The 51,937-nt window shown below is 35.0% G+C and overlaps 2 protein-coding genes across 5 annotated transcripts; one reads left to right on the top strand and one right to left on the bottom strand.

The window, feature by feature from the left end:
- Positions 1 to 16,054: 16,054 nt before the first annotated feature.
- Positions 16,055 to 22,471, bottom strand: LOC147384195 (UPF0481 protein At3g47200-like). The gene is made up of 2 exons (XM_086426209.1): positions 21,040 to 22,471; positions 16,055 to 16,470 (listed from the first exon to the last, which is right to left on the bottom strand). The coding sequence occupies exon 1, from the start codon at positions 22,454 to 22,456 to the stop codon at positions 21,047 to 21,049; it is 1,410 nt and encodes a 469-aa protein (XP_086282335.1). The 5' UTR covers positions 22,457 to 22,471; the 3' UTR covers positions 16,055 to 16,470; positions 21,040 to 21,046.
- A 12,733-nt stretch (positions 22,472 to 35,204) lies between these two features.
- Positions 35,205 to 43,368, top strand: LOC147384194 (uncharacterized). Of its 4 annotated transcripts, none has more exons than XM_086426728.1 (7): positions 35,205 to 35,570; positions 35,908 to 35,950; positions 36,046 to 36,085; positions 36,205 to 36,303; positions 36,625 to 36,684; positions 36,770 to 38,237; positions 41,453 to 43,368. In XM_086426728.1, exon 7 carries the CDS (start codon positions 41,850 to 41,852, stop codon positions 43,158 to 43,160), a length of 1,311 nt encoding a protein of 436 aa, XP_086282854.1. In that variant the 5' UTR covers positions 35,205 to 35,570; positions 35,908 to 35,950; positions 36,046 to 36,085; positions 36,205 to 36,303; positions 36,625 to 36,684; positions 36,770 to 38,237; positions 41,453 to 41,849; the 3' UTR covers positions 43,161 to 43,368. The 4 variants fall into 4 exon arrangements, with proteins under 4 accessions (XP_086282854.1, XP_086282852.1, XP_086282853.1 ...); XM_086426726.1 differs by having other exon boundaries at positions 35,908 to 36,085; positions 36,770 to 36,814; positions 36,888 to 38,237; XM_086426727.1 differs by lacking the exon at positions 35,205 to 35,570 and having other exon boundaries at positions 35,839 to 35,950.
- The last annotated feature ends 8,569 nt before the right edge of the window (positions 43,369 to 51,937 follow it).

The raw sequence follows: 51,937 nt of genomic DNA, 5'->3' as shown, positions 1-51,937 counted from the left end.
TTTTAAAAAAAAAAAAAAAAAAATATATATATATATATATATATATATATATAGGGTCCCGTTCGGCACCCTAAGTTTTACCACACACTTTAACAAACGCGTTTTGTCCTACATGGGTTAGAAGTTCCGGAATGAGCTGCTTTTTGGTGAGAATGATCTCTATGGTGAGGAGATCATCCTCACCAAAAATCAGCTCATTCCAAAACTTCTAACCCCATCAAAAATGATTTACAAAAAATGGACGGTCCACGATTTTTCAACTTGTAAACATGGGGCTAAACATTTCGGAATGGGCTGATTTTTGGGAAGGATGATCTTCTAATCATAGAGATCATCCTCACCAAAAATCAGCCCATTCCAAAACTTCTAACTCATGTAGGACAAAAAACGTTTGTTAAAGTGTGTGGTAAAACTTAGGGTGCTGAACATTTCCCATATATATATATATATATATATATATATATATATATATATATATATATATGTGTGTGTGTATATCCTCATCTCCACAAATGTCATTCTATCATCAATTCAATGTTCTATCATCAATTCAAATATTTGTTGGAATCTCAATTTGTTTAGGGTCGCTCAAAGTGATCTTCGATTGGATCATAAAAAAAAAGGAATTTGTTCTTGTGATTAGTTGATGATTAATTATCGTTGTGCTATCTTTGTTGATTGTCTATCTAATATGCAATGATCTTAAGTGATATATACATGAGATGTGCATGCTTTGATCTTGAACTAAATGACGTGGATATTTATTTTTGTATTTCATGATCAATATTTATCCTTGCCTGTATGGTTTGATCTGGCCCATAAACCTATTCATCGAAAAATGCCCTGAGCACACCCCATCCTATTTTGCACACACCACTGGCACATTTATTTTGCTGCATTGCACGCTTGCATGTCCCTTATAGCCAACGTGGCACTAATGCGTGGCCCGGTCTCCTCGGAGATGCGACGTCATTCATGAAAACCACAACTCCAGTTACGTACCTTAGGGTATATAAAACTGGGGCATTAGTGCCGTTTGATCAGGTGACACTAAAAGGTATATCGATGCACTCATGTTAGAGCGACCTGAACCTTTTGGTCTATTGTAAGCCGCAAAGTCACATGTCCCGATCGTTGTAGACACCCCATTTTTGCACTCGCATGATTAATCAACTCGTCAACCTGATCGCAACTATTTCCAATGATAGATGATTATTCCAATGCTTTATTTGTTACTAGATATGTTTCAGAAATCCGGATGAGGTATTTCGAACTGACAAAACTATAGAAACCACGCCACGCTAGGAAAATATGACCCCAGAAACATAGAAATCATCATCTTTCAAATAAAAAGAAATTTCACGGTAAAAATCATTAAAAAATGATCAAATTACCAAAATACCCCTAACATCAAAACATCCCTAGAGCCTACGTTACGCTTAGGAAAACCCTTTCAAACACATAAAACAACAAATCAAAATCAATTAAATCATTTCGTCAATTGTCACAGAATTTCAACAAAATTACGAAAATACCCCTCATAAAGTTCACGACCATTTCGCATAAAAAACTTCATAAATGATAAAAACCAACATTCCCATCGAATTCCTTACAAAAAACCGATTCCAAAACATCCTAAAACATTGAAAAATGACTTAAAATGCAAAAAGTCCTCTCCGAGTGCAAAACAGTAATTTTACAATTTTAATAATTAAAAATTGTGAAATTAATAAATAAAATATTAAATAATGTAAAGTGAAACATTAATAAAATTAATTTAAAAATTTGAACCAAAAAAATTGATCAATCAGGCTCATAGGCAAAATTGTTGATAATTGCCAATATATTTATTCAAGGACCCCTCCATCTGGGGGCCGAAAGAATTAAAAATATAATAAAGGGGATTCTCCAAAAAATAAAAGTCAATCAAGTAAGACTAAAGTCAATCTTAAAGTCAATCAAGTAAAACTAAAGTCAAGCTCTTAAAGTCACTCAAGTAAGACTAAAGTCAAGTCAACCAAGTAAGACTAAAGTCAAAATCTTAAAGTCAATTAAATGAGATGAAAAGTCAAAATCCTGATAGAGTTCTAATTAAATAATAATTCTATTTAAAGCAATCCTAATTAAATAATAAATCTATTTAATAGAATTCTAACTAAATAATAACTCTTTCTAAAAGAATTATAATTAAATAATAATTCTCTCTAAAAGAATTATAATTAAACACTAACTCTACCCAAAAAAAATTTATAAATAGGAGCCTTCACACCCTATTTTCGTATCTAAAAATAAATCCTAAGAAAAGTAAGTCAAAAAGCTTATCTAGCCTCCCCAAAATCCTAATTTTGAAGCCTTAACTCCTTACCTAACATCCATGCCCCAACTTTAGCTCAAAAAAATCCAAAAATCCTTCTAAAATACCTTAGAATCCATAAAATAAAATCAGAAAGCTCACAGATCCAAGAAGAAGATACCTCAACTTGGAGATCAGAAATCAAATTCAGCAATAGAAAGAAGTGAGGAAATCAAATCCGACAACAGAACGAAGTGAGAAATACTGTACATGGAGTTGTTCTATCAGATCTGAGGGAACAAAATCATTGTGTTCGGAAAAGGTAACTATTTTTTATTATTATTTAGGTCTTGTTAGCAATGTAGTTTTATTTGGGAATTAGTAGAGATCGGCGTTTGTTGGGCGGGGTTGGTGCCTAACACATTCCAACCCCGTAACGTGATCCCCGGACCCGTATTTTCTTTCGTAGATTAGTTGTCTTTATTTTTAGAATCAATGTTCGGTTCCTAGACCGTAATAACTAGGTGGCGACTCCCAAACCTCAAAGGTCAAAAGCGGATCCGCTCACCCCACGAATCGAGGGCGCTTTCGATCGCCAACCCTAGACTCTACCTATACAGTATATCAAAATTAATCTAAGTTCATCAACTGCACTTCTTGGTTAAAATCAGTGCCTAAACGAGATCCTGCTGAAAGCGCCCTCGATCCACGGGGTGCGCGGATCCGCTTTTGACCCTTGAGGTTTGGGAGTCGCCACCTAGTTATTGTGGTCTAGGAACCATACTGACTCTAACATGGATAAAGAGAACTAATCTACTATAAAAAATCTGAATTCGGGGATCAAGTTACGGGGTTGGAAGGTGTTAGGCACCAACCCCGCCCGGCCAAAGCCGGTCTCTACTAACTTCCCAAGTAAATTACATTGCTAAAACCTAGATAAAAAAATAAATAAAAATAAAAATTTACCTTTCCGATGACAAGGACTTGGTTCCCTCAGATCTGACAAAAAGAGCTCCTTGTACCGTGCTCCCTTGCTTCGTTCTGTTTCCGGATTTGACTTCGGATCTCTGAGGCAAGGTATCTCCTTGTTTTTGAATCTGAACTCTTCAAGTTCGTTACGGATTTGGGGGTGTTTTTAGAAGGCTTTTGGGTATTTTCTAGACTAAAATTGAAGGAGGGATGTTAGTTAAGGAGTTGGGGCTCCAAAACTAGGGTTTATGGGGGGCTAGGGGAGCTTCTAGACCTACTTCTCTTAGGGTTTATAATATGATATTAAAATAGGGTGTGAGCACCTCTATTTATAGATGTTTTTAGGGGTTGATTTGGATAGAGTTAGTGTTTAATTAGAAATCTTTTAATTAGAGTTGTGTTTTAGTTTGACTTGTTTTAGGTAGAATTGTGTTTTAATTAGAATTGTTTTAGGTAGAATTGTGTTTTAATTCAAATTGTTTTAGGTAGAATTATTTTTAAGTTAGAACTCTATTAGATAGAGTTATTATTTAATTAGAATTCTATTATGACTTTTGGTCTTATTTGATTGACTTTTAATGTTTTGACTTCAGTCTTAATTGATTGACTTTAATTTTCTTGACTTTAGTCTTGCTTAATTGACTTTAATTTTGACTTCAGTCTCACTTGATTGACTTTAATACTTGACTTCAGTCTTGCTTGATTTACTTTTAACTTTTGGAGAAGGCCCCCTTCATTATTTCTTTAATTCTTTGGACCCCCAAATTGAGGGGTTCTTAAAGAAATATCTCACGAACCCTCAACAATTTTGCCTGAGAGCCCGATTGAACGATTTTTTAGGTTCAAAATTTTAAATTAATTTCATTAATGTTTAAATTTAATTATTTAATGTTTTATTTATTAATTTCGAATTTTTTAATTATGAAAATTGTGAAATTATCGTTTTGCCCCCGGAGAGGACTTTTCACGTTTTAAGTCGGTTTTTAATGTTCTAGGATGTTTTAGAATCGATTTTTCGTAAGGAATTCAATGGAAATATTAGTTTTTGTTATTTATAAAAATTTTTATGTGAAATGATTGTGAACTTTATGAGGGGCATTTTTGTAATTTTGTCAAATTCTGTTAAAATTGGTGAAATGATTTATTTGGTTTCGATTTGTTGTTTTATGTGTTCGAGAGAGTTTTCCTAAGCGTAACGTAGGCTCTAGGGTTGTTTTGAGGTTAGGGGTATTTTGGTAATTTGGTAATTTCTAGTGATTTTTATCGTGAAGCTTCTTTTTGGTCTGCAATATGATGATTTCTATGTTTCTGGGGTCGTATTTTCCTAGCGTAGCATGATTTCTAAGGTTTTGTCAATTCGAGATACCTCATCTGGATTTCTGAAACAAATCTGGTAACAAAGTAAAGCAATGGAATACACATCCATCATTGGGAATCCTTGCGATCGGGTTGACGAGTTGATTAATCAGGCGGATGTAAAAATGGGGTCTCTACAGATGCCCCTCTTTGGCAGAGGGTTGAAGCAAACTAGGTAGCAAATCTATTTTGGTAGATAGTGCGATATCTGAATGCCAAAGCTAGTGACATTTCATTTTGCAGCCTGATTTAGCAATTCGTCGGAGTGTTCGGATCCTTGAGGGTAAAGCTCTCCCCGAATTAAAAGGTTGTCAGGTCCTTGAGCGCAAACTCTCACTGACAGTGTCAGATCCTTGAATTTTAGAGAATTCTCCCTGACTAAAAGAACAAATGTGCAAGTGTGTGCATTGTGAAAATTGAGTAAAACCTGAGCATAAATTGAGCATAGACTGAGCATAAACTGAGCATAATTTGAATATAAACTGAGCATAATTTGAATATAATCTGGACATAGTTCCTGAGCATAGTTCCGAGAAAACCCTCGGCGGTATCTGAGCATAGTTCCGAGAAAACCCTCGGCGGCATCTGAGCATAGTTCCGAGAAAACCCTCGGCGGTATCTGAGCATAATTCCGAGAAAACCCTCGGCGGTATCTGAGCATAGTTTCGAGAAAACCCTCGGCGGTATCTGAGCATAATTCCGAGAAAACCCTCGGCGGTATCTGAGCATAGTTCCGAGAAAACCCTCGGCGGTAACTGAGCATAGTTCCGAGAAAATCCTCGGCGGCATCTGAGCATAGTTTCGAGAAAACCCTTGGCGGTATCTGAGCATAATTCCGAGAAAACCCTCGGCGGCATCTGAGCATAGTTCCGAGAAAACCCTCGGCGGCATCTGAGCATAGTTCCGAGAAAACCCTCGGCGGTATCTGAGCATAGTTCCGAGAAAACCCTCGGCGGTATCTGAGCAAAATCCAAGATAACCCTTGGCGGCAACTGAGCAAAATCCAAGATAACCCTTGGCGGAGACTGAGCAAAATCCAAGATAACCCTTGGCGGAGACTGAGCAAAATCCAAGATAACCCTTGGCGGCAACTGAGCAAAATCCAAGATAACCCTTGGCGGAGACTGAGCAAAATCCAAGATAACCCTTGGCGGAAACTGAGCAAAATCCAAGATAACCCTTGGCGGCAACTGAGCAAAATCCAAGATAACCCTTGGCGGAGACTGAGCAAAATCCAAGATAACCCTTGGCGGCAACTGAGCAAAATCCAAGCTAACCCTTGGCGGAGACTGAGCAAAATCCAAGATAACCCTTGGCGGCAACTGAGCAAAATCCAAGATAACCCTTGGCGGAGACTGAGCAAAATCCAAGATAACCCTTGGCGGCAACTGAGCAAAATCCAAGATAACCCTTGGCGGAGACTGAGCAAAATCCAAGATAACCCTTGGCGGCAACTGAGCAAAATCCAAGATAACCCTTGGCGGAGACTGAACAAAATCCAAGATAACCCTTGGCGGAGACTGAGCAAAATCCAAGATAACCCTTGGCGGAGACTGAACAAAATCCAAGATAACCCTTGGCGGAGACTGAGCAAAATCCAAGATAACCCTTGGCGGCAACTGAGCAATATCCAAGATAACCCTTGGCGGAGACTGAGCAAAATCCAAGATAACCCTTGGCGGCAACTGAGCAAAATCCAAGATAACCCTTGGCGGAGACTGAGCAAAATCCAAGATAACCCTTGGCGGCAACTGAGCAAAATCCAAGATAACCCTTGGCGAAAACTGAGCAAAATCCAAGATAACCCTTGGTGGCAACTGAGCAAAACTGGTAGAGGAATGAATAAATTTTGGAGAAAACTGATTAAAACGAACCGGAGAACGAATAAATCTGGAAGATAATGAATCTGGAAGAGAAATGATCGATTCCAAGAATGATTGGATCTGAAAAGAATCTGGAGAATGAAAGAATGCCATATCTCCTATGTGAGATCCAAAATGCTTTTGTTTGAACCTCAAGGATGTATCAAAAAGTTTTATGAATTTAAAACATGAGTTTTTATTTCTTTTGAACCTCAAAAAGTTTTTCGAAAAAGAACTGTTATCAAGAGGGTAACCTTAAATTTGGGGTTCCTATTATTTTTTTAGGATTAACTTTGCTCGAAGACAAAATGCCCCTAGTTTGACAATGACCATGGCCTTGAAAATAATTGAACACATCATAAAAAAAATGCCCCTAGTATAAGGGGGAAAAGTTATATTAACAAAAGAAAGAAAATGCCCCTTGTATGAAGGTTTGAAATAATTGATTACCACAAGCGCAATAAAGACTCAACTTTTAATTTTGATTAATTTTATTGAAGGTTTTGAGTCAGGCTCAAGAGTACAAAATTATTTCCTTTCGAGACTCATCATAGAATTCACCCTTATCTCCCTTGGTTCACTTGGGGAAGTAAACATTTTCAGATCGATCATAGACAAGATACTTGTGGCTTCTGAGTCTATGCCTGGTTTAAGCTAAGTATTGAACTTGGTTATTCGGACTTCTGATGTTTCAGCTCGGACCGCTCTCAGCTTGGGATTTTCTTCTGTTTTTCTTTGTTGCTCTAACTTTTGCCTAGATCGCCTTTTCAGGTTTTCAATCTAGCGAGCTTGCTCTAACTTTTGCCTAGATCGCCTTTTCAGGTTTTCGATCTAGCGAGCTTTTTTTTTTTTCTTAGTTCTGATTGTTGCCAAAGTTGTCCTTTCAGATTTTCAACCTTGCGAGCTTGCCTTAATTTTTGCCTAAGTCACCCTTTTCGGGTTTTCAACTTAGCAGACTTTATCATTTTTATCTTTTTCTTCTCCTCTGAACTTTTGAAGTTACTGTCTGATCATGCTTTGATATCTTCCTTGACTTCTCGCACGGTACTTAGGAGGACTTTTATAGGTAGGCTTAGGACTGGGTATAAAAAAGAAAGGGATTTTGAGGCTCAAAAACCCAAATGCCCCTTGTGTGGCATTTCCTTTTAAATTATTTCTTTTTCTTTAAATTTTCTTTCCCACTTTGAATGATATTTCTTTTCTTTTGAATTTTTTCTTGATTTTTTTTTATATTGTGTGGGAAATACATTTTTTTTATTTTGATGTGGTCGGGCCTGAAGTAATTTCTCAGGTTGCCTACGTACCCCAGAATTTTGGGATCAGACCAAAACGTAGTTCGAACTTCCCTCCCCTAGGTTAGGTGATCGAGCTGAGAAAGAAAAAGGCATAATTTTTTTCTTTTTTGAAAAGACTGCAAAAGGATTGAGAAAGAATATAATGAACTGGGTAGCAAGGAAATTGATTCGGCCAAAGATGGCCTCCTTAAATGTAGTACCGTTTGATTTGGTCAAGATTGGTTGGTTCTAGTAATTCGATTCCATCATGATCTTGAAGTCTGACAGCTTTTCCTGGTAATATTTCTTTGACGATGAACGGACCTCCCCAATTTGGTTTGAACTTCCCCCTGGGATCAAAAATAGGTGCCATGTTCTCTTTGAGTACTAAATCCCCGACTTGTAAGTGACGGGCCTTGATTTTCTTGTCAAACGCACGAGCGACTCTTCTTTGATAAGCTTGCACGTGATACAACGCTCTCAGTCGTTTTTCCTCTATCAAATTCAACTCTTCATACCGTTGGCGAACCCAATCTGCTTCTGACAACTGACTTTCTAACAAAATCCTAAGAGACGGAATCTCCATTTCAATTGGCAAGACCGCTTCCATGCCATACACTAAAGAATAGGGAGTTGCTCCGGTGGAGGATCGAACTGAGGTTCGATATGGTAGTTTTTCTGACCAATCTCGATGTGATTGACACATTTTTCTAAGGATAGTCTTGAAACTCTTATTAACTTCTTCAACCGTTCCATTGATTTGAGGACGGTAGGGGGGATGATTTGTGGTTCCGGATCTTTAGCTTTAAACACAAAGTAGTGATTTATGTTTTGAAGTACGACTCATTATCAGATATCAATTCAAAAGGTATCCCCATATCGACTGATAATATATGATTTGCAACTTAAGATGTAGTGAGGATAACACTGATACATTTTATAACATCTTCTTTAATTCCATTGATATAGACGAGTATCTAGTCCATGTTGAACAACATTCAAGCTTGTACCTAACATACCTTCATATGATCACACGAACAAGTCTTTTGAAATTTTTGAGAAAATTCATTATCCCCTTGTGTTCCTCTAGAGATAAGATGGTTTCTTTTTGAATCTCTTTAGGAACTTATTTCTGTTCCGAGGTCAATGACCTTTGCTTTCTTGAGCCCGACTCTTATCTTCTTGTCTTTGAAGCTAGATTATTAGTTAATTCGCTAATGCGCTCGAGATATTCAAAAATTTTCTTTATCCGATCAATTTTAGATGGGGCAACAGACACCTCTATAGACTCGATGAACTAACTTGACTCAATAGGAAAAAAGTAAGCTCAATCTAAGGAAAATATGACATTGAAAATTTGGACTCGAGCTAACTCAAATAACTCATGAAAACTCAATACAACTACCCACAATGGGCTTGATTAGGACTGAGGACTGAGACATTGCTTACAAACAACAGGATTGAGGCACGATGATCTTCATGGAACAACTGTGCGATATTGAGAAATTTTGAGGTCATTTCTAACTATTGACTTGATATTGACGTTTACTCTAACTGACCGGATTTACAACCCTAGCTAGAAGATGGACGATTGAGCTTAGATACAATGATAACCCTTAAACCTCTTTGAAGGTGAATTTAACCAATTTCAGTGTCACCCCCTTGATAACATTTTAAATTAACCCTGAGATTTTATTGAATTTTGTGCACCAATCCATTAAAAAACTCATCCATTCAATGATTATTCAGAAGAAAAATAATTATGTTGCACTCTTGAAAAATATTGGAAAATAATATTTTTATTTAACAAATCTGATTATTTTTTTGCAACATTTTTTGGTAGTTTTCCACGGTCCATAAAAACTTTTCATGCAAAAATAGATCTTTTGCTAATTTTTCCTTTTTTTTTCTTTTCTTTTGGAAAACATTTTCTTCTGGAAAACATTTTTTTTTAGAAAACATTTTTTTCTTAGAAAACATTTTTTCTAGAGAATAACACTTTTTCTGGAAAACACTTCTTTTGGAAAATATTTTATTCTGAAAAATATATTTTCTGAAAAATGTTTCTTCTAAAGAAGCTTTCTTTTGGAAAATAATCTCTTTTTTTTTTTTTTTTTGAAAAATATTTTCTTTTTCTTCTTTGAAAATTCGATTTCCATTTTGATTTAACTGGCCCGGTCCATCATGATTGTTGGATCGGGATGGACTGGGTCATTATTGTAAAAGAATGGACTCTTTACTGGGTCGGTGCACTCATTTTAATTTTCAAAAATAAAATTTCTTTGATCCTTGAGGACAATCATGCACTTTGATTTCAACATTCATATCACTCACAAACATTCATCCAACAACAGGCATTCATTCAATAAACAACCCGGGAACACCCACGATAAGTTCGAGTCGTGACCTATGGGGAAGGTTTCTAGACTCTAGGCTTACTACGTGCAATGCATTTTTATCTGGCCACCCTTGCCCAAACACACCTATATACCTTTCGATACGTGGTGACTTGGTTTGATATACCGTATAGGTGATAATCTAAAACCTCAATTCACTTCTCTGAAGCCAAAAACAGCCAGTTTGATCTCCAGTTGAGAGGTGGCGCACAATGCTGAGCAAGGGCCCACTTAAATACCTCTCGTCTAGAATAGACGTAGTCTATCCCCCTCGTACAGTAGGGTACAGCGGGGCAAGATCTTGCTTAGGCACCGTTTTTGACCAAGAAGTGCAATTGATATACTTAGATTACCTTTTATACCTACGGGTACGAGTCAAGAGTTGTAGCTTTCATAAATGGTTTGGCATCCCACGAGGGGACCGACCACGTACTAGTACTACGTTGGCAATCGAGACATGTGACTGTGTGGCTTACAATAGGATAAAGGCTCAGGTCACCCCAGCATGGGTGCATCAATATGTCTCTCAGAATCACCTGATCAGACGGTGTTGATGCCCTAGTTCAATATACCCTAAGGTACGTGACTGGAGTTGTGGGTTTCATGAATGACGTCGCATCTCCGAAGAGACCGGGCCACGCACTAGTGCCACGTTGGCTAAATGGGACGTGTAAGTGAGTAAAGCGGTAAACGTGCATGTGGTGTGTGCAAAGTAAGGTGGGGTGTGCCCGGGGCCTTTTCCAAACAAATGGGCCCATGGCCCAATCAAACCAATCATTATAACATGAATTATATGGATCTAAGCACCATTCCAATCACATAAACATTTAATCATGATCAACATTGTGACCAACATCAAACATGCATTCCCAATGATATTATGGCATATTAAATAGGCAATTATCATGAATTAATAATATGGTCCGCTTCACGATTTAAACATGCACATATACGGTATGTGGCAATCAATTTGACCCGATCATCGCAATAATTTGATAAATTTTATAGTCCAATCAAGATTATTTTGGGGCGACCAAAAATAATTCAAAATTTCTAAGAATTTCGAGTTAAGGGTACAAAAATGATCAATGAAATAAAGAGGATGGTTTTGTTCATCATTTTTATTTTTTTAAAAAAAATAAATTGAGCCCAATCAAGGAAATTCAAAAAACAAAACAACTTGAGCATATGTCACCATTAGCAACATTTAAAAAATTTGATTTCATTATTTTTTAAACTTCCCCTTTTTTTAAAAAAAACTTTTACTCTTTATTTTTTATTTTGATTTTCCCCTTTTTTAGAAAACAAATTGATCTTAAAAAAAAATCAAGATAATTTCGTGAGACAGATTATATGCCGCTGCCAATAATCGAACTCATCCGGCACATGTCGAGATCGGTCTTGCTGTTTTAAAACAGCAGGATAACGTCGAGATCAACAGCAGCTCAACGTCGAGATCAACCCTTAACAGCAGCATAATCGTCGAGATCAGCAGTATAATCGTCGAGATCAACAGCTTAATCGTCGAGATCAGCAGGTTATCGTCGAGATCAAGCGTCGAGATCAGCATATAACAGCAGCTAGTCGTCGAGATCAGCCTAGAACAGCAGGCTAATCGTCGAGATCAGCCTATAACAGCGTCGAGATCAGCCTGTAACATGGGATTTTTCGACGAATTGTTCGCCATTTCAGCGCTGTGATGAGAGAGATCTCTTCATGAAATTCTCTAATGGCGATTATGTGGAAATCGGAGTCGAAAACTCGCGTTCGAAATCGGAATCAAAACCGCTTGGTAATGAAAAGAATGATCGGAGAAAACTCCTCAACCACTTGGAAAACGATGTTCGACTGAAACAAAACGCATGGGGAAGATCAACATTGAGTGATCTCTGATTTCCATCGAGCATCTCATCTCACACAGTAGATCGTATTCCCTGCCTGATCTTCAATCCATCGTTCTCATTCGATCAAGTGGTGAAGGGTGACAGCAAACTCGATCGTCCGTTCGAGATTCACGGAAACAACGATCGGTTTTGGAATTCTCGAAGAGCAGAGTTCTTCGGTCTGTTGAGAACGACAGAACTAAATGGGGACGAAGAGATATATTCGGTTATCTTAAAATATTGAAAAAAAAAAAACAAAAACCAAAGAACTTCACTATCGGCACCCCATTGAAAATCATTGGATTTTAAATAGTTCAAAACGACTTATACTAAAGCCACACCATCACAAGTTGCTGTTGACAGAAATTGAAATTTTTTTTTTTTTTTTTTTTTTTTTTTTTTTTGAAACTCTATATGCTGTCAATGGACAGCATGTCTTGCCTAATAAACTAAAATAAAACCGAATACCTACCTAATAAGCGAAAAAACAAATAACTAATAATAAAAAAAAAATCCTTTTTTTTTTTTTAAGGAAAACGGTCAAATGTTAAATCAAGCACACACCCAAATTTTCAATCGAAATATACTTATATATGTAAAAAAAATCATGGTCAAAAAATCTCATCCTCAATAAAAGTATTCCTTCGAAATCTCGCATTATTTCGGATCATTCCGAATGGCCCTTGATTAAACCATAGAGATGATATGTTAAATCAAAGTGCTCCAAGTAGAATCAAACAATCAATGACGTACCAACAAGAATAAAAATAATAAAGAAACAATAACATGAAACTAACTAAAAATTAAATAAAATAAGCAAAACAAATAAAACTAGGTCATTGGCAATGTCCCCATACTTGGGATTTTTCAAGTTTGATCCTCAATGTCCCCAGCGGAGTCGCCACTGAAAGCGCCCTCAATCCGCGGGGTGCGCGGATCCGCTTTTGACCCTTGAGGTTTGGGAGTCGCCACCTAGTTATTGTGGTCTAGGAACCATACTGACTCTAACATGGATAAAGAGAACTAATCTACTATAAAAAATCTGAATTCGGGGATCAAGTTACGGGGTTGGAAGGTGTTAGGCACCAACCCCGCCCGGCCAAAGCCGGTCTCTACTAACTTCCCAAGTAAATTACATTGCTAAAACCTAGATAAAAAAATAAATAAAAATAAAAATTTACCTTTCCGATGACAAGGACTTGGTTCCCTCAGATCTGACAAAAAGAGCTCCTTGTACCGTGCTCCCTTGCTTCGTTCTGTTTCCGGATTTGACTTCGGATCTCTGAGGCAAGGTATCTCCTTGTTTTTGAATCTGAACTCTTCAAGTTCGTTGCGGATTTGGGGGTGTTTTTAGAAGGCTTTTGGGTATTTTCTAGACTAAAATTGAAGGAGGGATGTTAGTTAAGGAGTTGGGGCTCCAAAACTAGGGTTTATGAGGGGCTAGGGGAGCTTCTAGACCTACTTCTCTTAGGGTTTATAATATGATACGAAAATAGGGTGTGAGCACCTCTATTTATAGATGTTTTTAGGGGTTGATTTGGATAGAGTTAGTGTTTAATTAGAAATCTTTTAATTAGAGTTGTGTTTTAGTTTGACTTGTTTTAGGTAGAATTGTGTTTTAATTCAAATTGTTTTAGGTAGAATTGTTTTTAAGTTAGAACTCTATTAGATAGAGTTATTATTTAATTAGAATTCTATTATGACTTTTGGTCTTATTTGATTGACTTTTAATGTTTTGACTTCAGTCTTAATTGATTGACTTTAATTTTCTTGACTTTAGTCTTGCTTAATTGACTTTAATTTTGACTTCAGTCTCACTTGATTGACTTTAATACTTTGACTTCAGTCTTGCTTGATTTACTTTTAACTTTTGGAGAAGGCCCCCTTCATTATTTCTTTAATTCTTTGGACCCCCAAATTGAGGGGTTCTTAAAGAAATATCTCACGAACCCTCAACAATTTTGCCTGAGAGCCCGATTGATCGATTTTTTAGGTTCAAAATTTTAAATTAATTTCATTAATGTTTAAATTTAATTATTTAATGTTTTATTTATTAATTTCGAATTTTTTAATTATGAAAATTGTGAAATTACCGTTTTGCCCCCGGAGAGAACTTTTCACGTTTTAAGTCGGTTTTTAATGTTCTAGGATGTTTTAGAATCAATTTTTTGTAAGGAATTCAATGGAAATATTAGTTTTTGTTATTTATAAAAATTTTTATGTGAAATGATTGTGAACTTTATGAGGGGCATTTTCGTAATTTTGTCAAATTCTGTTAAAATTGGTGAAATGATTTATTTGGTTTCGATTTGTTGTTTTATGTGTTCGAGAGAGTTTTCCTAAGCGTAACGTAGGCTCTAGGGTTGTTTTGAGGTTAGGGGTATTTTGGTAATTTGGTAATTTTTAGTGATTTTTATCGTGAAGCTTCTTTTTGGTCTGCAATATGATGATTTCTATGTTTCTGGGGTCGTATTTTCCTAGCGTAGCATGATTTCTAAGGTTTTGTCAATTCGAGATACCTCATCTGGATTTCTGAAACAAATCTGGTAACAAAGTAAAGCAATGGAATACACATCCATCATTGGGAATCCTTGCGATCGGGTTGACGAGTTGATTAATCAGGCGGATGTAAAAATGGGGTGTCTACACCTGCCTCGATGTACTACAATACAAGGGGGATAGACTACGTTTATTCTAAACGAGATGTGACTTAAGAGTGCTCTTGCTCAGCATCGTGCGCCATCTCTCAACTGGGGATTAAAGTGGCTATTTTTGACTTCAGAGATTTGGGTTGGAGTCTTAAATTATCACTTTGAATACCTACGGTATATCAAACCAATTCACCACGTACCGTCTGATTAAGTACGCTCGAGAGGTATATAGGTGTACTTGGGCAAGGGTGGTTAGATAAATTGCATTGCACGTAGTAAACCTAAAGTCTAGGAACCTTCCCATAGGTCACGACCCGAACCTACTATGAGTGTTCCCAAGTTGCTTTATTCAATCCAACCAGCAGGTAAGTGGGCAGACCGATCCAGACCATTCAAACTAAACCCGCAATATCGGTCCAACACAATGTGTAAAATGTAAATCAATTGGCCCAATCGACAAATGGATCAAACTGATCAACACCAAACCGGTTTGACCAATTGGTTTTACTTTCAAAGATTCAGACTATTTTATACCAAAAAGATTCGATCTTATGGTCAAATTTATTTGTCTGATCAAAGGTTTTATTTCAATCAGGGGTCGACTTGTAATTAATCTTTTTCACCTTCTTGGTCACTATAGACTTATAGTGCATTTGGATATGATATTTTCTACCGGACTTGAGCTAATCAATATCAAAATTTTAATCATGTGGTTAAGAGTAGAACTTTTAAAGTTAATGGTTAACCTTGGTTTACTTCCAATCAGGTAATAATTGCTCCTAGACGTTTTAAACCACAATCTATGTTACTTTGGATCCATCAAAAGAGCATCTTTCTAGAGTCCCATCATCAAGTCCAAGTAGTCCATCCACCCAGAAGGACCTCCTTACTTTGTAAATAAGCGTCCCTGAGTTTTTTTTTTAGTTTCAATTCAGTTTTCATCAGTCTCGAAATTCAATTTGTCATTTCAGTTACGTTAGTTTTTCTTTAGTCGAGTGTGTTAGTCTATGTTTTTTTATTCCAGTAAATAAATAAGCTTTTGATTATCATGCATGCAATAATGATATGAACATAAAATTTGACATGAGGAATGACTCAAGGTTCACTAATCAAGCTTGATAAATATTGAAATTAAATAGTACAATCAAAAAGTGCAAATTGGTACTACCTTATCATTAGAGGAACATGTGAAAACGATAGACCTACTCAAGAAATTTAGTAGTGTTCTCGCAGGGATCTATGAGAATATGTTAGTTATAAGCACCATGTTGCCTTTCATCATAACAGATTGTACCAAAATAGGACAAATCATAAAGTCAAAGGTGATTTTTAAAGTTCATCTGTCAAGAATGATGTAATTGAAACCATCGACAAAGGTGCGAAGATCAGTAAGAAAAGATTCATCATGTTTTTCACTCAAGAGAGAGAGTTCTCATTTACAAAAGAATAAGAAATTTTTTGAAGTTCTGAAAGTGTTGAACGAGTCAATGTCAAATACAAAGAACTCAATCACATTTAATTTCGTAGAAGAAGACTAAAGATTACTCATTCTCAAAAGAAGAGTATACTTGATAGAGCAATCAAGACATCGAGTTTCTAGAATCTTGACCAAATCAATTAGCATTTCACCGAAGGAGGCCTCCTTTGGTCAAACTATTTTCCTATCTTACCAAGAAAAAGTTAATCTTTCTAGCCCTTTGCATCCTTTAAAGAATCAATAGCCTCTTCTTTTTAAACCACACCAACCAACCCTGGGAGGGAAACTTTGCATGAACTACGTTTTGACCTGATTCCAAAAGAGAAAAGAAATATTTGGGTACGTAAGCAACCTGAGAAGTTACTTCAAGCCCGGTTAGAAAAAAAAATGTATTCTCTTAAGAAAAGTGTCATACAAAATAAAAATCCCCTATTGAAAGGTTCAAAATAAAAAAATGCAAAACTAGGGACATTAAAAAAAAAGATAATCAAAAGAATTTACAAAAAGTAAAGAATGCCAAACTAGGAGCATTATAATAAAAAAAAAAGAATATCAGACTAGGGGCATTTTGGAAAGTCGAGCTTTTTACATTTTCTTTCTAAACCATGCCCTAAGCCAACCTATTAAGTCCTCCTAAATACTAATTGACTCGGTTAAGGTGTAGGGAACTAAGAAGCTGTCGAGATCATCAAGAAAAAAAAAAAGAAACCCGCTAAGTTGAAAATCTAAAATGGCGACTTAGACAAAAGTTAGGGCATAACCATAAAATAAAAAGACTTGCTAGGTTAAAAACCTGAAAATGCGACTTAGGCAAAAATCAAGGCATCATCAGAAAAAGAAAAACAAAGCCTGTTAGATTGAAAACCTAAAGAGGCGATTTAGGCAAAAATTAGGGTATTATCAAATAAGGGGAAATGTCTCATCAAGAAGAAAAATTCGGAAGGAATCTTATGTAGAAACTAGAAAATGCAGAATCATTCAAACCACAACATTCGACGAAAATAATATTGAAGTCGAAGAAACTCAGAAGCCATCTTGAACATTTTAAGATCTTTAAGAGTATGTTAACTTGTCCAAGTGAACATTTCAAAATTACAAAAGTATATTTTTTACCATGTGATATCAAAAGCCCTTTAATCAATATTTCAAATTACAACTAAGTCCTTTTAATAAATAATTGTGCTTCTTCATGTCTGAAATAAGATTACTTGGATGAGTCAACTCGGTAGTTCTAGAAGACATTCTAACTTGACTTCTATTTAAGATTTTATTTTTTTTATAATGTATTTTTTTAAAACATTTTTTTAATATTCTAACCAAACGAGCTTTTACAAAAATTTACTTTTCCAATTTAAAAGTTGTAGAATTACTTTCTAGAAGATTTACCAAACATAGCTTTTGGACAAGACCACTCCACGTTCTGGTAAATATTTGACATACCCTAGTTGTCAAACTGGTGACATAACTTCTATAATAACCTGTAATTGGCCAAAATGCCCACATCTATAACTCCTAAAATAACCTGTAATTTCCCCCCCCCCCCCAAAACCCTTCAAAGTATAACTTCTACAGCTCTACTCTCACTTATTTACCCTTTTAAAAACTCAATCGTTTTTATATTTTAATGTCTTGTCAAAATTGTTGACTTTTGTAATGAGAGCTTCTATTTCCACACCAAGTTTTTCTAACACCACCCAACAGTGAAAATTCTTTTATGATCTGCATATGAATTGGGGCGGCGTTGGCAAAAGCTAGTGTGGCAACAGAATCTCTCTTTGTTATAGAAAGAAAAACACTTTCCTTACTACAGAGTAAGATTTTAAGTCTTATTAGAGGTCGTTTTGTTCAAAATGATTACACCATTAGCAAATCCAACATCACAGCCATCTAGAATGTGGATCATCAATTTTTTACCAAAAATATATAAATCACTTTTGATGGATTTAGAAGTTTTATATTGGGCTGATTTTTATGAGGATGATCTTCTCATCATAGAGATCATCCACACAAAAGATCAGCTCAATCTCAAACTTTTAACCCATATTTTGAAAAATGGTTGAGATTTATGAGTATCTTGGTAACACAAATATTGAAGATACTTATCCTGATGATAAATCTCAAGCATTGGATTTTGTGTTTAAAGGGTTGGGATGGGGTTTAGGTAGTTTTATATTAATATCTCAATGTAAAAAAAGAAAAAAAGAAAAAAGAAAAACAAATATATTTAAATAGAAGAGAGGACGACAACAATTTTTTGGGGAGAAACATAACGAGATTTTTTGGCTAGAGAATTTAGCCACTTAGGTTAATTTATATTAACCTCTAAAAAGTAAAATTAAAAATTAAAAAAAAAAAAAAAGGGGCATATATATCACAAGATTTAGGCAATAAATTCATGAAGAGGGATTTAAGTAGTTTTATATTAATCGACGCACAAAATAAATTTAAAATAGAAGAAGATGACGACAATTTATGGGGAAGAACATTAGGAGATTTTGGCTAGAGAACAATGAAGAGGGATTTAGCAATTTAGGTAATTTTATATTAACATCTCAAAAATAAAATTAAAAATAAAAAAAGATATGTATCAGGAAATTTAGGCTAAAAATTAATGAAGAGGGATTTAGGGTAGTTTATATTAATCTCTGAACGCACAAAAATAAATTTAAAAAAGACGAAGATGGCAACGATTTTAGGGGAGAAACATCTGGAGATTTTGATTAGAGATCGATAAATGGGGATTTAGCCATTTTGGTCATTTTATATTAACCTCTCAAAAAGAATATATATATATATATATATATATATATATATATATATATATATATATATATATATATATATACGCTTTACCAAACATGTTTTGTCCTACATGGGTTAAAAGTTTTTGAATATGCTGCTTTTTTGTGAGGATGATCTCTATGGTGAGGAGATCGTCCTCACCAAAAACCAGTCCATTCCAAAACTTCTAACCCCATAAAAAATGGTTTACAAACAACGGACGGTCCATGATTTTTCAACTTGTAAACATAGGGCTAGAAATTTCGAAATGGGCTGATTTTTGGTGAGGATAATCTCTACGATTAGAAGATCATCCTCACCAAAAATCAGCCCATTCCAAAACTTCTAACTCAAGTAGGGCAAAACACGTTTGGTAAAACGTAGGGTAAAGTGTAGGGTGTTGAACATTTCCCTATATATATATGGGTCCCGTTCAGCACCCTAAGCTTTACCACACACTTTAACAACGTGTTTTGTCTTACATAGGTTAGAAGTTTGGGAATGGGCTGATTTTTGGTGAGGATGATCTCTATGGTGAGGAGATCATCCTCACCAAAAATCAGCTCATTTCAAAACTTCTAACCCCATCAAAAATGGTTTACAAAAAATGGACGGTCCACAATTTTTCAACGTGTAAACATGGGGCTAAACATTTCGGAATGGCTGATTTTTGGGGAGGATGATCTTCTAATCATAGAGATCATCCTCACCAAAAATCAGCCCATTCCAAAACTTCTAACCCATGTAGGACAAAAACGTTTGTTAAAGTCTGTGGTAAAACTTAGGGTGCTGAACATTTCCCATATATATATAGGGAAATGTTCAACACCCTAAGCTTTACCCTACACTTTAACAAACGTGTTTTCTCTTACATGGGTTAGAAGTTTTAGAATGGGTTGATTTTTGGTGAGGATGATCTTTATGATTAGAAGATCATCCTCACCAAAAATCAGCCCATTCCAAAATTTTTAGCCCCATGTTTACAAGTTGAAAAATTGTGGACCGTCCATTTTTTGTAAATCATTTTTTATGGGGTTAGAAGTTTTGGAATGGGCTGATTTTTTTGTGAGGATGATCTCCTCACCATAGAGATCATCCTCACCAAAAATCAGCCCATTCCAAAACTTCTAACCCATTTAGGACAAAACACGTTTGTTAAAGTGTAGGGTAAAGCTTAGGGTGCCGAACGGGACCCATATATATAGGATTAGGATCCGTATACACATAAAGCTACTCATAAAACTACAACTATTTTGTCTTATATGGGCAAAAATTTTTGGAATGGGCTGATTTTTTGTGAGGATGATCTCTAAGGTGAGGAGATCATTCTTGCCAAAAATCAGCCTATTATGAAATATCTAGCCCCATGTTTACAAGTTGAAAAATTTTAGACCGTCCAATTTTTGTAAATCCGTTTTGATGGGGTTAGAAGTTTTGGAATGAGATGATTTTTTGCAAGGATGCTCCCCTCACCATAGAGATCATCCTCACAAAAAAACCAGCCTATTCCGAATCTTTTTAACCATATGAGACGAAAACATTGTAGCTTTATGAGTAGCTTTATGTGTCTACGAAACCCAACCCTATATATATATAGGCTAGAAATCGGAATAGAGCTACAATGTTTTTGTCTTATATGATTAAAAAGATTTGGAATAGACTGATTTTTTGTGAGGATGATCTCTATGGTGAGGGGAGCATCCTTGCAAAAAATCATCCCATTCCAAAACTTCTAACCCCATCAAAACCTAACTTTAAAAAACGAAAAAAAAAAAAAATTTACTTAGTGAACCCCAAAAACAAATTTGGGGGGGCCCTTTTCCAATTGTGGAGCTTAGGTGATTGCCTAAATGGCCTTATGCTTGAACCGGCCCTGGGAACTATGAATCTGATTGTCTTTAACAATCATATTCAGCTTATCATTACATTGTAAGAAAAAAAGATATCTCCAGTAGAAAAGAAGTAACAAAGACAATCTCCTCTAAAGGAATGGCATATACAGAGTTCGATAAGATTATTTATACTCCTAAATGATACAAATAGGACAATATAATAACTTCATAAATAAAGTTAAAAAAAAAAAAAAAAATTACTTACCTGGAGATCAATGGATTGTGAAGTAGGTTTGAGTAGCAGCTAAGCTGATAATACAAATTCCAGCAAAGAAACCAATAGCAGTCCAGGGGCGATTGAAATGAGTGTGTAAAAATTCACCGATTAATACCCTCATTTTGTTTTTGTAATATAAATGAATGCCTTTTATAACTTCTTCGTAGGTTTGAGGCTCATAAAGCAATCCCATTCCCAATTCATTGAAGAGATTGGCCACTTCTTCATTACTACCAAGGCAATTGATGATTATTTCCTTAGACCGCAACTCCTTCACATCGTCAGCATGATCAATCAAAGAATCCAATAAACATATGTAGCCAGTGATTTTATGACCAATGTTGGCATCTGGACACATCTCATAGGCAATCAAGTTAAGAAACTTGCATTTGGTTAGATCATCTATGATCATTTGAGGAAGTGTCAACTTTTTATAAATGACCGCGTAAGTTCTAAATTCAATGTCACGTAAACTAGTTGTATGACTTTTATCAAACTTAATTCCCACAGCTTTAAGCTCCCTTACTGGAGGGTATGAAGGTAAATTGTCAAAGCTAGGCTGGGCCGCTACTGTACGCTGTGAAGCCGAATTGTCAGAGCTGGGCTGGGCCGCTTCTGTAAGGTTTGAAGCCGAATTTTCAGAACTGGTGGGATCGGCCTGATTGGGACGAATGACAGTCCTAGCGCAGTGCACCAATTGGCCATAACAATTACTTATGAGGCTATGAGGAACTTGTGAAGGGGAACTCGTGAGTAATTTGGTCCGAAGAAGGTCAAGGAGATGATGGGGAGGATCTTTTCTAATAATGGAAACCTCGCTATGATAATCGACATAGGGATTAATGTACCGATGGACAAATTCATCGATCTTGTTTACACCTTCATCACTACGAGGGTATCTCAACTTCATCAATGCCTCGAGAACCACATATGGGAGTTGGTTCTCAAGCAAGAACAAATCTCTCAGTATGGAAATTGTATTATAGCCACGTGTTATCGACTCATATAGTTCACCACTTATGAAGTTGTGGATGAATTGCATAACAAAGCAACCATCTAAGATCATCATCTGAGTGAATTCTTCATCTGAATGAATGTTAGTAATAATGGTGTCTTTGGCATAGCACTTTTTGGCTTCTGCAGTCACACGTGCAACCTCTTTATAAAAGTCTTCTATTTTTGTATTATTCTTGACACAATCTCCGACAAATATTCGAGTGTACTGAGTCTTAATTTTTTTATTGTACTTGGGTTCATTATGGTAATAAGGACCAATCGACACCATCTCAGGAGTAAAGCATTTCTTGTATGATTCGATCTCTTGCAGCCTTTCTTGTACCCTTTGAATTTTTGGCTTTTTTTCATCTGTTGTGTGTTCCCCTTGTGCTTGTGTTGTTTCATTCATTATGTTAACCAACCATTCAGCGTTACCTCCTGGGAGGCTAGGTACATCTGTGATGTCTCTGCCAACAAAACACAAAAAATGACACTAATTTTGTAATTTGGCATAATTTCATTTTGACCCCTAACTTTTTTATAATTGCACTTACCTCCCTTATCTATGATAAAATTACTTATACCACTAATAATTATCTAAATCGAGTAAATCATTTATATAATAACTATAAAATAGTCAGAGCATATGACTCCTCTCATTCATGATTTTAAGAAAATGTACGAAACTGAGATGACTCACTGAGTCATCTTAGTATTGTTGGTGAACAAACATGATATTCAATGTGTAAACGTCTTATATATGATACGAGTTGTCCGACATTTTGAAAATATATTTCGATTCAATAAAATTTGGACTAATCAACCAAAATTTTATATTTGTTATTAAAATAATTTTTTCTTTTTCTATAATTTAAACATTTATTATTATCTAAATAAAAATAAAAAAATTTATCTTTACCATTATAATGAGAGAAGGTGGAGTATGAATGGTATGACAACAAAATTAGAATGATCATAAATGTCCCCACTTTTATATTTAAATTTAATATAATCAAAGTTATTTTTGGTAAAAACTAAGAAAAAAGTTGTAACTCAAACGTCATTCTATTTTTAAAATTACAAAAGTATCTTTTTTACTATGTGATGTCAAAAATCCTTTAATTAATATTTTAAATTACAACTAAGTCCTTTTAATAAATAATTGTGGATTGAGTTGTGCTTCTTCCTGTCTGAAATAAGATTACTTAGATGAGTCAACTCGATAATTCCGGAAGACATTTTAACTTGACTTCTATTTAAGCTTTTATTTTATTTTTTTATAATGTACTTTTTTTAAAAACATTTTTTTAATATTCTAACCAAACGTGCTTTTACAAAAATTCACTTTTCCAATTTAAAAGTTGTAGAAGTACTTTCTAGAAGATTTACCAAACACAGCTTTTGGACAAGACCCCTCCACGTTCTGGTAAATATTTGACAGACCCTAGTTGTCTAACCGGTGACATAACTTCTATAATAACCTGTAATTGACCAAAATGCCCACATCTATAACTCCTATGATAACCTGTAATTTTCCCCCAAATATCCAGGGGCGGATTTACAGTGGGGGCAGTGGGGGCAATTGCCCCCACAAGAATTTCTAAAATCTATAGGGAGGCATTAATAATTTTAAATTTTTTTTTAACATTCTACTGTTTTGCCCCCCACAGAAGTTTTGAAATTTTTTTTATTCGTAATTTGCCCCCACAATTTTTTTTAACATTCTACTACTTTGCCTCATAGAAAATCAGAAAATTTTTCTATTTGTAATTTGCCCCCACGAAAACAAAATCCTGGCTCCGCCCCTGCAAATATCCGTCAAATTATAACTTCTACAGTTCTACTCTCAATTATTTACCCTTTTAAAACCTCAATCGTTTTTATCTTTTGATGTCTTGTCAAAATTGTTGACTTTTGTTATGAGAACTTCTATTTCCACACCAAGTCTTTCTAACACCACCCAATAGTGTGAAAATTCTTTTATGATCTACGTATGAATTGAGGCGGTGTTGGCAAAAGCTAGTGTCTTAACACTTTCCTTACTACATAGTTAGATTTTAAGTCTTATTAGGGGTCGTTTTGTTCAAAATGATTATACCATTAGCAAATCCAACATCACAAGCATCTAGATATTTCATGGAAAAACTTAAAAATGATTTAGAATGTGGATCATCAATTTTTTACCAATAATATGTAAACCACTTTTGATGAATTGAGAAGTTTTAGATTGGGCTGATTTTTATGAGGATGATCTTCTCATCATAGAGATCATCCACTCAAAAGATCAGCTCAATCTCAAACTTTTAACCCATATTTTGAAAAATGGTTGAGATTTATTTGTATCTTAGTAACACAAATATTGAAGATACTTATCCTGATGATAAATCTCAACCATTAGATTTTGTGTTTAAAGGGTTGGGATGGGGTTTAGGTAGTTTTATATTAATATCTCAATGTAAAAAAAGAAAAAAGAAAAAAATATATATTTAAATAGAAGAGAGGACGACAACAATTTTTTGGGGAGAAACATCACAAGATTTTTTGGCTAGAGAATTTAGCCACTTAGGTCAATTTATATTAACCTTTCAAAAGTAAAATTTAAAAAAAAAAAAAAAAAACATACATATCACAAGATTTCGACAATAATTTATGAAGAGGGATTTAAGTAGTTTTATATTAATCGACGCACAAAATAAATTTAAAATAGAAGAAGATGACGACAATTTATGGGGAAGAACATTAGGAGATTTTGGCTAGAGAACGATGAAGAGGGATTTAGCAAATTAGGTAATTTATATTAACATCTCAAAAATAAAATTAAAAATTAAAAAAGATATATATCAGGAGATTTAGGCCAAAAATTAATGAAGAGGGATTTAGGGTAGTTTATATTAATCTCTGAACGCACAAAAATAAATTTAAAAAAGACGAAGATGGCAATGATTTTAGGGGAGAAGCATCCGGAGATTTTGATTAGAGATCGATAAAGGGGGATTTAGCCATTTTGGTCATTTTATATTAACCTCTCAAAAAGAATATATATATATAGGGTCCCGTTCAGCACCAAACATTTTGGCCATCCTCACCAAAAATCAGCCCATTCCAAAACTTCTAACACCATCAAAAATGGTTTACAAAAAAATAGACGGTCCACGATTTTTCAACTTGTAAACATGGGGCTAGAAGTTTTGGTGATGATGTTCAGCATCATAGGGAAATGTTCAACACCAAACATTTTTCAAAACATGGGTTAGAAGTTTTGGAATGGGCTGATTTTTGGAGAGGATGATCTCTACGGTGAGGAGATCATCATCATCACCAAAAATCAGCCCATTCATCAAAAATGGTTTACAAAAACTGGACGGTCCACGATTTTTCAACTTGTAAACATGGGGCTAGAAGTTTTGGAATGGGCTGATTTTTGGTGAGGATGATCTCCTCACCGTAGAGATCATCCTCACCGAAAATCAGCCCATTCCAAAACTTCTAACCCATGTTTCGAAAAATGTTTTGCCAAAATGTTTGATGCTGAAACATTTTCCATATATACATATAGGATTAGGATCCGTATACACATAAAGCTACACATAAAGCTACTCATAAAGCTACAACATGTTTTGTCTTATATGGGTAAAAATGTTTGAAATGGGCTGATTTTTTGTGAGGATGATCTCTATGGTGAGGAGATTATCCTTGCCAAAAATCAGCCTATTATGAAACTTCTAGCCCCATGTTTACAAGTTGAAAAATTTTAGACCGTCCTATTTTTGTAAATCACTTTTGATGGGGTTAGAAGTTTTGGAATGGGATGATTTGTTGCAAGGAAGATCTCCTCACCATAGAGATCATCTTCACAAAAAATCAGCCTATTCCGAATCTTTTTAACCATATAAGACAAAAACGTTATAGCTTTATGAGTAGTTTTATGTGTCTACGGAACCCAACCCATATATATATAGGCTAGAAATCTATGAAGAGGGAAATAGGTATAATTTTATATTAATCTCTTAACACAAAAAAAAAAAAAAACAAAAATTAATAGAATAAGATGGCGACGATGTTTTTGGAGAAACATCATGAGATTTCGACTAGAGATCGATGAAGAGGCATTTAGCCATTTAGGTCATTTTAAATTATCCTCTCAAAAAAAAAAATAAAAAAATAAAAAATAAAATTATAGCAAGAGATTTAGGATAAAAATCCATGAATAGGGATTTAGGTAGTTTTGTATTCACCTCCCAACGAAGAAAAACAAATTAAAATAGAAGATGACCATGACTTTTTGGGAGAAACATCAAGAGATTTTGGCTAGATATCGATGAAGAGAGATTTAGCCCTTTAGGTCATTTTATATTTACCTCTAAAAAGTAAAATTAAAATATATAAATATATATATAGGGGGCGGCTCAGCAGCCCTAAAGTTTGTCAAACATTGTGCCAAACATTTTTCAAAACATGGATTAGAAGCTTTAAAATGAGCTGATTTTTTGTGAGGATGATCTCTATGATGAGGAGATCATCCTCACCAAAAATCAGCCTATTCCAAAACTTCTAATCTCATCAAAAGTGATTTACAAAAAATGTTTGGCACAATGATTGGCAAACTTTAGGGCTGCCGAACCGCTCCCATATATATATCAGTCGATTTAGGCTAGTGATTTAGGTAGTTTTATATTAATCTTTCAACACACAAAAGTAAATTCAAAATAGAAGAAGATGACCACGATTTTTTGGGAGAAACATCAGGATATTTTGTCTATAGATTGATGAAGAGGGATTTAGCCATTTAGGTCATTTTATATTAACCTCTCAAAATAAAAAAGAAGAAAGAAAACATATCAGGAGATTTAGGCTAGAAATCTAGAAAGAGGGATTTAGGTAGTTTTATATTAATTTCTCAATGCACAAAGATAAATTTAAAATCGAAAAAGATGAGGACGATTTTTGGGAGAAACATCAACAGATTTTGGCTAGAGATCGAAGAAGAGGGAGTTAGCCATTTAGGTCATTTTATATTTACCTCTCAAAAATAAAATTAAAAATTATATAGATACATATATATAGATTTAGCCTAAAGTCCATGAAGAGAGATTTAGGTAGTTTAATATTAATCTCTCAACGCACAAAAAATAAATTCAAAAGAGAAAAAGATGGCAATGAGCTTTGGGATAAACATCAGGAGATTTTGGCTAGATATTGATGAAGAGGGATTTAGCCATTTAGATCATTTTATAGTAACCTCTCAAAAATAAGATTAGAAAAAACATATCATGAGATTTAGATTAGAAATCCATGGAGAGGGATTTTGGTAGTTTTATATTATTAGTCTCTCAACACACAAAAAGAAATTAAAAATAGAATAAGATAACGACATTTTTTGGGGAGAAACATCAGGAGATTCTTACTAGAGATCAATGTAGAGGGATTCAGCCATTTAGGTGATTTTATATTAATCTCTCAAAAATAAAATTAGAATTTAAAAAAAAATATATATCAAAAGATTTAGGCTAGAAATCCATGAATAGGGATTTCAATCGGTAGTTTTATATTAATCTCTCAACGCAAGAAAATAATAAAAAATTAAAAATTAAAAATCAAGGGTTAATTGATTTGGAGATGGTGGACGTTTGGTAGGAAAATCAAAGGTTTTTTATAGATTTGTGGGATAATAATCAAGAGTCTTACAAATAGATTTTGAGATGCGGACTTAACCAATTTTAAAACTATGGTCTAAATAACCCCACATCGTTTAGTTCAAAACATGGTTTCAAAACTCGTCCAAGACCGAGACGTATTGCCTGAGTCGTCTCAGTATCGCCCAACAACGAGATGGATGGACAAGTTAATGTATCAGACGAGATTTAAAATCCATATTCATTTTTCTCATTGTAGAACAAGACATCTCAAACGTATCGGAAAGCTCATCCAAGATGACTCAAACTACCTCATGGACGAGACGAGACGTCAAAATTAGTTTTAAAACCATGGTTCAAAATGGAAAAACTTGGAAAGAGTATATATATATATATAGGGAGCGGTTCAGTAGCCCTAAAGTTTGCCAAGCATTTTTCAAAACATGGATTAGAAGCTTTGGAATGAGCTGATTTTTTGTGAGGATGATCTCTATGATGAGGAGATCATCCTCACCAAAAATCAGCCTATTCCAAAACTTCTAACTCCATCAAAAGTGATTTACAAAAATTGGACGGTCCACGATTCTTCAATTTGTAAACTAGGGTATATATATATTAAGTGAAATGGCTTACCTATTGACATAAGATGGGCTCGCCATTTCCATTTCGCGCTTCATGAATCTAACTCGAGTCTTGAGAAACACTAATCGACCACGAAACCCTTATAGTGAACAAATTATTCAGTTGTTGTGTGTTATACAGTTGAACCTGATGTAGAAATTAAATATTAATCATTCCTAATTTGGTTTCTGTCATTATGTCGTTTCCAGTGCTTATCATGAAAGAATCTTATCTTACTGATGCATTTGTGGAGCCAAATTATACCGAAAATTTGGGTGACATTCATGCTGATTTCCCAAAGAAATATAGACCGCCTACTTTTGTTTTTTTTTTGAAAGGTTCAGTGCACCTACTTTCTTCCATTCATCCCACACCACAAAACCAAAATATCCTCTAGGTAGATGGAGACTTACAATGAGAAATTTTCCAATTTGTCTAAGAGTTGTGATGAATGCACGCGGTCATGGTATGCAGATGGGTACATGGCTGACGTGGTTCCTGATGAAAACCATCTGTGGTTCTGTGCCCTTGCCACATCAGCCGCGTACCAAGACCGTGTGTATTCATCTCGACTCATTTATATAAGATGCGAGTCAAAACATTTCAATGAATATTTGAGTACCTTGCCACAATTGGGTGAAGTGCTATTCTATATTAACTTCCAACAACACTCCCTTAATGCGAAGATGTGCACGGAATCATATAGGTGCTTTTCTATTGTTTTGTGAACACTTCCATGTCAGTGCAATGTTGTAGGGAATTAGTTTAGCATTTTTCTTTGGTGAATCCCTATGTTTTAAATCCACCTGTTCCAAACAGACTTCTTTTGACATTGCGCACAACAATGGTTAATAGTTTCTAATCAGGGGCGGAGCTACATAGGGCCCAGTGAGAGCTATAGCTCCCACGGAATTTTGAAAATTTAAAGGCCCCCTAGCTTTACTAAGTAAGGGTTTCACCCCTAGCCTACTAAGGGTCCTTGGGCTCACCTCTTGGCATCCAAAAACATGATCCGATGCTTTGGGGTTGTGGAGGGTGAAATTCTATGAATTTTGAAAAAAAAAATATATATATTTCACTGTTCAATTTCATTTTTAAGTTTGGGAGTTATGTGGGAAGTTCCGTAGTCATCCATTTTAGAAACCTTGGATCTATTTCAAAAGAAATTGTTTTTTGAATTATTTTTTGCATGCGAGTTTTTCGATGAAACATAGAGGATTGTGGTGTTGGATTTCTAATGTGATAATCCATTTGAGCAAAACAATCCTTAGTAAAGCTAAAGAACTTAATATGTTAGTAAGGAAAGAGTTTCACTAAATTTAACAGAGATGTACTTGCAGGGAGCAGCCTTGTTGCATTTTTATTACCAAACTCCCTTCAAGCGCTTTTACATAGCAAATCTTGGAATGGACCCACACCATTTTAACATTTAAATAAATACCTGTAAGACCCTGATTTCTATAGAAAGCTGCTTATTGGCACTCCAACTTTTACTTATTCCACCTATATTAAAGTTAAAATAAAAACTCAATTAATAATTGAAAAGCAGTGGGGTGCCAATAGACTCTCTCTCTCTCTCTCTCTCTCTCTCTCTCTCTCTCTCTCTCTCTCTCTCTCTCTATGTTTAGATTTCAATTTGTTAGATTTAGAATTTTATATGAGCCTAATCCTAATTCTGAGCATTTGCTGAAGTTATTTGAATGTGTCATTGTTCTTTATAATGCTGAGGTAATAACTTTAATCAAACTTATGTAATGTTTGAATGGTGTACTTTAATCTTGAATTAGGGTGTGATAAATAATTTAAAAAGTTAGGGTGTAATAAGTAAAAGTTAGGATGCCAATGGTAAACTCTCTTTATTAAATCAAATACCTATCATCTATTCTGCCCTAAAACAATGAGTCAAACCTAAAAAATGTTTATTATATATGGGTAGTGTTCAATGGCTAACTTTTTGGCAAAACATTTTTCAAAACATGAGTTAGAAGTTTTGGAATGGGCTGATTTTTGGTGAGGATGATCTCTACGGTGAGGAGATCATCCTCACCTAAAATCAGCCCATTCCAAAACTTCTAACCCATGTTTACAAGTTGAAAAATCGTGGACCATCCATTTTTTATAAACTGTTTTTGATGGGGTTAGAAGTTTTGGAATGGGCTGATTTTTGGTGATGACGATCTCCTCACCGTAGCGATCATCCTCACCAAAAATCAGCTAATTCCAAAAGTTCTAACTCAAGTTTTGAAAAATGTTTTGCCAAAAAGTTTGCTAAAAAGTTTGCCATTGAACGTGACCCATTATATATATATATATATAGGGGGCGGTTCAAGGGCCATATGAGAAAACATATGAAAAAACTTTCGTTTTTCAAAATAAAAGTTAGAGGTTTTGGATTGAGCTGATTTTTTGCAAGGATGGTCACTATGATAAAAAGATCATCCTCACAAAAAATCAGCTCAATCAGAACTTCTAAATCCATCAAAAGTGATTTACAAATTAATGATAAAAATTGATAAAAAATCGACGGTCCACATTCTAAATTACTTTTAATGGGGTTAGAAGTTTCAGATTGGGCTGATTTTTTTTTTTTTTTTGGATGATCTTCCCATCATAGAGATCATCCTCACAAAAAACCAGCTCAATCCAAAATTTCTAACCCATATTTTAAAATTTTATTAAAAACGAAAGTTTTTACATATGTTTTCTCATATATATGGTCCTTGAACCTGACCTATATATATATATATATATATTTTTTTTTTTAAACTGTGTTTTATCGGGAAATCTAGAAGGTTATGTTATAGGATTCCCCGTGTGGGCACAATAATGATGTTAGAAGAGTTAATTGATGTTGAGAGAGAATATATAATATGTATTTGATTTGAAAAATATGAGTATTTATAGGTATTTAATCTTTTAATAGAATGTGTGTCCCACTTCAATGTTTTTTGGGCAACAAACTTGATATGTATAGTAAGGTTCCTTATCTATCAAAATTAAAAAATCAATTGAAGTTCCACTCTATACAAGAAATAAGATTTATAGAGGCAGATCTTCCCACTTCATTATAGATCAAAATTGCTGCTATCTATGACATTTATTCGAAGTTAATTTTTTTTTTTTTTAGAAGGCAAAATAGGTCTATAGAGGTGTATATAACCAAAGATACACTCACTTATATAGAGAGATTTACATGTTTATTTTTGTTGTGGATAATGGATAACCTCAAAGGATTTGCACGGTTATCTTGTTATAGATTCACACAACAATCTAGTCATCTAGGATAACATTCAATATTCCCCCTCAAGTACAGTTGTCCTTTAGTGAAATTGAGCTTATCATGTAATATGCAAAAGCGAGAAGTGTATACACCCCATTTTTACATCTGTCTTATTTGACAATCCATCACCCAGTTACTGTGAATTTCTAATGATAAGCACAAAATATATGAAAAGTCGAAAACCTTTGAGAGCTATTTTCTCGATTTTCTTTAATTATTTCTCAATCTTCGTTATTTCATCTTCTTCCTTCTTAGTACACTCGATGAAGGAATTACGCATAATCAGGATCACCACACTCTACACCCGATATTTCAAGTAAGTACGCTTAGGTTCGTCGAGAATTTTGACAACATAGAGACCTCCCCACACTAAAAAAAGGGAACTCGAGACTTATAAATAACCGCATCGGGACACAAATAAGACTCGCTCCGAAGTTCGTAAAAATTGACAAAATGATGAAAATATCCCTCATGAGTTCCACTCCTCTAAAATGTCTCAAAAGTATTTTTATTACTCTCAGAATGTAATGAGACTAAAATCGATGAAAATGGAAAAGTTTACAAAGAATTGAAAAAATTATTAAAATATCCCTTGACATCGACTTTACTTAGAAATCTCGATTCCTAGGTAATGTGACTAAAATAAACTTTCAACAATATTCATACATATCAAGAAAACTCAGACACCCCACGTTTACCAGAACAAAAAAAATTTCACATAAAATGACGATTTCCGCCATGTGGAATGATACTAATCGATCACATAAAATGATAATTTTTATGTCATGGAACGAGTCCTATCGACCATGATGAGACAATAAAATTGGATATTGGACCTTCATCGATTAAACCTTAAATTTTTACTTAGTACACGTCAATGTGAAAATGGAATGTTAAATCAAAATAAGAGTGCCAATAGTATTAAAATTGATCAATCAATTCTAAAAATTGACACTCCAAGCTAATCAATTAATTAAACCAATTCGCAAACCATATTAAGGATTCTAGACCAATCAACGGATTAAATTTTAATTTTCAATCAAAATTGTCATTCGGCCAATGAGATCAAAAAACCACCAATAAAGACAAATTAGGCCTAAGTCATCAAATTACCATGCGGGTCACAAGAAGCATAGGATCACCCTCCCCTAGACTCACGTGATTCTTAAAAAAAAAAAAGATGAAAATAAAAAAATGAGTTTTAGAAACCCATACCTATTCTAAGGAAAAGAGGTGGATCAAATAAAAAGGGCAACTTTATGTTTATCCTTTCATTAAAGGGTCTAAAAGCAAGAAGAGTTTGGCCAATCAGGAGAAGAGGAAGAAGAGAAAAAAAAAAAAAAAGGAAAAACCTCCATCTCTCTCCCGTCTCTATCTTCGTTTTCCCCTCTTAACTGTTTTTTGACTGTCATATATGAAAGAAAGGTTAAGAGGGGGAAACGAAGATAGAGACGTGAGAGAGATGGAGGTTCTTACCCACCCATGGGTTGCCTAAGTGGTAAAGGTGAGCACGTGAAGTATGGGTTAGGCGCACGTCACAGGTTCGATTCCTCTCTTGGGTTTTTCTCATGATTTAACTGGGGGACCATGGTGATGGGTTGCTCTGATAGTTCTCCCCGAGATTAGTCGTGGTGCATGCAAGCTGGTCCGAACACTCGGTTAGCAAAAAAAAAAAAGACTAGTGATTTTTCAACTCAACCAGACAGCCAGACTCAAAACTCACCGACATGTCACGTGCAAAAAACCATAGATTCTTTCTCTTGGGATACACAACTGGAGATGTCAGGCATGAAATTAAAAATGACATGTCAACTTATATTAACCTCTCAAAACTAAAATTAAAATTAAAAATTAAAAAAATATATGTATAAATCACAAGATTTTGGCAAGAAATTCATGATGAGGGATTTAAGTTGTTTTATATTAAGGCAGATTTACCAAAACATGCACAACTTTTCGTTTATTTACCAAAACGGTACACTGTAGCAATTAATTCCGAAAACGGTAAATTTACCGTTTTTGGAATTAATTTTTTTTACCAAAATGGTAAAAACAGTAAAATGTATTTTTTTATACCGAAAATGCCCTTTTTTATTTTTTGACTGAAATTACAAAAATAAAATTGATTTCGGTAAAAAAAAATTATAAATACATATGATTGTTGGATTACCAAAAGAGAGTGAATCTTTTTAGTTGGATTTTCATTTTTTTAAGGTTAAAATTGTAAATATATATGTAAAACAAAAAAAGGGTATTTTCGGTATAAAAAAAATATATTTTACTGTTTTTACCGTTTTGGTAAAAAATATTAATTCCGAAAACGGTAAATTTACCGTTTTCGGAATTAATTGCTACAGTGTACCGTTTTCGGAATTAATTTCGAAAACTCTACCGTTTTGGTGAATTATTCTTATATTAATCTGTCAATGTACAAATGTAAATTTAAAATAGAAGAAGAGGACGACAATTTATGGGGAAAAACATTAGGAGATTTTAGCTAGAGAAAGATGAAGAAGGATTTAGCAATTTGCGTAATTTTATATTAACATCTCAAAAATAAAATTAAAAATTAAAATAAAATAAATAAATATATATATATATATATCAGGAGATTTAGGCTATAAATCCATGAAGAGGGAAATAGGTATAATTCTATATTAATCTCTTAATGCACAAAAAATAATATTAAAAATTAAAAATTATAAAGAATTAAGATGGCGACGATTTTTTTGGAGAAATATCATGAGATTTCGACTAGAGATCGATGAAGAGGCATTTAGCCATTTAGGTCATTTTAAATTATTCTCTAAAAAAAAATTAAAAATTAAAAAATTAAATTATATCAAGATATTTAGGTTAGCAATCCATGAATAGGGATTTAGGTAGTTTTGTATTCACCTCTCAACGCACAAAAACAAATTAAAATAGAAGATGACCATGACTTTTTGGGAGAAACATCAGGAGATTTTAGCTAGATATCGATGAAGGGAGATTTAGCCCTTTAGGTCATTTTATATTTACCTCTAAAAGGTAAAATTAAAAATTTATATATATATATATATATATATATATATATATAATCCTAGCCAACATTCTAGACAAAGCATTTTGTCTTAAATGGGTTAAAATTTTTGAAATGGGCTGATTTTTTGTGAGGATGATCCCTATGATGAGAAAATCATTGTCACAAAAAATCAGTAAATTCTGAAATTTCTAACCCTAGTTTATAAGAAGAAGAATCGTGAACTGTCAATTTTTACCGTTAGTTTGTAATCACTTTTCATGGGGTTAGAAGTTTCAAAATTGACTGATTTTTTGTGAGGATGATCTACTGACTATAGAGATCATCCTCACAAAAAATCATTCCATTTCAAAACTTTTTAGCCATATAAGACAAAACTTTGTCTAAAATGTTGGCTATGATTTTGTCAAAAGAACGCTACCGTGTATATATATATATGTGGGGTTGCTTTCGAAAGACAAACAAACCCACTTACATCTCTACAAACTGTAGAGGTTGTCCGATTTAGCAAAGATCTGCGGTCCAGATCTAACTTGTGTTTACAATCGGTGTAAACAAATGAAGTTTTGGAAATTAGAATCACCTCCCTCTTCGACAAAAATAAATCGACAGATTGCAGAGATCGTCTTCTTCCTCGTTCCTCTTCTCAACTTCATCTTTTTCCTCTTCTCAAATAAGAACTCATCATTTACAAAAATAGATAAACCTCTCAACTACGTCTTCTTCCTCATTCCTCTTCTCTCTTATCTCTACTAACGAACAACGACAATGACAAATTCAATCTGCTCCTCTTCCTCTTCGTTTCCAACAAGATTTTGGTCCTCTAAAATTTGTCTTCATCGTTCTTCACGAATCATTTGACAGCGTCTTCCTCTTCAACAAAGTCAAATCTGCGATTAAGATCGATTTGAACATCTAAAATCTAGAGTTATTGTTTCGAAATTTCGGCTTCTTCATTGTTTCAATGGTAAGAAATCAACCCTTAATTAGTTTTTATTTTTTTATTTTTTTATTTTATTTCATGTTCTGAATTCCAGTATACCTTGAAATTGTTATATCAGTCTCTGTTACTCCATACAACTTTTTGTATGAAAATTAGTTTTTATGTTTTAATTTTTTTTTATTTCATGTTTTGATAGCAACATCCGACTGCATGTTAGGTACTGTAATGAGATTGTTGTTAAGAGTAGAAATTTTTTTAAAGTGTTTTGATACTTTACCATGAAATTCATTTCTGGAAAAATTGGGTATGGCATAGTCAGTAAAGCTCTAGCATACAAGTTACCATTTGTCTTTGTCTGCAGAGATTATTTCAATGAAGAGCCATTCTTAAGAAATACGCTTGAGGTACAATTTTTTATTTAAACAGTTTTACCAAGGTGATGTTGAGATGATTAAGAGGGATTTTCTCACTGGACATCTTACCTTCAATGTGCAATTAGTCTGAAACCATGCTATGAGTGTGGCTTTAATGGTGGTGAGGTATGCGTCTTTTTTTGTCTCTTTTTTCTTAGTTCTTTTTTATGTAAATTTTGTAGTTTATTTTTATGGTTCTTCTGCACTTGTGGAGGAGTTGAGTATTTGTGTTTCATTTTATACAGATCTTCTTAGGTTTTCTATTGAAAAGGATTTTGGAGTTGAAGTGGAAGCTATAGGGGACAGGCCTACGCTGTTTTTGAAGTCTCTTATGTGTATCTCAGGTATGTGGCACCTGAATATGCAAATTCGGGATTGTTAAATGAGAAGTAAGATATTTACAGTTTTGAGAATCAGAATTTCAAGTAAAAAACCAGAGGGAATTTTGGACTTATCATGCTTTCAATGAATTGTGGGCTGATTGAATGCATGTAGAAGGATTGAAATCCATGTAAGACTAATGCTGAGAGTTATTGAAGTCTCATGTCTAAACCTCTAAATTATTTTAGTTTTTTAAGATTTGTATTTGTACCCTTTTCTTTCCTTTTCACTTCTGAAATGAATTATAATCTGGTACAACGGTGCCGGATTCTTCGGAGTTTCAGTCACTTGAAGATGGTATTGTCGTTCCTCTTGACAAATCAAAGGAGCAACGAAATGCCAAGGTACTGCACTTTGTATTAGGGATTTAATGTTGTGTGGTATTGTAGTTACCAGTAACAATCTCTAAGTTTTACATTTTACTTGTAGATGAAGAAGTTCAGAAAGCTTTCTGAGTTGTGGTTGTAATAAAAGGTAACTTCATGTGTGCACTTCTCTCTCTCTCTCTCTCTCTCTCTCTCTTTTAAGAGTTGTGGTTGAGTTTCAGAATGACCGTGATCTGCCTTTGAGCAAATGTAGTTTGATCCATTCAATTGTGTGCACTTGCTCCTCTTCCTCTTCGTTTCCAACAAGATTTGGGTCCTCTAAAGTTTGTCTTCATCGTTCTTCACGAATCGTTTGACAGCGTAGGAAAATAATTTCTTGTATTTGATTTAATTTTGTGATGCAAAAAATTTTTCAATTATTTTATTATTATTTTTTTAAATTAAGATACGGAAGAAAAAAAAATTAACTTATATACACAGCATCATCTCCTATAAGAGTATGTTATGTATTACTGCTATTAATGTAGGAAATTTAATTAAACTGTAACAAGTATCATGTTATGGAATATGAGAATTTGCTTAATTTAGAAATACAAAGTCCTAATGATTATTAGAGATTGTGAAGATTAATTTATGGTGAATATGGTGAAAGTTGAGATGTACTTCTTTTGTTTTTAAGGCTTGATTATTATTATTTTTTTTTTTGGTGCTGAATTTGCATGACCAATTGTGAGCATATAAGCTTCGAGGAATTGGCATCGCACAACTTCAACTTATAATCATGTGAGAAGCAAATTGCAAGTATGTAAGCTTCAAGGATTTGCCAACACACAACTTCGACTTGCAATGACGTGAGAAGCAAATATACTTTTTTTGGACAGTCCTCAAGAAAATAATTCCCTTGAATGCTTGGAAATATATTTCTAGTTTATTTTTTCTATAGACTAAGAAAAATAATTGGATTCTTAGCCTTGTAGTGATCATGGAGATCATATGGGATGAAACATGACTGATAGGTGTGATTTAGCTTAAAAGAAACTAAGTACCGTTGAAGCTTGGCATAGGATCAATTTAGTGCACTTGAGACGTATAAGGATCCGATCAACCTTTGGTACATCCACCAAACAAAAGGAAAATTGCTTTACAGCTATACTGCATTCAAAAGCTTACATACTATAGACAAACAAACCAATTATCTCTCTTTCTTCTTCTTCTACTTCTCTATAAGTTTCTCGAAATTCATGTTTTTGAAGATCTATTGAATGGATTTAGATGAGATCCAGTGTCACCTTCTCTTCTTACACATGGTGAGAGTGATAGAGAGCGAGAGGTGTTGTGTAGCAGAGGGATTCGTTCAACTTTTATTGATCGATTGATTCAGCAACAAAATATGGCATTTGATCGACTGTCAGCTTTCAACTTGGCAAGCCAAACACGCTTGCTACGCCCGACCAACATTTTTGGCACATTCAGCGCCTTCCCACAGTAAAAACAAACAGAGCAATGGAGAATTTAAATGTAGGCAGCCCAGACTCAAACACAAACGGGTGTGGATCTGGATCTGAAGCTTGGTAAGTCATTTTCCTTGTGAACTTATTTTAATGTCAAGCTAGGGATGTCAACGGGTTGGTTTTAGTTGGATTCCTAAAAGAATTGGAATCAAAATTGGTCAATTTTATTGGTTTTGGTTATTGTTAGTTCTGGTTTCAATTCTCAAACTTATGGGGTAGGAACAAAATATGACTGCAACCTGGGCAGGTTGGAGGGTCAAGCCAGGTTCAATACAAGTTGTAGAACCCTCAACCCGAGTTCAACTCAATCTGACCATTGGGTTAGCGCTCATTTACCCAAGCTCAACCCTAAATTGAGCTTCTAAAATCAGGTTGAGCACAGTTAGCTCAACTTAGATAATTTTGGGCGGGTTGGACAAGTTGGGCTCATTGAGAAAGTCTATTTCAATTTCATCAATACATAAATTTTGTTTTATATCTTAAAAAAGAAATACAATATAAAAAATAAATTTGCACAAAACCTCCAGATCCACAAATTTTTATGTCATAATTTTTTCTCTTAGTTTTACAAATATATTTAAGAAGAGAAAATTAATAATTTTTTGATAAATAAATAAAATATTTATATGTAAATTTATAGCATCGAGTTCGGGTTGACTAGAGTTGCCCGGAGCCTCAACCCGAATTCAATTCAGGTTGAGATTTCCTAGCCCAGGCTCAACTCATTTTTCATATAATCCAATCTAGGCTCACCCATCAATCGGGTTGAGCCCAGGTTGAGTTCGGGTTAAACCACCCAAGTTATAGGCCTAAAACAAAATCATAGAAAAAAATTTCTTCGTAAATGATTGAATTATTTATTTTTATCGGTTTTAATTTAGAATCAATTCAGTTCCAAGTCCAACAAAAAGGGATCCAAAATCAGGGTTTCCAATTCCAGATAAATAGATACCCATTGACAACTCACCTCATGCACAAGGTTTTTCTCCTTGTTATTTGTTCTTTGAGCATCCCTAGAGAATATCCTCCCATCTCAGGCATTGATTTAGCGGAAAGCCTCGAACCTGAACTTCATTTGAGTCATAGCTTCAAGTGTACGTCGAAATGGTAAGATGATTATGGGGATTCTCTAGACGATGTATATCCCTAGAAGAATCTACTCAGCCGTGTATCTGATGCTTTGTCTCATCTATGAAAACAAAGAAACCAATTTGACTCATTCGAGTCATCTTATCTCGTATTGGAACTCAAGATTTAATCTAGTTTTTAATCAAAATATATTTAAGTATCCATAATTATTACTTTTTCTAACAATAAGGTTACTTAATTCAAGGACTTTTAGCATAAAAATTTCATAAGTTTATGGCAACGGCAAAACATGGCCACACTTTTTTTTAGTACTCAAAATAGGAACTCATTTTTTTTTTTTTTTTGTACATAAATGCCCCCACCTACAATTTTTTTAAATAAAACCATGAAAAATATTCTTCTAAATTATAATTTCCTCCCTCCCTAACCTCTCATTCCATTGAAATAGAGAGAAATTTATTTTCTCTACTAAAAGGTCATTGGGCTCACCTACTAGGCTCTCAATTCGAGGAACAATAGTGAACCTTGTAGATCTACCCACTCTTGTGTTAGATATCCTTGATCTATTAGAGCTTTCCACCAAACGTTATCACTTTTTCTTCTATTTCTTTCAATTTTTTAAAATCATTTATATATTCTTATAATATATTTCTCCTCAATAGTTTTACAAACCGAAAATGATAATAAAAAAATTTGATTTTGCAAAGTTTTTAAGCTTTTGTTCATAAAATTTAACTAGTGTCAAACTTCAACTTTGGAATGTATTATACTGTAGAGAATCAATGTTACCTATCGTTGAGGTTCGATGCTGTAGACCATTTTTCACGTACAGAACCTTCTGATATTCTTATTCGTCGAGGTTCGACGATAGGTAATGTTGAGCCTCGAAGTATAATATATTCCAGTGTCGATGTTCACCACTAAGTAAATTTTATGAACGAAACCTTTAAAATTCCATAAAATCAATTTGTTTTTTAAAAGAAAGAAATGGAGGAGAGAGTGATTTTCTTTAGTGGAAAGCTCCAATACATCATGAATCAAACAGACAGTGGACAGATCTATAAGGTTCACTATCATTCTTCAAATCTAAAAGTTAAATCATCATATTCTGTTTTTCTTCAAAATTCCTTTCCAATAATACATTTCAGGATACTAATGTTGGATGAAAGATTGAAATAGGAATAGATTTCATGGACAACTCAAATTAAAAAATAAAAAATAAAAAAATTGGGCTTGATCCAAGGTGTTGAAGATGGATAACCACTGAACTCCCTGATTTAAAATTAAAATTCAACGATGAAAAATAATTTAATTTTTTTTTTCAAAGTTCATAGTATTTTGTCATGTCTCCATCCCTGTTGCATCAGATCTTGTTCATCTTTTCTTAGTTAGTAGGTAAAGTTTTTTGTCCGCATCTCCATGTGACATCCAAAAACATGATTCGATGCCACAAGGATGTAGAGAACAAAACTTCTATGAACTTTGATTTTGTTTTGTTTTAGAAAGATTATTTTTCATGGTTGAACTTGAATTTGAATTTTAAGTTTCAAAGCTTAGTGACCATTCATGTTAAACACCTTGGATCAAGTTCAAAAAAGATTATTACTAGTATTATTATTATTATTATTTAATTCTTTTTTCTTTTTGAATATGAGTTTTTTCATGAAATCTAGACGGTTATGGTGTTGTATTTCCATTATAATAAATCATGTGGGACTGACATCCCTTATAAAGATTCGAAATCTTACTAAGTGGCTAATCCTATTTTTTAAAGTTGCAGAAGTTTTTTCCCTTTTTAAATTGACTAATGATAATCTGCCACTCGTCCTGGCAGTTATAGAACCATAAATCTTTTTCTTGTGTATCCCAAAGCAAAAGATCTATGGTTCTGTGATGGAAGCATACAAAGACTGTCTGAAAAAAGAGCCGACTCTTTTAAATTTCTAGAGTGACCATAAACTGCGACTGATTAACGCTCTTGACGTGGCAGTGCACAAAATCATAGATATTTTTCTGCGTGATACATGAGGAACGAAGAAAAAGATGTATGGTTCTGTGCACATGCCACGTCAAGAGCTTATGTTTAGTGAGACAATTTATCATTAGTTAAATTTGGAAAAGAAGAGTGAAGGAACAAAACTCTTCTTAATTCAACCTCCTCTGCTAATTTGTGTTTTTGTTGGTAGTGAGATCACAGCAGCAGCTAGCCTTCCAGGAGATACTACTGAGCAGTGGTTGTCTAATATAATGGACGAAACAAAAGACGAACAGAGATTGAAGCCTACAAGAAATGCTTTATTCCTGAGATAGTGTCAATTGGTCCTTATCACCATGGAGACCCCAAGTACCAGATGATGGAGAATATTAACTCAGTTCACTCGACATTTTTTCAAATCTTGTGGTGTAGATATTAATGGCTTTTACGACAGTGTTTCAGATGTGGCTGCTAAGTGCAGAGAGTTCTATGCCGATGGCTCCACTACTAAGTTTGGCGATGAAAAGTTCTCTCGCATGATGTTCATAGATGGTTGCTTTGTTTTGCATTTCATCGACATCTAATTGAGTGGCCATCTACTTAACTTGATGCCAAGCGGTTATACTACATTTTCCATAGTGAGAGACTTGCTCTTACTTGAGAACCAACTCCCATATATGTTTCTCCTTGAATTGAGTCGCCGTGGGCATAAAGGAGTAAAAAAAATTACTGAATTTGTCAACCAGCATATTAATCCCACTGGCAATCATTCTGGGGGGATGTCCTCTGTTTGTGAAGGACCACATCATCTCCTCGACCTGCTTCGGACCAAATTGCTGACCTCTAGTCCTCCTGAATCAAACTCTGATCCTAGTCATACTTCCAATGGGCAAGCGATGTCTATGTTTGACCCTCATCTCACCCTTGAAAGTAACGACACTCGTCCCAGCTCTAGTTTGCTCGACACTCGTCCCAGCTCTAGTTTGTTCAACACTTGTCCCACCATTGCTAGTTTGTTCATCACTTGTCCCACCATTGCTAGTTTGTTCAACAGTCCTCCCAGGCGAAGCTCGTTCGACAGTCGTCCCAAACTTGCTTCGTTCGACACTCCTCCCAAACGAAGCTCGTTCGACACTCCTCCAGAACGAAGCTCGTTCGACACTCCTCCCGAACGAAGCTCGCTCGACACTTGTCCCAAACAAAGCTCGTTCGACACTCGTGCTTTGTTCTACACTCGCGCCCTTGCTTTGTTCTGCACTCATCGCACTTGTCGCGCCCTTGCTTCGTTCGACACTCATCCCAACTCTAGTTTGGTCAACAAACATGTGTCTAGCCCTCCTGAATCAGACTCTGACAATTTTCCTTCGTACCCTCCAATAAAGGAGCTTAAATCGGTGGGAATTAAATTTAGGACGAGCCGAACAACTTGCTTAAGGGACGTTAGATTTGAATCTCACATGGTTGTTTGTAAAAAGTTGACACTTCCTCAAATGATCATTGACGACTTTACCAAAGCCAAGTTTCTCAACTTGATTGCCTATGAGATGTGCCCAGATGCCTCCCTTGAGTATAAAGTCACTGCCTACGTATGTTTCTTGGATACTTTGATTGATCATGCTGACGATGTGAAGGAGTTGCGGTCTAAAGGAATAATCATCAACTGCCTTCATAACGACGATGAAGTGGCCGATCTCTTCAACGAGTTGGGAATGGGATTGCTGGATGATCTTCGTACCTATATAGAAGTTAGAAGAGGCATTCATTCATATTACAAAAACAAAATGAGGGTAATCATCCGTGAATTTTTCCACACTCATTTCAGTAGCCCCTGGACTGCTATCGCCTTCTTTGCCGCAACTTATATTATCATCTTAGCTGGCATTCAAACCTACTTCACAGTCTTTCCCCAAGGTAACTAACTTATTGGGTGAAAGTTGAGTTATTGTGCTGTCCTCTTTGTTATCTATCATTTAGGATAATAAATAATCTTATTGAAGTCTATGTATGCAATTCCTTTACTATGTACTGATGAGCTGAATATGATTGTTAAAGACAACCAGGTTCATATTTCCCCCATATGTATAGTAAACTTCCCAATCTATTTTACTACTAACTATTGTCTGTATGGGTTGCAAATATGATTATAACCTCGCCTATTAAGTTTATGTGAGGGATTTTGTCTCACAAAAAGATTCCTGAGTAGTTCCTGATCTTGGAGACCACATTTTTAACTTTTCCATTGTCACTCTATATAGAGAGGAATTCCAAGTCTTTGAAGTGTTGATGTGTGTAAATCTCAAAGACACACAAGGTCCAGGACCCATTGACAACTAAGCCCTTCTACGTAAGAAAAGCCATCAGGGGGAGCAAATTCAATCATCCCATTGCGATCATAAACATCTTCTTTCCTGTTATAGAGTCCTAAAATTATTTGGAAATCCACTATGTTTGGTAACATCCAAAGTCTGGAAAATAGAAATCAGACTTTAGAAGTTTCATCCACCGTCCCCCCATCGCTGGTTCAAAACTTCGGAATTTTGGTTCTGGAGTCTGAAATCTGAAACGAAACAAACGGAAATGAGGCTTGTGAAGTCCAAATTTTACAGGTGGACCACTTCCATTCAGACTTCAGAAGTGTTACGAAACACACACTAAGTATCTCGAGAAAACTGAAATTGAGTTTAAATTTAGCTTACCTGTAGAGTAACTGAGCTCCCATCCTCTCGACTTAGTACATATAGTTCCCGCTGTTGAACTCAAGATATGCTCTTGAGCCCATTGACTTGAGATTTTTGTCGAAATTCCATTATTACTCGACTGAATATTGTAGCATCTCAGTGGGATTGAGTCTGATTTGCAGATCCATAGATGATCATCACCATATGATGCAGTTGACAGGTAATTAAAGGAGAAAGCGATGAACTTTGTTGTTGGGTATTGGATTGTCCACTGACATTTCTGGTTAGGAGGATATGGCTGTAGCCCATCAGTGTGATTTACTGTTATTCCTGAATTTAGCTATCCTTTGGGCTCTCTCAATATTAGAATGTGAAAAAACCCATATTTGACTGCCCAAGGTTGTCAAATTTCATAAAATTTGATGGACTAAGGCGTTGAATTTTTATTTTTGATGGTCCTAAACTGTCAAACTAATGGGGAATGGGAGAAATTCAATGGCTCTAAGCCGTAGAATCTGGGGATCATAAAAACTTTTAACAGCCCTTGGCCGTCAAAATTCAGTTTCTAAAATTTGTGGGCTTTGTCCCGTCGAATCCTCTTGTCAAATTTTCCGATGATTTTCACATAATGTATAACAGTGTAGGTTCCACATGGTTCTGCACACAAGAAATTGGATTAAAACTTGGTAGAGACAAAACCAACCTCCTATAAGAAAATGATTCATAAGTTAACAAATTCTATTTGATCAATGGAACTGATGGAGGGTTATTAATTATCTTGTCTGTCGAAGTTAATGTATGTTGTGTGAGCACTCAAATAACCTACGTTCCAGACAATTAAGACACCAAGAAATATGCAAAAGAGAAATAAAGAAGAACAGATCACACAAGATACCAGATTTACGTGACTTGGTAAAATTGCCCATGTCCATGGGTGGCGATTAAAATTTCTTCTTGATGAAGTAACGAAAAATATAATACAATTTAAGGTTCAATCGTCTTTCCAATTGTCTCTGCTAAGAAAGACGTTCACTTTTGAAAATCTCTCATATATGTAGGTGGGAGCAGGGGAAGGGGGTCAGATTTCTCCTGATGGGAGTTTATCGGCGCCGACACTCTGCGATGAATCCAAATCCTGTATGCCTCCCCATAATTAACTTGAGATTAGGGCCTTAAACCACAATATCCCCGACTTTTCCTACTTGCTTTTAAAGATGAACAAATTAGCATAAATAGAATTGAATGTCAAATGTATCCTTACTTTCCTTCTACTTTTTCTTAGTTGTGCATCTGAACATTATTGGCAAAAATAAGTGGTTTATGTGAGAAATTAAGGGTATATTAGTTACTACTTGCATTGGTGATTATAATACCTGAGAGTTTCAGGGCACAATTCTTGATCTGCTAGTCCCATATATGTTGCACTATGTAACTATAAACCCTTCAATCCAATTGCATTAAAACTTCCATTTCTTTGTGTTGAAGTATGGCTCAAAAATCAATTAGGCCTGGTCGAAGTATGTGTATTGTTGGGTCTGTCCAAGGTAATATGGGTTGGGCTGGTAATTTATGTAAGTGTCCTAGTGAAAAACGATGGAGAGAAAAAGTTCCTTCTTTCATTAACCCTAATTAGGCTTTAAAGTGAAATTACAAAGACTAATAAATGGAAAAGACAAAAAAGGACAAAAGATTAAAAATTCTAATAAAACAGAAACAAAATTATTCAACACTCCCCCTCAAGTTAGTGCATGGATATCAACAATACCCAACTTGAACAAGACACCTTTAAAGGTGGTTTTACTAACACCTCTAGTAAGAATATCGGCGAGTTGCTGAGATGTCGGAACAAACGGAGTACAAATTTGCCCAGAAACAATCTTCTCTCTAATGAAATGTCGATGAACTTCGATATGCTTCGTTCTGTCATGCTGAACTGGATTTGCTTTTATGTTAATGGCTGATTTATTATCACAATATAGTGAAAAATGGGCTGTTACAGGAAGACACAAGTCAGTTAATAAGGTCTTGAGCCACAACAATTCACACACTCCAAGTGCCATAACTCTGTACTCTAACTCAGCACTGGATCGAGAAACCACATCCTACTTTTTACTGCGTCAAGTTACCACCAACTTTAGTACAGTACCCCAAAGTGGATCGTCTATCAGTCACTGACCCAGCATAATTGGCATCTGTCCACGTGATGAGTAGGTTTTATACCTACGAATTAACCACTTTTAAATATAATATTTTGTTAATTTTAAAGTATTTTAGTTGTTTTTATTTAAGTTTAGTTTATTTTATACTTTTTATATGATTCTATGTTTTTAGTTGGTTTTTATGCTTATTTTATAGTTTAGGAACAATTTGGAACATTAGGATATTTGTCAACGTTTAGGAGAAATTCTGACTACAAATTAGTTCACTCTCGGAAGAAGGAAGCTAAGCATACAAACTAAAAAGTCTTCAAGCCGCAACTTGATAGAAAACGAGGACGTGGCGGGAATTCAAGAATTGCACAATAGAAATATGAAAATACAAGCCGCGGCATGTCATGTTTTGAGGCCATGGCCTGCTTATGTTTTCATCTTTGCACGTTAATTTTTTAGGACTGAATTAGAGACGGATTTTGGGACTCTTAAACCCTAATGACTCCATACCTATAAATAGGAACAATTAAGCCTTATTCAGGACAGAAGTTTTGGGATTTTTCTTGGTGGCACAAGATCGAGAAGGAGGACGAGAGCTGGAGATTCGACTTTTGAGTTTTATCATTCTAAACTTTATCTCTTCTCTAGATATTTGTAATCTCTAAGAATGGCTGAATACTTTTGTGATTTTGTTTTCCTTTTAATGATGAACTAATTTCTATTCTAAGGTTATAATGTTATCCATTCATGATATTTAATTAGTTTTTTTTCTTTCTTCTATGATCCCACATGTGATTATTTATTATATTCAATGTTTAATGTGATTTGATTAACTGGCCATTGATTGAATTGATTTGGTGAACCTTAATAATATCAGCAGAGTTATTTTGTGTTCATAACCTAGATAGATTAACATATGCTAATTTGAGATAGGAATATACTCAGGTTGCATGTGCATTCCTTATGAGAACTTATTCTTAATGAATTCTTCTTGATTTAATTCTCATAGGCATATAGGGAGTTAGTCTAGAAGGATATTTTTACATGACCATCGGATGAGGCTTGTAGAGAATTTAGTGTTCTTGGATGACAATCATAGTGGATTAATTTATCATAGAGGGAAGGAAAATTTAATCAAGTGGATTGTTTAGGGGAAATTATAAACCTAGATTTCATCACTCATTGATTTTAAACTTCAAATTTATTATTTGCGTTATTTTCTTGTTTAGTTTTAAATCCTATTTTTACTTTTGTTTGGATAAAATTAGATTAAGATAAATTGGTAATAGGCAATAGATTGGTATTTAGTCTCCGTGGGAACGATACTTTCTTATCACTTTATTACTTGTTTCAATACGTATACTTGCGTGCCTAAATTTAGACAACACCACGCCTCAATGCGAAAATGATCATGATTACTAAACAAAATACCTCGACCAGGACTTCCCTTAAGATATTTAAGGATAGGATAAACAGCATTAAGATGAGATGTTCGAGGCGAGTGCATAAATTAACTTACGTACACTCAATACCATGATCAGAACGGAATGTCTTGACGGTACGACCAAACTGGGTATGAACCATAGCAAGAAATTACTTGAATATCCCATAGACTTCACTCTTGTGTTTCATAAGATAGACCCAAGTGATGTGACTGTGGTCATCGTTAAACAAGACAAAATAACGAAAACTTATAATGGATGTAACGGAGGAAGGACCCCACATATCAGAGTGAATTAAGTCAAACATAACAGGTACAGTAGTATTCATACTAATAAGATAATGAGAACGCACATGTTTAGCTAATTGACAAGTTTCACATGAAAAATCAAGTAAATTGTTATTATGAAATAAACCGGAAAACATATGTTTCAAATATCCAAAACAAATATGACCTAAGCGTAAGTGCCAACGCATTACAAGAACCTTATTAGACTGACTATTATTACTACTACTAAGCTGAGAAACAGAATAAATGCTAGGTAAACCGGGTATATCCAAGATATACAAGTCATTCACTTCACATCCAGTGACAATCGTCTTCTTCGACCCCAGATTTTGAAAAACATAATGAGAGGGATAAAAATTTACACTGCAATTCAAATTTTTGGTAATGCTACTAACAGATATGAGATTAGTAGTAAGTTGAAGAACATACAGTGTATTAATTAAGGATAAAGAAGGTGTAACAGAAAATTGACCTTGACCAACTATAGAGGACAAAGAACCATCAGCAAGGCGAACCTTGCAATGACCAGAACAAACACTATAGGTTTGGAATAGAGATGACGTACCGATCATATTATCTGAGGCACCATAATCAATAATTCATGGTGAGGAAATGGTGGAAACACTATGTGCAAATGCAAAAGTACCTGAGTGAGCGAAAGTAGAGACCAATTGAGATGATACCTCCATCTGATTGAAGAATTTTCTGAACTTGTCAAGCTCGGCTTGAGATAGAGATACCGAATCCGAAGAAGAGGTAGTAGCTGAAGGAAGTACTAGATCAGTAGCCGGCTGAGAGACTACATGAGTTGAAGATCGTTGAGACTATTGACGTTGTTGATTAGGACGCCCATGAAGCACATAGCAACGGGCTTTTACGTTACCCAACTTTCCACAATGATCACACTTGTGTCATTGACGTGTAGGCAGAGACCCACTAGGAGGCTGTGGAGAAGGTAGGCGAGCAAGCATGGCGGAGTGGTCTCCTAAAGAATGAGGTAGGGCAGTTGTGCGATGACTCTCATCAGCCGATACATAGGAATACACAGTTTGTAAGGACGAAAACGGATCCATACCCAATAAATGAACTCGCATACTCAAACTCATCCTGGAGACCGGCTAGAAACTGAAAAACTCGATTCTTATCCAGAGTCGACGCATATAATCCCTCATCAGAAGGGTCCTTCCACGCATAGGACGAGGAATAGAAGGTCAACTCTTCCTATCGAGCACGTAGTTATGATATGTATGTAGTGACTGAAGAGTTACCTTGAGAGAGGCGGGAAATCTCACCCTCCAAGTTAAAATACGGACATTGTTTTGACGTTGCGAGTAGATACTCTTAGCGGAATCCCATATATGTTTTGTTATCGTGGAGAACATAAAACCTATCACAATATATGGTTGCATAGATGTAACTAACCAAGAACGGACCATAGAATTATTAGCAAACTAGTTGGAGTAATTAGGGTCGGTAGATGCAGGTTGTTTGTCCATCCCTGTGAGGTAACCGATTTTTCTTTTTCCACCAATGAACATTTCAACCGATCTTACCCAAAGAAGATAATTGGGACCATCTAATTTCACTGTGGTAATTTGAATGCTTGGAAAGTCGGTCAAATTAGAGGAAAGACCACCTGATCCATTACTATTAACAGTGATTGAGGAAGAAGAAGCCTCAGAGGCCATCAAAAAGTAGATGCGCTTTGGTTTGAAGAGAGTTCAGAAAGAAACTGATCGCAGCACCCTAAAGGTGGCAATACATGATCATAAGAGACGTGGAAGATGATTAAATACTGTTGTAGGTGCCCCGAACAGTCATCAAACCAATAGTGGGACACCAAGGAGTGGTTCTACAATTATCGTAGGCCTCAACCAGGGGTCCAGTGGCTGTCATGTGCCCCAGAACTTCCCAAACATCAACTTGTTGTTGTTGTGCCCTACTAACAATGGACTGACAGCCAGAAAAAAAATAGCAACTGTTGTTGCTACAGCCTCCTAAACAGCACCTACTGTTGCCTGACAGCCAGAAAAGAAAAAAAAATAACACTGTTGTTGCTACAGAACTTCCCAAACAACACCTACTATTGCCTGGTAGCCAGAAAAAAAAATAGCAACTGTTGTTACTACAACCTCCTAAACAGCACCTGTTGTTGCCTAGCAGCCATAAAAGAAAAAAAAAATAGCACTGTTGTTGCTACAGAACTTCCCAAACAGCACCTGCTATTGCCTGGCAGCCAGAAAAAAATAACACTGTTGTTACTACAACCTCCAAAACAGCACCTGTTGTTGCCTGGCAGCCAAAAAAAATAGCACTGTTGTTGCTACAGCCTCCTAAACAGCATCTGATGTTGTCACAGCCCAATAACCAACCAATAGCTTTTGCCGCAGCCCACCAGACATTCACCTACTGTTGTTGCAGCCCATTAAACAGCACATGCTGTTGCTGTAGCTCAATAACCAGCCAGCTGTTGTTGCCACAAGGAGGAAAGGATGGGAGAGAGGGAGGGGACAATGGAACCTAGCTCTGATACCAAGTGAAAAATGATAGAGAGAAAAAGTGCATTCTTTCATTAACCGTAATTAGGTTATAAAGTGAAATTACAAAAACTAATAAATGGAAAAGACAAAAAAAAAAAACAAAAGATTAAAAATTCTAATAAAACAGAAATAGAGTTATTCAACAGTCCTACTTATGTGTTGCTTCTAAAAAGAGTTAAGTTTTTTTGTTGTAAGAAGTCTAACTTCAAGTCTAAGTCTTTTCTAGAGAAGAAAGTAGAGTAAGAAAAAAACCCAAGAAAGGAGAGGTTGAGAGGTTTGGGAAGATTTAGATCTAGAAGAAGGTGAATCTAAATGATAAATGGAGTCCTTGTATCGATTTGCCATGTTTTCTTCACAATAAAATCGAGCTTCAATACTCATACCTCCATGGACGTAGCCTTTGGGTGAATCATGTAAAATCTCATGTTGTGAGTATTGTGTTCTTACTCTTTATCTTTGTGTGGTTGTTTGTCTTCTTTACATTTGCTACTATTAGTTGGGTTACCCTTTATTATCATTATCAAAGAAAGTTTTGCAAGGTGTAGCAATAGGTGTTTGATCAAATTACTAAGTGAGTTTCACATATGTGTTCACATACATAACAAGTGATATCAAAGCCTAAGTTATCTAGGGTGTTTGCAATGGCGAAAAATGGTACAATAATGATTAAAAGTTCTGATGGGGTGAAGTTTGATGTGAAAATTTTTGATGGAAAATCAAACTTTACATTGTGGTAAAGGAAGATGAGGAATATTCTTATCCAACAAAAGCTTCATAATTGCATTCGAGGCATTGAAGCAAAGCCGGAGAACATGCCCAAAGAGACATGGGAGGAGTTAGATTTGAAGGATATTAGTTCCATTGAGTTGCATGTTTCCGATGAAGTCATATACAACGTCGTGAAAGAAAAAACCACAAAGGGAACATGGGATAAGCTTGAGAAATTTTACATGGGAAAGACTTTGTCCAACAAATTATTCCTTAAGGACCAACTTTACGACCTAAGGATGGAGGAGAGACAAGACATCATGGAGCAGTTGAACATGTTCAATCGGTGTTTTAGTGATTTGTTGAAGGTAAAAATGAAGTTTGAAGAAGAAGATAAAGCATTGCTTTTGTTGAGATCACTTTCTAATTCCTTCAAACACTTTCAGACTACGCTTATATTTGGCAAGGAGACTCTCAAGTTTGAGGAGGTGGTTCAAGACCTAATCTCCCACGTGACCATAAACAAGTAAAGTGAGAAGGATGCTCAAAGGGAAGAACTCATTGCAAAGGGTTCTAGTGAGCTAGGCCGAACAAAAGATAAAAAAAAAATCCAAATAGAAGAATTCTATATTCAAATCTAGAAGTAAAAAAAAGAAGTGGAATTATACTATTGCAGGAAAAACGAACATTACAAAAGAGATTGTAGAAAGTGCAAAATTGAAGTAAGAGAAGGGAAGAAAGTCGAGTCAAGCTTCACGACAAGTATAACATCGGAAAGCGATAAAGAGCTCTTTTCAACATCTTCAGGTAATCTACCTCCAACTCTTGGATTTTAGATTCCGAGTGTATTTTTCATGTGTTCCAATTGTGATTGGTTTGACTCCTATGAAC

This window comes from Akebia trifoliata, chromosome 15 (assembly GCF_017979445.1).
Source record: "Akebia trifoliata isolate Shusen 1 chromosome 15, ASM1797944v1, whole genome shotgun sequence".
NCBI classification, from domain to species: domain Eukaryota; kingdom Viridiplantae; phylum Streptophyta; class Magnoliopsida; order Ranunculales; family Lardizabalaceae; genus Akebia; species Akebia trifoliata.
This window is presented reverse-complemented; position numbering and strand designations above follow the sequence as displayed.

Coding starts and splice junctions, on each gene's coding strand:
- LOC147384194 (XM_086426728.1), top strand. CDS start 41,850: ATGCCAAGCGGTTATACTACATTTTCCATAGTGAGAGACTTGCTCTTA.
- LOC147384195 (XM_086426209.1), bottom strand. CDS start 22,456: ATGAATGAAACAACACAAGCACAAGGGGAACACACAACAGATGAAAAA.